General features: G+C 49.9%; 10 protein-coding genes and 1 pseudogene across 10 annotated transcripts; 6 read left to right on the top strand and 5 right to left on the bottom strand.

Annotated features, from left to right (window-relative positions):
- Positions 1-15,563: 15,563 nt before the first annotated feature.
- LOC141091640 (histone H2A type 1-like) lies at positions 15,564-16,062 on the bottom strand. The gene has a single exon (XM_073577322.1). It carries the CDS (start codon positions 16,005-16,007, stop codon positions 15,615-15,617), a length of 393 nt encoding a protein of 130 aa, XP_073433423.1. The 5' UTR covers positions 16,008-16,062; the 3' UTR covers positions 15,564-15,614.
- Positions 16,063-16,308: 246 nt separating this feature from the next.
- On the top strand, positions 16,309-16,767 carry LOC141091643 (histone H2B 1.1-like). The gene has a single exon (XM_073577324.1). The coding sequence runs from the start codon at positions 16,344-16,346 to the stop codon at positions 16,722-16,724; it is 381 nt and encodes a 126-aa protein (XP_073433425.1). The 5' UTR covers positions 16,309-16,343; the 3' UTR covers positions 16,725-16,767.
- Positions 16,768-16,897: 130 nt separating this feature from the next.
- LOC141091644 (histone H4) lies at positions 16,898-18,458 on the top strand. The gene has a single exon (XM_073577325.1). The coding sequence runs from the start codon at positions 18,098-18,100 to the stop codon at positions 18,407-18,409; it is 312 nt and encodes a 103-aa protein (XP_073433426.1). The 5' UTR covers positions 16,898-18,097; the 3' UTR covers positions 18,410-18,458.
- Positions 18,459-21,011: 2,553 nt separating this feature from the next.
- LOC141091639 (histone H1.01-like) lies at positions 21,012-21,849 on the top strand. The gene has a single exon (XM_073577321.1). The coding sequence runs from the start codon at positions 21,162-21,164 to the stop codon at positions 21,798-21,800; it is 639 nt and encodes a 212-aa protein (XP_073433422.1). The 5' UTR covers positions 21,012-21,161; the 3' UTR covers positions 21,801-21,849.
- Positions 21,850-22,892: 1,043 nt separating this feature from the next.
- LOC141091641 (histone H3) lies at positions 22,893-23,393 on the top strand. Its single transcript, XM_073577323.1, has one exon. The coding sequence runs from the start codon at positions 22,932-22,934 to the stop codon at positions 23,340-23,342; it is 411 nt and encodes a 136-aa protein (XP_073433424.1). The 5' UTR covers positions 22,893-22,931; the 3' UTR covers positions 23,343-23,393.
- Positions 23,394-54,984: 31,591 nt separating this feature from the next.
- Positions 54,985-55,582, bottom strand: LOC141091633 (histone H2A type 1-like). Its single transcript, XM_073577316.1, has one exon. It carries the CDS (start codon positions 55,516-55,518, stop codon positions 55,036-55,038), a length of 483 nt encoding a protein of 160 aa, XP_073433417.1. The 5' UTR covers positions 55,519-55,582; the 3' UTR covers positions 54,985-55,035.
- A 166-nt stretch (positions 55,583-55,748) lies between these two features.
- LOC141091636 (histone H2B 1.1) lies at positions 55,749-56,187 on the top strand. Its single transcript, XM_073577318.1, has one exon. It carries the CDS (start codon positions 55,764-55,766, stop codon positions 56,142-56,144), a length of 381 nt encoding a protein of 126 aa, XP_073433419.1. The 5' UTR covers positions 55,749-55,763; the 3' UTR covers positions 56,145-56,187.
- A 453-nt stretch (positions 56,188-56,640) lies between these two features.
- LOC141091638 (histone H4-like) lies at positions 56,641-58,057 on the top strand (annotated as a pseudogene).
- Positions 58,058-58,496: 439 nt separating this feature from the next.
- On the bottom strand, positions 58,497-58,995 carry LOC141091635 (histone H3). Its single transcript, XM_073577317.1, has one exon. The coding sequence runs from the start codon at positions 58,956-58,958 to the stop codon at positions 58,548-58,550; it is 411 nt and encodes a 136-aa protein (XP_073433418.1). The 5' UTR covers positions 58,959-58,995; the 3' UTR covers positions 58,497-58,547.
- Positions 58,996-59,494: 499 nt separating this feature from the next.
- On the bottom strand, positions 59,495-60,239 carry LOC141091632 (histone H1.5-like). The gene has a single exon (XM_073577315.1). It carries the CDS (start codon positions 60,165-60,167, stop codon positions 59,544-59,546), a length of 624 nt encoding a protein of 207 aa, XP_073433416.1. The 5' UTR covers positions 60,168-60,239; the 3' UTR covers positions 59,495-59,543.
- A 2,635-nt stretch (positions 60,240-62,874) lies between these two features.
- On the bottom strand, positions 62,875-63,242 carry LOC141091637 (histone H4). Its single transcript, XM_073577319.1, has one exon. The coding sequence runs from the start codon at positions 63,233-63,235 to the stop codon at positions 62,924-62,926; it is 312 nt and encodes a 103-aa protein (XP_073433420.1). The 5' UTR covers positions 63,236-63,242; the 3' UTR covers positions 62,875-62,923.
- Between the last annotated feature and the right edge of the window lie 6,952 nt (positions 63,243-70,194).

Raw genomic sequence — 70,194 nt, 5'->3', positions numbered from 1 at the left:
AAATCCTGCAACCTTTCCTCATAAGACAGGGTTTGCAGACTGGTCACCATTCTGGTCGCTCTTTTCTGAACTTGCTCCAGTTTGTTGATGTCTTTTTTAAAATGTGGTGCCCAAAACTGGACACAATATTCCAGATGAGGTCTGACCAAAGAGGAGTAGAGGGAAATAATGACTTCACGTGATCTAGACTGTATGCTTCTGTTAATACATCCTAGAATTGCATTTGCCTTTTTTGCTGCTGCATCACACTGTTGACTCATATTCAGTCTGTGATCTATTAGTATACCCAAGTCTTTTTCACATGTGCTGTCACTTAGCCCTATTCCTCCCATTCTATATATGCTTTTTCCATTTTTATTGCCCAGATGTAGTACTTTGCATTTCTCCCTGTTAAAAACCATTCTGTTAGTTGCTGCCCACTTCTCCAGTTTATTTAAATCTTTTTGAATCCTCTCTCTCTCTTCTCTAGTATTAGCTATCCCTCCTAGCTTTGTGTCATCAGCAAATTTAATCAGTTTACCCTCAATTCCTTCATCTAAATCGTTGATAAAGATGTTGAACAATACAGGGCCCAGGACAGAGCCCTGTGGTACCCCACTTGAGACATTCTTCCAACTGGATGTGCAGCCATTTACGACCACTCTTTGGGTCCGATCACTAAGCCAGTTATGAATCCACCTAACAGTTGCCTTGTCCATTCCATACTTAATCATTTTTTCAATAAGGATTGTATGAGAGACTTTGTCAAATGCTTTGCTGAAGTCAAGATATACTATATCTACAGCATTTCCTTGATCCACCCAATCAGTGATACCGTCATAGAAGGAAATTAAGTTAGTCTGACATGACTTATTAGTTACAAACCCATGCTGACTCTGTTTAATCACTTCATTCTTATCCAGGTATTGACATACATGTTGTTTAATAATTTGTTCAAAGATCTTTCCTGGTATAGAAGTCAGACTCACCGGCCTATAGTTACCTGGGTCCACCTTCTTCCCCTTTTTGAAGATAGGAACAACATTTGCTCCCAGAGAGGGGAGCGAACATCATAAGCCCCTTGTATAACCTGCACTCTCCCATTGGAGCTGTAGGCAGAGTTGTCCTGTGCTCCGTGGATCACTGTTACTGTCTCTGCCCTCCATGCTAGATTTGCAGAGGTATAGATGTCTATAGGTGAGCCCACGTAGATGCCGGGAGCAGCTGCTCGGGAGGCCGCTCCTCTGTGCCTACACTGGAAGGTGATGTACGTCCGCTGTAATGATTCCCCTTCTGCCCGCAGCTTACTCTCTGAAATGCTATGTCTGCACAGCAGCAAGTTCCAGCTCCAATTGTCAGACTGCGGCAAACTGCACGAATGGAGAAACGTATTGTCGGACAGTGGAAGCGTCAGTCGGAGTCGGTGAGCTCAGCATTTTGGTTTTCTGGTCGTAGTCCTGTACATTCAGCTCCAGCCAGCACCGGTCTACACTGACTGTACATGTGTAACCATTTTATATCACCTGGTTATAACATGTTACAGCAGAAACGTCTACAGTCACCCTGCTCTTACAGTAAAGAACCCAGAGTCTCACTGCTTGTACAGTAAATAATCAGCAGAGTTCCTGTTCATACAGTGAAGAATCCATAGTGTCTTTGCTTGTAGAGTACAAAATCTACAGTGTCACTGCTCGGACAGTAAAGAATCCAGAGGCTCACTGCTTGTACAGTAAATAATCAGCAGAGTTCCTGTTCATACAGTGAAGAATCCATCGTGTCTTTGCTTGTACAGTAAGGAATCCATAGTCACATTGCTGGTGCCATAAAGAATCTCATCTGTGATGATGAAAGCTTCTTTCCCCTAGAGGAAGAGGTTGCCCCCTAGTCCTCTGTGTACACCGGTGCCAGGTACCGCACGCAGCCTTCTGCCGGTGACTTGTACTGAGGATAAACCACATTCTTGTTGCGAGCAGCTTTTAACCCTTCCCATCCCGGTCAGCTCATCAGATTTGCTTTTCTCCGCTGTAGGTGCGATCTCGGTTACTTCCATCACTAAGTCGTGTGCATTGTCTTGCACTCCGAGCAGCAGCGGTATTTCCGGGGTTTCTGCTTCCACCTCCTGCTGCACCACCGACCTGTGTAACGGCGGCGCCAGCGTCAAGGCCAGCTCTGCCGCCATCATCCTGGCGCTGGGATCCCTACTGACTAGAGTTGAGCGAAACGGGTCGAAAAATTTCAAAAGTCGCCGACTTTTAGCAAAGTCGGGTTTCATGAAACGAAACCCGACCCTAGGATGAGGTCGGCCACGAGGTCGGCGACTTACGCGCCAAAGTCGCGTTTCAAAAGTTTGTTTTGCGCTCTTTTTCAGCCAATCAGGATCCACGGACACTGTGGGCGACGTGATGACATAGGCAGGGGTCACCACCATCTTTCAGAAGGGCATGCAAGTGATTGGCTTGCTTTGGTGGGCGTCACAGGGGGTATAAAAGGGCGTGCACGGCGACCGCCATCTTACTTCTGCCGATCTCAGTATAGGGAGAGGTTGCTGCTGATTCTGTAGGGAAGCGTTAGGCAGGGAAGAAGACAAAAAAACTGCTTCTGCTGCTAGCGATTTGGCCTGCACAACACACCAGTCACTGTGTGTGCAGTGCAAGGGGAGGCTATAAAGTGGTGTATCAGTGGTGTTGGTTGTTGGGCTGCCTTCTAAGGCTTCCTGACAGGCTGGCATTGCTGTTTACCCACTGCTCCGCAAACTGCTTTTTTAAAAGCAATCCAATCTCCCTTATCCTCTAGTCACTTTGGTCACAGCTGTGCCATCGAGCCTGTCACATAGCGCTCAGATATTCATTGGGCCTCAAACTGCTTTTTTAAAAGCAATCCCAATTTTTTTTTTTTGTCCTGCTGAGAAGAAAAAAAAACTGCTTCTGCTGCTGATAGAAATTTGGCTTGCACAACACACCAGTCACTGTGTTTGCAGTGCAAGGGGAGGCTATATTGTGGTGTATCAGTGGTGTTGGTTGTTGGGCTGCCTTTTAAGGCTTCCTGACAGGCTGGCATTGCTGTTTACCCACTGCTCCGCAAACTGATTTTTTAAAAGCAATCCAATCTCCCTTATCCTCTAGTCACTTTGGTCACAGCTGTGCCATCGAGCCTGTCAAATAGCGCTCAGATATTCATTGGGCCTCACACAATCCAAAAGTGTCCAGTGTCCAAAAGTGTGTGCAGAGATTCAAAATCTCCCTTATCCTCTAGTCACTTAGGTCACAGCTGTGCCATCGAGCCTGTCACATAGCGCTCAGATATCAGTGGGCCTCACACAATCCAAAAGTGTCCAGTGTCCAAAAGTGTGTGCAGAGATTCAAAATCTCCCTTATCCTCTAGTCACTTTTGTCACAGCTGTGCCATCGAGCCTGTCACATAGCGCTCAGATATCAGTGGGCCTCACACAATCCAAAAGTGTCCAGTGTCCAAAAGTGTGTGCAGAGATTCAAAATCTCCCTTATCCTCTAGTCACTTAGGTCACAGTTGTGCCATCGAGCCTGTCACATAGCGCTCAGATATTCATTGGGCTTCACACAATCCAAAAGTGTCCAGTGTCCAAAAGTGTGTGCAGAGATTCAAAATCTCCCTTATCCTCTAGTCACTTTTGTCACAGCTGTGCCATCGAGCCTGTCACATAGCGCTCAGATATTCATTGGGCCTCACACAATCCAAAAGTGTCCAGTGTCCAAAAGTGTGTGCAGAGATTCAAAATCTCCCTTATCCTCTAGTCACTTTTGTCACAGCTGTGCCATCGAGCCTGTCACATAGCGCTCAGATATTCATTGGGCCTCACACAATCCAAAAGTGTCCAGTGTCCAAAAGTGTGTGCAGAGATTCAAAATCTCCCTTATCCTCTAGTCACTTAGGTCACAGCTGTGCCATCGAGCCTGTCACATAGCGCTCAGATATCAGTGGGCCTCACACAATCCAAAAGTGTCCAGTGTCCACAAGTGTCTGCAGAAATTCAAAATCTCCCCTGTCCTATAGACACCTTGTACCTTGTTTTACATACTATATAGTTTGTTGGATTTTGTCTACATTTCTACCAAAAATGAGGAAGGCTGGTGGAAGAGGCCGTGGAATTGGGCTGGGGTTGGCAGCTGGTAATGATGGTGTTGGTGGTGGATCTGATGGTAGTGGCAAGAGCAAAATAGGACCGAATGCAGGAGGTGTTGAGCCTGCATCATCGTCTGGCTACATAAGGCCTCGAACGCTTAGTTTTCTAGGAGTTGGCAAACCGCTTTTAAAGCCAGAGCATCAGGAAAAAGTTTTGTCTTACATTGCTGACTCAGCCTCCAGCTCTATTGCCTCCTCTTATTCAGTTGTAAAAAGTAAAAGCACTGAGTCGTCATTGGAGGCTCATGTTCATGAACCACACCTTTCCTTGTGTCCTTCACCCCAACCAAGATTGAAGGATGACGCAGGCCATACTACTGATTACTCCATGGAGCTGTTTTCACATACCATGCCTGGATTATCAAGTCAAATGGTGAATTACCCAGGCCAAGATGAATCTGACATGGAGTGCACTGATGCACAGCCGCTGATGGATGATTCTGCTGGTACATTCACTCAGAGCACTACATTGTCCTCGCAGTGTACAGAGCCAGATTCTGACCCTGATGAGACTCAGGTGCCCCTTCCCGCACACTATACCACCATACACGGTGACACAGAGGAAGGTGCACATGACATAGAAGAGGAGGTGATGGATGACCCAGTTGTTGACCCAGATTGGCATCCATTGGGGGAAGAGGGTGCTGCATCCAATAGCTCAGATGAGGAGCATCCACTGCAGACATCGACATCGCAACAGCTGTTATCTGGCAGGCCCGGAGCACTCCAAAGACAGGTTCCAAACATCAAAAGAGTTGCTGGACAGCTTGTCCAGAGGGTCAAAAGATCACATCGTGCTAGGCCGCAAAATGTCTGCCAAAGTAGGAAGAGTGCAGTGTGGCACTTTTTTGAACAAAATCCTCGTGATCAGGCCAAGGTTATCTGTAAGAAGTGCGCAAAGACCTTTAGCCGAGGGAAAAATCTGAAAAATTTGAAAACCAGTTGCATGCTTAGACATTTAACCAGCATGCACTTGCAAGGGTGGACACAACACCAAACCTCAAGTGCCACATGTGCAACTGATCACAACGAAGGTAGTCAGCAATGCTACATTGTTTCCCCCACTGTAAGCCCACCGGTTAGCACAGCAGCAAATGTTGAGGTGTCGTTGCAAGGCCACAGCAGTCAGGGAATCCCACTGTTATATCAACGAAAGACTGATTCTAGGCCATCAGAAAGAACACCAACTCCATCACCATCATCAACCCTCTCTCAGTCCGCCCTGTCCACCGCTACTTCCACCATATGCAGCTCTCAAGTCCAGCTCACCCTCCCAGACACTATGAATAGGTCAAGAAAGTACTCAGTCTCTCATCCGCGTACACTGGGTTTGAACGCCCACATTGCCAAACTAATCTCGTTTGAGATGATGCCCTTTCGGTTGGTGGAAAGCACAGCTTTCCGCGAACTCATGGCTTATGCAGTACCACGCTATGACCTACCCAGTCGCCACTTCTTCTCTCGCAAAGCCATCCCAGCCCTCTACCATCATGTGAAAGACCGCATAGTCCATGCACTCAAGCAGTCAGTGAGCGGAAAGGTGCACCTCACAACTGATGCATGGTCCAGTCGGCATGGCCAGGGCCATTACGTGTCCATCACTGCGCACTGGGTTAATGTGGTGGATGCAGGGTCCACAGGGGACAGCGGTGGTGGGACAGTGCTGCCTAGCCCACGGTACAGGAAACAGTTGGCTGTAGGCGTTCCACCCTCCTCCTCCTCCTCCTCCTCCAGAAGCGAAAGCTCGTCCACAGAGCGCAGTCGTACGAGCACTCCATCTGCAGCTGCCACTGTTGCACACGATGTGTCCCCCTATCGAGCAGCTAGTGTAAAGCGTCAGCAGGCTGTGTTGCAGATGATGTGTTTGGGCGACAGACATACCGCCGAGGTGCTGGCCGAGTACTTTCAGCGACAAACTGAGTCATGGCTGGGCAGTGTACATCTTGAGGCAGGCAAGGTAGTTAGTGATAACGGCCGTAATTTTGTGGCAGCCATAGCCCTTTCAAAACTCAGCCACATACCTTGCTTGGCTCACACCTTGAACCTGGTGGTGCAGTGCTTCCTCAAAAATTATCCGGAGTTAACAGCCCTGCTCCAGAAGGTGCGAAGACTGTGCGCGCACATCCGCCGGTCGCCTGTACACTCCGTTCGTATGCAGAAGCTGCAGCGATTGCTCCACCTTCCCAACCACCGCCTGATTATCGACATTGCAACAAGGTGGAACTCCACCCTGCACATGGTGGAGTGGCTGTGCGAGCAGAGGCAGGCCATAATGCATTTGTGGGAGGATACACGGCCAGGCACTTTGAGAGCAGACATGGAGTTGACAGGTGTGCAGTGGTCGAAGCTGAAAGACCTCTGTAAAGTCCTTCAGTGTTTTGAGGAATGCACACGGCTGGTAAGCGCAGACGACGCCATCCTAAGCATGAGCATCCCACTTATGCGTCTGCTCATGCAAACTTTGACGCACCTTAAGGAGCAGGCGTCTGCAGCCAATGTTGATGAGGAGGAAGAGGAGGAGGGAATCCTTGATGACATTCAGCCATTGTCTGCTCAGGGACCTCTCCTGGACGAGGTGGAGGAAGAAGAGGAGGAGGAGGATGATGATGGGGATGATTACTTACGGGAGGAGGATGCATCTCGTGGGGCAAGTGAAAATGTTGGCGTGGCAAGGTCTGGTACAGGGTTTGTGCGTGACTGGAGGGATGTGGATTTGCCAGAAAGTGCTCCTCCAACCAGCACTCGCAGTGCATCATTGACACCGGGAACATTGGCCCACATGTCAGATTATGCCTTGCGCATCCTAAAAAGGGACCCCCGCATTGCCAAAATGATGAACGATGACGACTACTGGTTGGCCAGCATCCTGGATCCACGCTATAAAGGCAAATTACAAAACATCATGCCACAGGAGAACCTTGACCTAATATTGGCTAATAAACAAGCAACTCTGGTAAATCGGTTGCTTGAGGCATTCCCAGCACACAGCAGCGGTGATGGTTCTCACACGAGCCGTACGGGCCGGGGGCAGCTTGGCAGAGGTGTTCGTGGTGCACACAGCAGAAGTGGCGTTGGAGACAGGGGTTTCATGACAGTGTTGTGGACTGATTTTTCAAGTACCGCTCACACAACTGGTAATACAGCATCAATGGAAAGTGACAGGAGACAGCAGTTGTCAACTATGGTTACAAACTACTTTTCCTCCCATATCGATGTTCTCCCACACAGGTCATTCCCCTTTGACTATTGGGCCACTAAACTGGACACCTGGCCTGAATTGGCCCAATATGCCTTACAGGAGCTCGCTTGCCCAGCTGCAAGTGTGCTATCGGAAAGAGTCTTCAGTGCAGCTGGATCAATCCTGACAGAAAAAAGGACCCGTCTGTCAACCCAAAATGTGGATGATCTAACCTTCATTAAAATGAACCATGCATGGGTTTCCAAGGATTTTGTCCCACCTTCCCCTGATGACACATAGGGTGACAGAAAAATGGCTTGCTTTGGTCCACCTCTTCCTGGGACTTCACCTATTTCGCCTTTTGCATAAGCTGAATGTCCAACATCAACATATGCCACTTTCTAAAACTCCCTAACTGTGCTGCCTCCCCCCCCATGGCCGGGGTCACCACCTAGCGCACGACACCGTGCGAGTGCCGTTGCCCTGGACAGGTGGGTAGGCCGACTCTTGGGCGCGGGCACTGGCACAGGGTCCCTCATAATGCAATCAAGTGTCTCTGACGGTGGTGGTGCACACCCGCCGTCAGACACACCGCTGTACTATGAGGGGCCCAGTGCCAGTACCGACGCCCACGAGTGGGCCCCCCTTGCTTGGGCAGGGCCCCAGCATTTGCAATCTTTACCTCTCCCTGCTCCTCCGCTGTGTAATCTGGGCCGTCAAATCCATACTGTGCCTGACACCGTTTGAGCCTGCCTCCTGATGTATAGACATATATTTTGAATGTGTACGCTATCCATACATGTTATCCGGGGAAACGGTACCCTTTCTAACCTTTGTGCAATCACGTGCAATCCATACTGGGCCTAACACCGTCTGAGCCTGCCTCCTGAGACATATATTTTGAATGTGTACGCTATCCATACATGTTATCTGGGGATACGGTACCCTTTCTAACCTTTGTGCAATCAAGTGCAATCCATACTGGGCCTAACACCGTCTGAGCCTGCCTCCTGAGACATATATTTTGAATGTGTACGCTATCCATACATGTTATCCGGGGATACGGAACCCTTTCTAACCTTTGTGCAATCAAGTGCAATCCATACTGGGCCTAACACCTTCTGAGCCTGCCTCCTGAGACATATATTTTGAATGTGTACGCTATCCATACATGTTATCCGGGGATACGGTACCCTTTCTAACCTTTGTGCAATCACGTGCAATCCATACTGGGCCTAACACCGTCTGAGCCTGCCTCCTGAGACATATATTTTGAATGTGTACGCTATCCATACATGTTATCCGGGGATACGGTACCCTTTCTAACCTTTGTGCAATCACGTGCAATCCATACTGGGCCTGACACCGTCTGAGCCTGCCTCCTGAGACATATATTTTGAATGTGTACGCTATCCATACATGTTATCCGGGGATACGGTACCCTTTCTAACCTTTGTGCAATCACGTGCAATCCATACTGGGCCTAACACCGTCTGAGCCTGCCTCCTGAGACATATATTTTGAATGTGTACACTATGCTATCCATACATGTTATCTGGGGATACGGTACCCTTTCTCACCTTTGTGCAATCACGTGCAATCCATACTGGGCCTAACACCATCTGAGCCTGCCTCCTGAGACATATATTTTGAATGTGTACGCTATCCATACATGTTATCTGGGGATACGGTACCCTTTCTCACCTTTGTGCAATCACGTGTAATCCATACTGGGCGTGAGAACAGCTGGCGAGCTGTTAAGCAAGCTACAGCACCTGTGGTTTGCACACGTAAGTTTTTCATTTTTTCAGGAATGACGGTTAGGCCTAATTCCGGAACTTCAGTTGACCTGCACTTCCTGGGAAATCATTGTTCGCGGGTAATAATTGTAATCAGTGATCACCATCACTAACGTTGTTCAGCGGGTTATCTGCACCTGTAAGCGACAAACGCTGGCCTTTTCAGTGTAGCGCACATGCAGCCACGGACATGTAAGGGCATGACACACCAGTTATTGGCCAATCTCATGTGCCAGAGACTCACGTGTCCCTCTAGTAAGCCGGACTCGGACCGCGGGGCATGACGGAGTCTCGTTCGTTAACGGAATTAAGCTTGCAATGTGTGCATCTGTTCTGTAGCTGGCATGTTTGAGGTTTCCCAGGTGGAGTCGAATTTAACCCTAGGCTCCACTCCTGGTGGTGCCCTTCTGGACATTCCTTTAAGGTTCAGCTTTGCAACCTTACTGCCCACGTAAAACAAACACTTTGCCTTCATGAACGCTGTTTGGAGGGTCATGACTCGTGGGAATAACGCCGCCCAATCAGTTAACCTGCTAGAGAGATCGTTCGTTGCTCCCAAGCATGACATCACACTCCCTAGGAGGAAGGTAATGCCACTGTGGCGACCGTACTCCTGGGGGCGACACAAGTGCACTGATGCCCAGCCACTGCTCGATGAATCTGCTGGTACATTGACCCAGACCACTACATTCCCCTCGCACGCTACACGGCCTGAATCTGACCCTGATGAAACTCAGGTTACCCTTCCCATATACAGCTCCATCTTACACCGTGACAAAGAGGAAGCTGCAGATGAAAGTGCAGGTTCGGCCCACCCGCCATCAGACACACCACCGTACTATCAGAGGCCCTGTGCCAGTGCCGTCACCAACGAGTGAGCCCCCCCTGCTTGCTCAGGATCACAGCACTTGCAAGGTTGAAATACTGTGCAGTGAGATGGAAGATGGGGACGACGAGGAGTCCAGACAAGTACAGGGATTCCCTAGCGAGGAGACTTATTTCATTGTTTTCAATGTTGGGACAGCAATTTTTGAGGAGCGCTATACTCTGGAGAATGATACACTGGAACATTCCAAAGGTGGACATCAGACACTGGAGCAGCATTTACAGGGCCCATTATACACTAGAGCATTAGAAATGGGGCCCATTATGTTTGGAGCATTATTTGGGCCCATAAGACAGTGGAGCTTCATCCATGGGGACCAACATATACTGTAGCATTATGTGGAGCTCATCATATACTGTTTCAAACATTATATGGGACCAATGATTCTGTATGGAGAAATAGATGGGCCTCGTCATGAGATGTAAAAAGTGAAGTATTTTTCATTGTACTATACCGCTATTTCTCTGCCGTATCGGAGCATCATGAGTTGTGGTATTATGTGTTAAAGGGGCGCTCTTTCGCCCAGGGCACATGAAAACCTGGAGCCAGCCCTCCCCCCCCACAACTTTAGCCAAATAACCCCCATTTTTCAGTGCGTAACATGTATTATGAAGTTAATTAAGGTTGACAAGCTTAAGTAAGAAGAATTGATGCATTTGGCATTCAAATGGGCACTGTAGGTGTGTTTCCTGTCCTCCTCACACTGCCGACTTTTATTCCCCATTGACTTACATTGGGTTTCGTGTTTCGGGACGACCCCGACTTTTCCCTATAATCGGACGATCTTGCTCGACCCGACTTTTGGAAAAGTCGGGTTTCACGAAACGAAACGCGACCCTAAAAAACCAAAAGTCGCTCAACTCTACTCCTGACAATCCTGAAGAGCTCAGTCCTGTAACCGCAGACGTGAGACACCAGCACAACTCAGAAATAAAGAGATCGGAACTTCATGGACCTAGATTTCATTTTTCTTCCCATTTCTGAAAGCTCTGCTTCCTCTTTCAATGAATGAAAAGAATCTTGTTCACATCTGCAGAGTAAAAGTCTTGATTAGCTTTATACTTTTCACAGCTGAGGGATTGCTGCAATCGTATCCAGACAATCCTCTGTGGGAAACAGACTGATAGAGTGTAACACAATATTCTGAGCAGAGATATGTCGTCATGTGTTTACCCCACGGAGGATACCACTGTGGTAAACCCTCAGCTTTGCGGGCAGGATGCGGTTAGGATTGTTCTCCAGGTTCTCTGTCAGGTGTATTATAAACCTAATTGACTTCCATGTAGAAACCATAAAGTAACCTAAATTATGGGCATCAAGTACCTTGGGGCAAAGCAGGGATTGTGTGCCCCCATGGACAATTAGAGCTCCCTGAGCCCCTTCCTCTAGTCCAGTGTTCAGCCTCTTATCCCCAATCCAATGTACTGTATTTTAGGAAAACATTGATGAAAGCCTCCTTTGCCTTCTAATTTCTGCTTTGTGTTAAAATCAAACATAAAATTTTAAAAATAAAAGTTCTACACATTGATTTTGACTTTTGTTATTACATTTGTCTTTTTTATGTAACACTATGTTACTCTTGCCCCAGGGGTCAACCTAGTCTCTCTGCTGCCTGAGGCGAACTACAAAATGGCGCCCCCCAGAGTAAAATCAGTACAAATAAATCTGGTTTACTCTACTAGCCCAACCTGCCGCACATGTAAAATACACACACTTTTAAGTAGGGATTAGTGTTGAGCGATACTATCCGATACCCTAAAATATCGGATCGGATGGTATCGGCGCGATACGAAAAAAGTATCGGGTATCGCCGATTCCGATACCGGAAGTCCCATTCAAGTCTATGGGACTTCCGGTATCGGAATAAGAGAAACCCTTTTCTCTCCTTGTACAGCCTCTCGGGGGGGGGGGGGTGTACGGATCTTCCAGGGGTCTGTGCCGACTACCTGGGGGTCTGTGCGGACTGCCGGTGGTCTGTACCGACTGTCCGGGTGTCTGTGCAGGCTGCGGGGGGCTGTGCCGGCCTGCCAGTGGTCTGTGCCAACTGTCCGGGGGTCTGTGCAGGATCGTCTGATGGGACTACAAGTCCCATCGGGCGATGCCTGCTACCATGACGGTGATTGACACATTAGCCAATGATGGGACAGTAGTAGTCCCATCATCTGGCTTATGTGTTGAATGTAAAAAAAAAAAAAAAATACATACTACATATATGCAACATACATACTACATGGATGCAACATATATACCACTGTGCCGGCGGTCTGTACCGACTGTCCGGGGGTCTGAGCATTCTGCCGGGGGGCTGGTATATTTGTAGTATGTATTATGCATTTTTTTTTACATTCAACACATAGGCCGGATGATGGGACTACTACTCTCCCCTCATTGGCTAATGTGTCAATCACCGTCATGGTAGCAGGCATCGCCCGACGGGACTTGTAGTCCCATCGGATGATCCTGCACAGACCCCCGCAACCTGCACAGACCCCCAGACAGTCTGTACAGACTCCCGGTATATGTGTAGTATGCATGTGGTATATATGCAGTATGTATGTATTTTTTTTTTTTACATTCAACACATAGGTCGTATGATGGGACTACTACTGTCCCATCATTGGCTAATGTGTCAATCACCGTCATGGTAGCAGGCATCGCCCCATGTCCCATCGGGCGATCCTGCACAGACCCCCGCAGCCTGCACAGACCCCTGCAGCCTGCACAGACCCCCGGACGGTTGACACAGCCCCCCGGTAGGCCGGTACAGACCACCGGCAGGCCAGCACAGACCCCCGGGCAGTCGGCACAGACCCCCGGTGTTAGGCGTCGGATTCCTGGCACTGCACAGCAGGAATCCAGAGCCAGACATCCTGCGGTCTCCCATTCTCCTCCGACCGCTCGGACTCCTGCTCAGCAATCTCGGCGAACCAGGCATTCCCCGCAGACTCGTTCTGTGAGCCTGGATGTTGCTGCCACCTCTGGTGCAGCAATGATAACGCAACCTGCTTTGCAGGGAACTGCTCTAGAGGCTAAGTCCTCGCGCCGTGCGACTGGGCATGCCCGCAACTTGTCCTCTCAGTGGAGAGCAGGGGTCACATGTGAAGGTCCTATGTCGGATCTGATTGGTCCTTCCTATAGTACTGGAAGGTCCCGGAAGCGCATGGCTATAAAAAGCCTGCATGGCGGCTCGGCCATGCGCTAGTGTAGCATATTATTCTGTGTGTGTATGGTGATGGATGCATGGACTGGTGTCTGACTTATTATGAAACCCCTTCCCTCGGATATTACGAATGGTGACAGTATGTTGGGTTAGTCAGCTCCAGATTGTGGCAGGCTACACGCCACTGAGCCTTCCTCACCTACACTAGCGTCCGTCGGTGCCCGGCTCCTCCGGCATCGTCGCTTAGCGGCTTCAGTTACGGCCGCGCTGCAGTAGTAGCAGCTTTTGGTGTTCGCAGCTGCGACGCCACACGCCGGCTGACCTGTGCAGCTAACAGGTTCAGCCTTTACGTCTAGTTCATACTTTGGCGTCTCTGTGACTAAACAGAGTCCGCTCTCGGGTGACGTTAACCCGAGCGCTGTTTCGCACTTCTAGCGTATCTGCCATTGTCCAGCAGCGGTCTTGTCATCTACCGCACGGTGGACCCCGGGCGGCGAACGCGCCTTCCATTATTTATATCTGGTGCGTTCCGCCGACCCTAACACCCGGTATATGTGGTATATATGTAGTATGCATGTTGCATGTATGTAGTATGTTTTTTTTTTTTTTACATTCAACACATAGGCCGGATGATGGGACTACTACTGTCCCATCATTGGTTAATGTGTCAATCACCGTCATGGTAGCAGGCATCGCCCGATGAGACTTGTAGTCCCATCGGACGATCCTGCACAGACCCCCGCAGCCTGCACAGACCCCCGGACAGTCGGCACAGCCCCCCGGCAGCCCGGTACAGACCCACGGCAGTCCGCACAGACCCCCGGGCAGTCGGCCAGACCACCGGCAGGCCGGCACAGCCCCCAGGGCAGTCGGCACAGGCCACCGGGAGGCCGGTACGGACCCCGGCAGTCCGCACAGAACCCCGGGCAGTCTGCAAAGACCCCCCCTCCCCCGGAAGGCTCGAACTGACGGCGCATCATGATGACATCATTTCGGCAGCCAATCAGAGCCACAGCAGTGGCTCTTTGCATTATGGGAACTTCCGATTCCGATATTGAAAAAATATCGGTACTCGGTATCGGAATTCCGATATAGCGAATATCGGCCGATACCAGATATTTGCAGTATCGGAATGCTCAACACTAGTAGGGATATATTTGAAACATCGATCTTTACACTTGTCTTTCAGAGTCCCTCCTCATAAATGAAACAAGATGTGTCTGCTTATGTGTCACACACCACATGGCCACCTAGGGTTGGTAAATGCTACAATGATAAAGCCGTGACCTAGGAGTCAGGAATGCTTCCAGGGGTGATCCCCATGATGTCCCCTGTCATTGCAGCAGTGTTTCCATCATTTTCAGATGTTTTTAGACCTGAAAAGGACCCTCGGGGGGGATCCATGTAGAAATGCTGAGGTCTCCCATGCACTTACATTGGGCTCGTTGTTCTGTCCAAGTACCTGAGTATTCAAATTTGCTCAACCCGAACGAGCACCCGAGCTCTTTACTGCTCGCTCCTCACTAGGTATGATGCTTTGATCTGTGATATTTTAGCAATGAAAGAAAAGCAGGAGGATTCGTGGTTTATTGGCTTTATTAATTCTTATTTTTCTGCGTTACTTAGTATTTGTTCAGTGAAGCCTGCGGCTGATTACACTACACTATTGTGGGGTTAACCCTTTTAGTAAGTATTATCAGGACTCCCAGTTGTGTCTGCAGTGATTACAGGGGGCTGCAAGCAGCAGATGCTCTGGAGGAGCCCGATGTGAGCGCTGGAGGGGGCTGGGGAGAAGGTGCCGCATCTGTGGACACTGCTAAATAAGGGGAGAACAGCAACACGGCAAGTAAGGAGTTAAACGGAGGAGGAAAGACGTCTATGTACGTCAGTGAGGACGGCGCTTTACCGAGGATTCCCGCTCATTGTCTGATCACAGGATCCGTTGGGGGATTTGAAGTTCCCGCTCTTGTTCCGCGGAGGATTATTACCGGTCACGGCTGACAGTGGAGATCACAATCCGGTCACCCGAGAACCGCGCTGAGTCCAGCCCTCCAGAGCCGCCATCACGGGTTCGTCCTCCGGGAGGAGCCGCAGTCACTGATGTGTAGAATCGCCGGCAGCGGCCGCCAACTCCCCCCCCGATACGTGATCACTGCGTGTTATCTCCACAGCGATGTCAGGGGCCGGAGGATCAGACACTAATGAGGGACTCCTCTCCCCCCACAGGTCTGAGGCTTCATATGATATTATCCCATTCATCTCCCGACACTCCAGTGTTTTGGGTAGAAACCGCACAACGGATTCCAGTGTGCGCAGCAACCTACAGACTGGTGGCGGCAGCCCGTGGTGTCTGGAATGTGAGGACCCGAGATCAGCGGCGTCAGCTCTGGTGGTGACGGGGTGGGTGGCTCTTAGAAGAGCCTTTGGTTGTGTAGGTGGGATCGGCGGCAGCGCTCACTTGCTCTTGCCGGACTTGCTGCTCTCGGTCTTCTTGGGCAGCAGCACGGCCTGGATGTTGGGCAGGACGCCCCCCTGGGCGATGGTCACCCCACCCAGCAGCCTGTTCAGCTCCTCGTCATTGCGCACCGCCAGCTGCAGGTGTCGGGGGATGATGCGGGTCTTCTTGTTGTCCCGGGCGGCATTACCGGCCAATTCCAGGATCTCAGCGGTCAGATACTCCAGCACAGCGGCCAGATAGACCGGAGCGCCGGCGCCCACCCTCTCGGCGTAGTTGCCCTTGCGGAGAAGCCTGTGCACACGGCCAACCGGGAACTGCAGTCCTGCCCGGGATGAGCGGGTCTTGGCTTTAGCGCGGACCTTCCCTCCTTGTTTGCCGCGTCCAGACATGGTGGTGATCGCTGATAAGAACAAGAAACAGAAAAAAAAAAAATCTGCGTGATATAAGGCAATAGCTGCGCGGCTGTCGCTTTTATAATCATCTGCCCCGCCCTCCTCTCCTGTCATTGGATGGATCACAAGCTACCAATGTAAATCAGACTTGTGGAGCCACCAATGAGCTGCAGTGGGCGGAGCGACTCACGGTTCCGTTGGTCACATGACTTTGTCTCCCAATAGACCGCAGTCTGACAGCAGAGCTCATTTGCATGGCCGGGCTATAAATGCCTCTGGGAGGAGCAGATCGTTATTCTTCTCTCTTGTGCTGAGACTTTTCTCTGTCCCATCATGCCTGATCCCGCCAAGTCTGCTCCAGCTCCCAAGAAGGGCTCCAAGAAAGCCGTGACCAAGCCTCAGAAGAAGGACGGCAAGAAGCGGAGGAAGAGCAGGAAGGAGAGCTACGCCATCTACGTGTACAAGGTGCTGAAGCAGGTCCACCCCGACACCGGCATCTCCTCCAAGGCCATGGGCATCATGAACTCCTTCGTCAATGACATCTTCGAGCGCATCGCAGGGGAAGCCTCCCGCCTGGCTCACTACAACAAGCGCTCCACCATCACCTCCCGGGAGATCCAGACCGCCGTGCGCCTGCTGCTGCCCGGAGAGCTGGCCAAGCACGCCGTGTCCGAGGGCACCAAGGCCGTCACCAAGTACACCAGCGCCAAGTGAGATCTGCTCCGCCATCACCCCAAAGGCTCTTCTAAGAGCCGCCCACCCCCTCACCATTAGAGCTGCTCCTCCGCTGCTTTTTTTTAGGTCCTTGTCTTGATCTCACGTCTGTAGCGGTTTCTCCTGACCGGCAGCTCCTGCGCACTGGGGCGGGAGACAGACACCACTTACATCTGCAGTTATGAAGCGCAGGGCTGGAGGTGAGGATGATGAGGGTGGTAGTGAGAGGAATGTACTGACAGCCCCGCATGCTCCACACTTCCTCCCATCCACAGCCATAGTATCCGCAGCTCCAGAGACTTGTCGCCACATGGAGACTTTACCCTGGAGTTACAGCTGGATGAAGTGTTACAGTTTATGTCCTCAGAGGTTGAGACCTTAATGGCGGAGTGAAGAGCTGGTGGATTGCAGCTGTGGAGACTCCTCAGGTCTGTTCATCAGGCTGCGGGTAACGATCTGAGGAGTCTCCTATTTATCCACAACACAGAAATCATCCAGCCGAGAAGACGAGTGATGAGAAGCAGAACTGTGAGGAGAGGAGCAGCTGTGGCCATAAACCCTGCAGCAGCTCGTCCAGGAGGAGGGCGGGGGCTTCACTGCCCTGTGACTGAGGTCTGCTCCGGGGTCCTGATGCCTCCATTGTCAGAGGAAGACCAATCCATGAGGTCTCTTCGTTCCTGTACGGTCAGAGGTCTGTAGTCCGACATTGTTCTGTCTCTTCTGAGATTTAGTCCCCTTTATACAGGAGTCTGTGATCAGCTGGATGTGGTGATCGCATGTGAGCGTTAAATAGAGGTGGAAGTCGTTTTTGCGGTTTGGTTGGTTCCTGACGGCGGAGTTTTGCTCCGTTTCTCTGCGGTCATTAGAGGTTGTCCGCATGATTTCTCTATAGGAAAGGTCATCACAGATCCGTGTGTGGAGACAACCAGGTAACTTACCGGGCAGCAGCTGATTTTCCTCTGACGTCACCCACCCTTTCCTCTCCAGACCGGTGGAGGCGTCTGATCGATGATGATCTCCCAGAGATTGATTAATTTCCAGCCTGAATCTCACATTGACATTAATGGAGAAACAAATAATTTTGTGTCTCCGAGCAGCAGCGGCGCCGAGATGAGGAGTTTTATTGACTCTTATGTTACACAAATACAGAAGCGGGAAAAACTACAAAATAAGAGCGGGGAATTCAAAATCGCCAACTGTCCTGTGCGCAGCCAATCAGAGGAGAAGGGGAGGAGCTAACTGCGAATTCCATACTTGAAATCCCGCCCCGGAACACGTCATCTCGCCAGTCCTCGCTCCGGTCTGCATTCTTCTATATAAAGGAAGGACTCTGCGCTCATCAGTCATAGTGTTCTGCTGCTGACTACGAGACGATGTCTGGTCGCGGTAAAGGAGGGAAAGGTCTCGGGAAGGGCGGTGCCAAGCGGCACAGGAAGGTGCTCCGTGATAACATCCAGGGCATCACCAAGCCTGCCATCCGCCGTCTGGCTCGCAGGGGAGGCGTCAAGCGCATCTCCGGCCTCATCTATGAAGAGACTCGCGGCGTCCTGAAAGTCTTCCTGGAGAACGTGATCCGTGACGCCGTCACCTACACCGAGCACGCCAAGAGGAAGACCGTCACCGCCATGGACGTGGTGTACGCGCTCAAGCGCCAGGGCCGCACTCTCTACGGCTTCGGAGGTTAATGCGTCTCCGCTCCATCCTCACCCCCCAAAGGCTCTTATCAGAGCCGCCCACATCTACTAAGAAAAAGCTATGATCTCCGCTGTGTGATGTGGCCAGGGAGGGAGATTGCGTGTATTTTGCGGTGTTATGTGACATCAGCGGTTAAAACAGATGGTTACCTGGATATACAGCGCTATATGGGTCATGAATTACTGTATGGATGAAATATCTAGAGCGCTTTATAGAGGCTACATCACAGTATAGACATTTACTGCACTCTGAGGGTACACTGCAGTGTATTAATGGGAGTCGTAGCTATATAGCGGGTATTGAGCATTAAATGGCCGCAAACAGCCTTTTTTTTAATCTAGTTCTATATGGAAGGTTTACAGCTGTGTGTGGGGGTTCTGCATTACAGGAGGTTTGCAGCCCTGTACACAGCAGTATATCGAGCTTCACAGCGCTATTTAGATGAATACTGCACTATATGGGGGTGTTAATGCTTCTCCGCTCCATCCTCACCCCCTAGGCTCTTCTCAGAGCCGCCCACATGTGTCCTGGAGAAGCGACAATTCCTGGTATCGGATGATTGAGGTGAGGGAGTTGGGTCAGATCCTATTTCTCAGGATCGGTGTAAATCCAGTGCGGAGCGGTCACATCCTGTACCGGTGACTCTGCGCCCCCTTATTAGTGGCGGCTTCCCGGTGTCCAGCGCCTGCATCTCATCACTGTCTCCCTCCTCATTTACCATCTACATGTGGACACTGACCGTGACTTCCTGACTGCTCCTAATACCGAGGACTGTGCGGCTCCAGCCGGCAGCGCTCTCCTGTGCCGGGGCTGATGGATTCAGCCGGACATTAGCGGCTCGTTCCCCTCATGACGGGGGAGGCTGCTTGTGTCTTTTCTTATTTATCATTAACCGGAGCCTGAAGAGAGAACAGAGGGGAAATCCGCCCCCGGAGTGTACAGCGCCGTCATCCGAGCCCGGCGGACCGGAGAGAGGACTGGAGATGACGCGGGTCCGGAGCCGGTGTATTGCGGAGTGTGGGAGCTCCATCCTCCAGAGGAGGAGACGTCTCGCATACAAGATGCCTACATAAAATATCCATAACTGTGATTGGTGAGATAATGAGCAGCCGGCACCGGTCTGGGGAGTGAGAGGGTTAATACAGTCTCACTTTACCGCAAGGTCCACAGGAATAATGGCCGCTCACTCCTGACAGTGATCGGGAAATGGTGTCTCTTCCACAAGCAGAGCACAGTCACTGAAGGGTTAATGATCGAGCGCCGAGAACACGACTGAGCGGGAGATTCAAATTATCAAACGGATCTAAAGCCCCGCCCACAGGAATCGACCAATCACCGATAGACGTGCTTCCTCCTCCGTTTAACCCCTTATTGCTCCTGTATCTGCTGCTCGTCATTTCCCCGGGTTCAGCACATCGGGCTCCTCCTGGTAGAACATGTGCGGATTGTATCATCCGATCTGTGCTGGATACGGAGCCGCCCTTGTATAAGGTTACCGGGTCTCCGTGTGGCGTCCGCTCCGATCACTGCTGGAAGCGGAGTTGACACTGATCAGCCCTGGAACTGCGGGCACTAGGATTGCAAAAATATACACCCCCAGTACGGTGCTGTACATCCACCATCCTCCCTACTAGGTGGTATACAGCACTACAAAGGCTACATGTGCTGTATACTCCCCATCTAGTGCTGCATTTCTCCTCTATAAACCTGTGTCATCTACAGAACACCCGCATATAGTGCTGGATACCCTCCATATAGTAACTGAGGATAAGGTAGTGCTGATACCTACATATATCGCTGTATGCCCCCATATATAGCTAAATACTCTCCAGAAAGTGCTGTGGGCCCTCCATATTGTTCTTTATCCCATCATATATCGCTGTATACCCCCATGTAGTGCTGTAAGCTGCCAAATACTGTTATGTACCGACATATTGTGCTGTATAACCTTCAAGTAGTATTGTATACCGCCATATAGTGCTGACAACCCTCCATATAGTATCGTAGTCTAGAATATAGTGCTGTATACTCCCCTTATATTAGGGTACACCCTCATTGACGGCTGTACTCCCCCATAGAGGGACGTGTACCCTCCATATAGCGCTGTATATTCCACACATCAGATATTCTGGACTTCGCGCTCCTGATCCACAAGCCCACACACTGGATATATATATATATACAGGCCAGAAGCTGCAGGGAGCGGAGCCGCCGTCTGTGTCTCCTTCCGACCTCTCAGCAGCTCCAGGTCGTTCTCCCATCGTCCAATCAGCTTCCTGCACGGTACAGATTGTGGTACAGATCCCTGTGATAGTGACAGGTGCCGGGAACAGAAGGAGCGAGCTCCCGCAGCAGATTCATCTTCCCCGATACAGAATGATGTGCGGCCAGGAGGACTATGGGGAGATTCCGGGGCTCTTCCCGGCTCCTTACTGCCTCCTCCGCCAGTGACGGCTATAGACATGTGGGGGAGATGTCAGTGAGGAGGAGGACACTGACACAGCGGCTCTGCTGCCCGGTCCTGACCGGTAATGGTCGCTTATCCCGGGCAAGGAAGCACAAGGGGAGAGCGGAGCTTCACCCGTCTCAGACAGGAGGGGCGGGGCCTGTGACCAGTGTCAGCCAATAGAAGCTCAGGAGGGGCAGCCAATCAGTGCGCAGTGTGACTGTACATATTTGAGGCGGCTCCCGCTCCGTCCTTAGTAATTTTTCTTTCAGCACTTTGTGTTTGTTGTTGATTATATGATGGCAGAGACCGCGCCAGCCGCCGCTCCTCCTCCTCCTGCCGAACCGGCCACCAAATCCAAGAAGCAGCCGAAAAAATCCTCCGCAGGGGTCGCCAAGAAGAGTAAAAAGCCCTCTGGCCCCAGCGTGTCCGAGCTGATCGTCAAAGCCGTGTCTGCTTCCAAGGAGCGCAGCGGGGTGTCTCTGGCTGCCCTGAAGAAGGCTCTGGCTGCTGGAGGGTACGATGTGGAGAGGAATAACAGCCGCCTGAAGCTGGCCGTCAGGGGTCTGGTCACCAAGGGCGCCCTGCTCCAGGTGAAGGGCAGCGGCGCCTCCGGGTCATTCAAGCTGAACAAGAAGCAGGAGACCAAGGACAAGAAGAAGCAGGCGCCTGCGGCCAAAGCCAATAAACCAGCAGCCAAGAAAGCTGCAAAATCCCCGAAGAAGCCCAAGAAGGCTCCGACCGCGGCCAAGAAGAGCCCGAAAAAGGCCAAGAAGCCCGCAGCGGCCAAAAAAGCAGTTAAGAGCCCCAAAAAGCCGAAGGCTAAGCCCAAGAAGGTGACAAAGAGCCCCGCTAAGAAGGCGGCCAAACCCAAAGCTGCCAGGAGTCCGGCTAAGAAGGCGGCTAAAGCCAAGAAGCCCGCGGCCAAAAAATAAGCGGAGCCGCCCTGTCCTCATCCCACAAAGGCTCTTATCAGAGCCACCACCTCCTCCCTGCAGAGCTGTGTGATCAGTGCCACCACCTCCTCCCTGCCGAGCTGTATGATCAGTGCCACCGCCTCCTCCCCGCAGAGCTGTATGATCAGTGCCACCACCTCCCTGCAGAGCTGTGTGATCAGTGCCACCACCTCCCTGCAGAGCTGTGTGATCAGTGCCACCACCTCCCTGCAGAGCTGTATCATCAGTGCCACCATCTCCCTGCAGAGCTGTATGATCAGTGCCACCACCTCCTCCCTGCCGAGCTGTATGATCAGTGCCACCGCCTCCTCCCCGCAGAGCTGTATGATCAGTGCCACCACCTCCCTGCAGAGCTGTGTGATCAGTGCCACCACCTCCCTGCAGAGCTGTGTGATCAGTGCCACCACCTCCCTGCAGAGCTGTATCATCAGTGCCATCACCTCCTCCCTGCAGAGCTGTATCATCAGTGCCACCACCTCCCTGCAGAGCTGTGTGATCAGTGCCACCACCTCCCTGCAGAGCTGTATGATCAGTGCCACCTCCTCCCTACAGAGCTGTGTTATCAGTGCCACCACCTCCCTGCAGAGCTGTATGATCAGTGCCACCACCTTGTCCTCAGCAGAGCTGTATGATCAGTGCCACCACCTCCTCCCTGCAGAGCTGTACGATGAGATCCACCACCTCCTCCCTGCAGAGCTGTACGATCAGTGCCAGTACATTATATAATTGATGCTGGGCGCAGTGTCAGGATGGATAGTTGTGATCTGTTGCTAATACGAGCTCTGCACTGTACAGCGCTGTGTACACGGATACGGCCGTGCATTTACGTCAGTGGCGTCTGCTCCATATTCCGTGTGTAAGGGATGATGTGAACCGCCTCGTGGAGGAGGCGGGGACAACAGGGGGCGGGGTTACTGATCGAGAGGCGGAGTTACTCTTCACAATGATTGGTTACACACATCAAGTCCTTATTGGCTTCTTTTATTTATGCCACAACCAGTGGCGTGCAGGGGGCGTGTTTCCTATAGACCAATGAGGACGCGCCCTGGAGCATAAATACCCTTCTCCCGCCGCTCAGCTCATCACATCTGTTCACCTCTAAATTGAGCTATGGCCAGGACCAAGCAGACCGCCCGCAAATCCACCGGAGGGAAGGCTCCTCGCAAGCAGCTGGCAACGAAGGCTGCCAGGAAGAGTGCGCCTGCCACTGGCGGAGTGAAGAAGCCGCATCGTTATCGCCCAGGAACCGTTGCTCTCCGTGAGATCCGCCGCTACCAGAAATCCACGGAGCTGCTGATCCGTAAGCTTCCCTTCCAGCGCTTGGTGAGGGAGATCGCCCAGGACTTCAAGACCGATCTGCGCTTCCAGAGCTCAGCGGTGATGGCCCTGCAGGAGGCCAGCGAGGCTTATCTGGTGGGACTGTTCGAGGACACTAACCTGTGCGCCATCCACGCCAAGAGAGTAACAATCATGCCCAAAGACATCCAGTTGGCCCGCAGGATCCGTGGGGAGAGAGCTTAGATCTTCCCGGGCTCCAACCACAACACAAAGGCTCTTTTCAGAGCCACCAAATCTTCCCAAAAACGAGCCGAGTCCTGAACTGTCCGGTTTATGTGCGTGTTCTCCATATACGGATCGCACTCTCTCAGAATAGATGGTGGCTGCGGTTTCTGATATCACGATTGCTGAGCGATAACTGAAATCTCACGTTTCTCTATTCTCATCCATTGTAAAACATGCGGCGTCTATAATATAACCAACGTTAATATAGGGAGAGGGGTAAGGTGTGTGTGTACCCTCAGAGTGTGGTGAATATATACTGTGATGTAACCTCTATAAAGCTCGATATTTCATCCATACAGTAATTCCTGACCCATATAGCGCTGTATATCCAGGTAACCCAACTGTTTTAACCGCTGAAAACACAGCAAAATACCCGCAATCTCCCTCCCTGGCCACATCACACAGCGGAGATCATAGCTTTTTCTAAGTAGATGTGGGCGGCTCTGATAAGAGCCTTTGGGGGGTGAGGATGGAGCGGAGACGCATTAACCTCCGAAGCCGTAGAGAGTGCGGCCCTGGCGCTTGAGCGCGTACACCACGTCCATGGCGGTGACGGTCTTCCTCTTGGCGTGCTCGGTGTAGGTGACGGCGTCACGGATCACGTTCTCCAGGAAGACTTTTAGGACGCCGCGAGTCTCCTCATAGATGAGCCGTACGGGCCGGGGGAAGCTTGGCAGAGGTGTTCGTGGTGCACACAGCAGAAGTGGCGTTGGAGACAGGGGTTTCATGACAATGTTGTGGACTGATTTTTCAAGTACCGCTCACACAACTGGTAATACTGCATCGATGGAAAGTGACAGGCGACAGCATTTGTCAACTATGGTTACAAACTACTTTTCCTCCCATATCGATGTTCTCCCGCACAGGTCATTCCCCTTTGACTATTGGGCCGCTAAACTGGACACCTGGCCTGAATTGGCCCAATATGCCTTACAGGAGCTCGCTTGCCCAGCTGCATGTGTGCTATCGGAAAGAGTCTTCAGTGCAGCTGGATCAATCCTGACAGAAAAAAGGACCCGTCTGTCAACCCAAAATGTGGATGATCTAACCTTCATTAAAATGAACCATGCATGGGTTTCCAAGGATTTTGTCCCACCTTCCCATGATGACACATAGGTTGCCAGAAAAATGGCTCGCTTTGGTCCTCCTCTTCCTGGGACTTGAACAATTTCGCCTTTTGCATCAGCTGAATGTCCAACATCAACATATGCCACTTTCTAAAACTCCCTAACTGTGCTGCCTCCCCCCCCCCATGGCCGGGGTCACCACATAGCGCACGAAACCGTGCGAGTGCCGTTGCCCTGGACAGGTGGGTAGGCCGACTCTTGGGCGCGGGCACTGGCACAGGGTCCCTCATAGTGCAATCAAGTGTCTCTGACGGTGGTGGTGCACACCCGCCGTCAGACACCGCCGTACTATGAGGGGCCCAGTGCCAGTACCGATGCCCACAAGTGGGCCCTCCTTGCTTGGGCAGGGCCCCAGCATTTGCAATCTTTACCTCTCCCTGCTCCTCCGCTGTGTAGTCTGGGCCGTCAAATCCATACTGTGCCTGACACCGTCTGAGCCTGCCTCCTGATGTATAGACATATATTTTGAATGTGTACACTATGCTATCCATACGTGTTAACCGGGGATACGGTACCCTTTCTCACCTCTGTGCAATCACATGTAATCCATACTGGGCCTGACACCATCTGAGCCTGCCTCCTGATCTATAGACATATATTTTGAATGTGTACACTATGCTTTCCATACATGTTATCCGGGGATACAGTACCCTTTCTCACCTTTGTGCAATCACGTGTAATCCATACTGGGCCTGACACCGTCTGAGCTTGCCTCCTGATGTATTGACATATATTTTGAATGTGTACGCTATCCATACATGTTATCCTGGGATACGGTACCCTTTCTCACCTTTGTGCAATCACGTGTAATCCATACTGGGCGTGAGAACGGCTGGCGAGCTGTTAAGCAAGCTACAGCACCTGTGGTTTGCACACGTAAGTTTTTCATTTTTTCAGGAATGACGGTTAGGCCTAATTCCGGAACTGCGGTTGACCTGCACTTACTGGGAAATCATCGTTCGCGGGTAATAATAGTAATCATAGATCCCCATTACTAACGTTGTTCAGCGGGTTATCTGCACCTGTAAGCGACAAACGCTGGCCTTTTCAGTGTAGCGCACATGCAGCCACGGACATGTAAGGGCATGACACACCAGTTATTGGCCAATCTCATGTGCCAGAGCCTCGCGTGTCCCTCTAGTAAGCCGGACTCGGACCGCGGGGCATGACGGAGTCTTGTTCGTTAACGGAATTAAGCTTGCAATGTGTGCATCTTTCTGTAGCTGGCATGGTTGAGGTTTCCCAGGTGGAGTCGAATTTAACCGTAGGCTCCACTCCTGGTGGTGCCCTTCTGGACATTCCTTTAAAGTTCAGCTTTGCAACCATACTGCCCACGTAAAACAAACACTTTGCCTTCATGAACGCTGTTTGGAGGGTCGTGACTCGTGGGAATAACGCCGCCCAATCAGTTAACCTGCTAGAGAGATCCTTCGTTGCTCCCAAGCATGACATCACACTCCCTAGGAGGAAGGTAATGCCACTGTGGCGACCGTACTCCTGGGGGCGACACAAGTGCACTGATGCCCAGCCACTGCTCGATGAATCTGCTGGTACATTGACCCAGACCACTACATTCCCCTCGCACACTACACGGCCTGAATCTGACCCTGATGAAACTCGGGTTACCCTTCCCATATACAGTTCCATCTTACACGGTGACAAAGAGGAAGCTGCAGATGAAAGTGCAGGTTCGGCCCACCCGCCGTCAGACACACCACCGTACTATCAGGGGCCCTGTGCCAGTGCCGTCGCCAATGAGTGGGCCCCCCCTGCTTGCCCAGGATCACAGCACTTGCAAGGTTGAAATACTGTGCAGTGAGATGGAAGATGGGGACGACGAGGAGTCCAGACTAGTACAGGGATTCCCTAGCGAGGAGACTTATTTGATTGTTTTCTATGTTGGGACAGCAATTTTTGGGGAGCACTATACTCTGGAGAATGATAGATGGGGCCCACCATACACTGGAACATTCCAAAGGTGGACATCAGACACTGGAGCAGCATTTACAGGGCCCATTATACACTAGAGCATTAGAAATGGGGCCCATTATATATGAAGCGTTATTTGGGCCCATAAGACAGTGGAGCTTCATCCATGGGGACCAACATATACTGTAGCATTATGTGGAGCTCATCATATACTGTTTCAAACATTATATGGGACCAATGATTCTGTATGGAGAAATAGATGGGCCTCGTCATGAGATGTAAAAAGTGAAGTATTTTTCATTGTACTATACTATTTCTCTGCCGTATCGGAGCATGATGAGTTGTGGTATGTTTTAAAGGGGGGCTCTTTCACCCAGGGCACATGAAAACCTGGAGCCAGCCCTACCCCCCCACAACTTTAGCCAAATAACCCCCATTTTTCAGTGCATAACTTGTATTATGAAGTAAATTAAGGTTGACAAGCTTAAGTAAGAAGAATTGATGCATTTGGCATTCAAATGGGCACTGTAGGTGTGTTTCCTGTCCTCCTCTCACTGCCGACTTTAATTCCCCATTGACTTACATTGGGTTTCGTGTTTCGGTCGGACACTGACTTTTCCCTATAGTCAGCCGATTTTGCTCGACCCGACTTTTGGAAAAGTCGGGTTTCATGAAAAGAAACTCGACCCTAAAAAAGCAAAAGTCGCTCAACTCTACTCAACACTACTCAGCAGTCAGTATCACACAGGATAGGATTAGATGCACGGCTCAGCACACAGTAGGATTAGATACACTGCTCAGCAGTCAGTATCACACAGGATAGGATTAGATGCACGGCTCAGCACACAGTAGGATTAGATACACAGCTCAGCAGTCAGTATCACACAGGATAGGATTAGATGCACGGCTCAGCACACAGTAGGATTAGATACACAGCTCAGCAATCAGTATCACACAGGATAGGATTAGATACACGGCTCAGCAGACAGTATCACACAGGAGAGGATTAGATACACAGCTCAGCAGACAGTATCACACAAGAGAGGATTAGATACACTGCTCAGCAGTCAGTATCACACAGGAGAGGATTAGATACACAGCTCAGCAGACAGTATCACACAAGAGAGGATTAGATACACTGCTCAGCAGTCAGTATCACACTGGATAGGATTAGATACACTGCTCAGCAGTCAGTATCACAAAGGATAGGATTAGATACACAGCTCAGCAGACAGTATCACACAAGAGAGGATTAGATACACAGCTCAGCAGTCAGTATCACACAGGATAGGATTAGGTACACCCAGAGAGGGGAGCGAACATCATAAGCCCCTTGTATAACCTGCACTCTCCCATTGGAGCTGTAGGCAGAGTTGTCCTGTGCTCCGTGGAGCCTGTGGATCACTGTTACTGTCTCTGCCCTCCATGCTAGATTTGCAGAGGTATAGATGTCTATAGGTGAGCCCACGTAGATGCCGGGAGCAGCTGCTAGGGAGGCCGCTCCTCTGTGCCTACACTGGGAGGTGATGTACGTCCGCTGTAATGTTTCCCCTTCTGCCCGCAGCTTACTCTCTGAAATGCTACGTCTGCACAGCAGCAAGTTCCAGCTCCAATTGTCAGACTGCGGCAAACTGCACGAATGGAGAAACATATTGTCGGACGGTGGAGGCATCAGCCGGAGTCGGTGAGCTCAGCATTTTGGTTTTCTGGTCGTAGTCCCGTACATTCAGCTCCAGCCAGCACCGGTCTACACTGACTGTACATGTGTAACCATTTTATATCACCTGGTTATAACATGTTACAGCAGAAACGTCTACAGTCACCCTGCTCTTACAGTAAAGAATCCAGAGGCTCACTGCTTGTACAGTAAATAATCAGCAGAGTTCCTGTTCATACAGTGAAGAATCCATCGTGTCTTTGCTTGTACAGTAAGGAATCCATAGTCACATTGCTGGTGCCATAAAGAATCTCATCTGTGATGAAGATGAAAGCTTCTTTCTCCTAGAGGTAGAGGTTGCCCCCTAGTCCTCTGTGTACACCGGTGCCAGGTACCGCACGCAGCCTTCTGCCGGTGACTTGTACTGAGGATAAACCACATTCTTGTTGCGAGCAGCTTTTAACCCTTCCCATCCCGGTCAGCTCATCAGATTTGCTTTTCTCCGCTGTAGGTGCGATCTCGGTTACTTCCATCACTAAGTCGTGTGCATTGTCTTGCACACCGAGCAGCAGCGGTATTTCCGGGGCTTCTACTTCCACCTCCTGCTGCACCACCGACCTGTGTAACGGCGGCGCCAGCGTCAAGGCCAGCTCTGCCGCCACCATCCTGGCGCTGGGATCCCTCCTGACTAGAGTTGAGCGAAACGGGTCAAAAAATTTCAAAAGTCGCCGACTTTTGGCAAAGTCGGGTTTCATGAAACGAAACCCGACCCTAGGATGAGGTCGGCAACGAGCTCGGCGACTTAAGCGCCAAAGTCGCGTTTCAAAAGTTTGTTTTGCTCTCTTTTTCAGCCAATCAGGATCCACGGACACTGTGGGCAACATGATGACATAGGCAGGGGTCACCACCATCTTTGAGAAGGGCATGCAAGTGATTGGCTTGCTTTGTGGGGCGTCACAGGGGGTATAAAAGGGCGTGCACGCCAACCGCCATATTACTCATGCTGATCTCAGAATAGGGAGAGCTGCTGCTGATGATGATTTTATAGGGAGAGCGTTAGGCAGGGAAGAAGAAAAAAAAACTGCTTCTGCTGCTAGCGATTTTGCCTGTACAACACACCAGTCACTGTGTGTGCAGTGCAAGTGGAGGCTATATTTTGCTGGATCAGTGGTGTTGGTTGTTAGGCTGCCTTCTAAGGCTTCCTCACGGCTGCATTGCTGTTTACCCACTGCTCTGCAAACTGCTTTTTTAAAAGCAATCCCAATTTTTTTTTTTGTCCTGGTGAGGTACTGAGCGTGCATTTTTTCACACCTTACAGCGGTGCACAACCAGTTGACGGTGCTGGAACCCGGATGGGTAGCAGAAGGTACCCATGATCAACAAAGTTGCAATGCCGCGAGCAGGACGCAGTTTCCGAAACCCACAGTCCTACAGGGGGTGCTTGTCCTATTGTCACTATGGAACCAACTTTATTACCAGAACCCGCAGCCCACATAGGAAGCACCAAAACTGCAGGCACCATAGACTCGGCTAACCCGACCGCAACACGACAGGACAACGTGTTGGTGGCAAAGTGACGTTGACACTACCCGGAAACAGCAGGCATGCTGGAACCAGGCTGGGCAGGAAGGAGTACCCGTGCCAAAGACACTGTCGAGAACCAGCTGATGGTGCTGGAACCTGAATGGGTAGCAGAAGCTACAATACTCTATGGCACTACCGAGAACCAGCTGACGGTGCTGGAACCCAGAGTGGCAGCAGAAGGAACAAAAGCCAATGGCACAACCGTGGACCAGCTGATGGTGCTGGAACACGGTTTCTAAGCAGAAGGTACCTGTGCTAAAAAGCACTACCAAGGAACAGCAGACGTTGCTGGAACTCGGATACCGATAAGGAGGCACCTAGGCCAAAGGCACTGCCGAGAACCAGCTGACGTTGCTGGAACTCAGATACCGAGAAGGAGGCACCTAGGCCAAAGGCTCTGCCGAGAACAAGCTGACGGTGCTGGAACCCGGATGGGTAGCAGAAGCTGCAAGAGCAAATGACACTAGCGAGGACCAGCTGACGGTGCTGGAACCCGGAGGGGCAGCAGAAGGAACAAGAGCCAATGGGACAACCGTGGACCAGCTGACGGTGCTGGAACACTGTTTCTAAGCAGGAGGTACATGTGCTAAAAAGCACTACCAAGGAACAGCAGACGTTGCTGGAACTCGGATACCGAGAAGGAGGCACCTAGGCCAAAGGCTCTGCCGAGAACCAGCTGACGGTGCTGGAACCTGGATGGGTAGCAGAAGGTACCCAGGAAAAAAACTAAGTTGCAAGGCCGTGAGCCGGCCGCAGTTACCAAAACCCACAGTCCTACAGGGGGTGCTTGTCCTATTGGCACTACGGAACCAGCCTTTATTACCAGAACAAGCAGCCCACCTAGGAAGCACCACAACTGCAGTCACCATAGACTCGGCTAACCCGACCGCAACACGACAGGCAAGGTCTCCTGCTCTGTCCACATTCCCACTACTAGTAATGGGAATGTGGACAAAGCGGGAGACATTGCCGGACACACATCAGTGGATCAACTGATGTGCCTGAGCCACAGTAACACAGGAACAAGAGTGGATTGTGCAGACGCCACTTCAGAGCAGCGTCTGGTGTGGTTGGAGGCCAAGGGAAATAATAGAGACAGTAGAGCCAGAGGCCTAAGTGGAGCACGGTTAAAAATCACTAGAAGTGTGAGTTTGGAGGCAGCAGGAGACTTTGCCATCCACACAGCAAGGGGACAGCTGGCGTTACTGAACCCCACAGACACCGGAGCGAGTGTTTCAATCTGTGCGGACGGCACTTCCAGGCTACAACTGGCTGTGTTGTAGCCCAGGATCAATGCTCCGAGCAGGCTGAGGCCTACTTGGAGCGAGGAGAAAATACGATGTAGTGTGAGTTTGGAGGCAGCAGGAGACTTTGCCATCCACACAGCAGGGGAACAGCTGGCGTTACAGAACCCCACAGACACAGGAGCGAGTGTTTCAATCTGTGTGGACGGCACTTCCAGGCTACAACTGGCTGTTGTGTAGCCCAGGATGAAGCATGCAGCAGGCGGAGGCCAACTTGCAGCTGGTTTTATACAGGTTGTAGACTACTACTGATTGTAACCGTGCTCCACTATGGCCTCCGGCTCCACTGTCTCTAGTATTTCCCCTGGCCTCCAACCCCGCCAGTTCCTGCTCTGAAGTGGAGTCTGCACAATCCACACTTGTTCCTGTGTAACTGTGGCTCAGTCACGTCAGTTGATCCCCTGATGTGTGTCTGGCAAGGTCTCCTGCTCAGTCCTCATTCACACTACTAGTAATGGGAATGTGGACAGAGCAGGAGAACTTGCCGGACACACAACAGGGAATCAACTGACGTGTCTCAGGAACAAGTGTGGATTGTGCAGACGCCACTTCAGAGCAGGAACTGGCGGGGTTGTTGGCCAGGGGAAAAACTAGACACAGTGGAGCCAGAGGCCTAAGTGGAGCACAGTTACAAATCTGTAGTAGTTTGCATGTGGATGGAGCAGGAGACTTTGCCATCTACACAGCAGGGGAACAGCTGGCATTACTGAACCCCACAGACACAGTAGCGAGTGTGTTTTTCTCTGCGAAGACGGCACTTCTGAACACCAACTGGCGTTGTTGGAGCACAGGATGAAGCATGGAGCAGGCTGAGGCCTGATTGTTTTGGCATGTGGAGGCAGCAGGAGACATTGCCGTCCACACAGCAGGGGAACAGCTGACGTTACTGAACCCCACTAACACAGGAGCTAGTGTGTGTTTTGCTCTGTGAAGACAGCACTTCTGAACACCAACTAGCGGTGTTGGAGCCCAGGTTGAGGCATGGAGCAGGCTGAGGCCTGATGTTCTTGGCATGTGGATGGAGCAGGAGACTTTGCCGTCTACACAGCAGGGGAACAGCTGGCATTACTGAACCCCACTAACACATGAGCTAGTGTGTGTTTCTCTGCGAAGACGACACTTCTGAGCACCAACTGGCGTTGTTGGAGCCCAGGATGAGGCATGGAGCAGGCTCAGGCCTGATGTTGTTGGCATGTGGAGGCAGCACTAGACTTTGTCGTCTACACAGCAGGGGAACAGCTGGCATTACTGAACCCCACAGACACAGTAGCGAGTGTGTTTTTCTCTGCGAAGATGGCACATCTGAACACCAACTGGCGTTGTTGGAGCCCAGGATGAGGCATGGAGCAGGCTGAGGCCAACTTGCAGCACGTTTTATAGAGGTTGTAGACTACTACTGATTGTAACCGTGTTCCACTTAGGCCTCAGGCTCCACTGTCTCTAGTATTTCCCCTGGCCTCCAACCCCGCCAGAGACAGCTCTGAAGTGGCGTCAGCACAATCCACACTTGTTCCTGTGTTACTTGGGCTCAGTCATGTCAGTTGATCGCCTGATGTGTGTCCGGCAAGGTCTCCTGCTCTGTCCTCATTCACACTACTAGTAATGGGAATGTGGACAGACCAGGAGACCTTGCTGGACACACATCAGGGGATCAACTGACATGACTGAGGCCAAGTAACACTGGAACAAGTGTGGATTGTGCAGACGCCACTTAAGAGCTGTCACTGGTGGGGTTGGAGGCCAGGGGAAATACTAGAGACAGTGGAGCCAGAGGCCTAAGTGGAGCAGGGTTAAAAATCAGTAGTAGTTTGAATGTGGATGGAGCAGGAGACTTTGCCGTCCACACAGCAGGGGAGCAGCTGGCGTTACTGAACCCCAATAACACAGGAGCTAGTGTTTTTCTCTGTGCAGACGACACATCTGAGCGACAACTGGCTGTGTTGAAGCCCAGGGATTATAGTTCAGGTGGTAGAAACATGAACACAACAGGAGACCTGGATACAGTTGCCAACCAATTATTTAGTCGGGAAGAGGACTGGCAAATTCTGGGGAGATCCAGGCCTTGTTCATTTTCAGAAAAGTAAGTCGGTCAACGTTATCGGAAGAAATTTGCGTGCGACGGTATGTTAGTACACCACCTGCGGCACTAAAGACGCGTTCCGATAAGACACTGGCAGCAGGGCAAGCCAGCACCACCAATGCATACTGGCTAAGCTCTGGCCATGTATCCAGCTTAGAGACCCAAAACTTGAAGGGGGAAGAGCCATCTTGGAGTACAGTCACAGGGCAAGACATGTAGTTTGTCACCATCTGACGGAAACGTTGCCTCCTGCTGACTGGAGCCGTCAGTGATGGTGTAGACAATTGTGGCGGACACACAAAACTTTGCCACATTTGGGCCATAGTGGTCTTGCCTTGTGCTGAGGCGCTGCCTCTGCTCCCTCTTTGTGCAGAGTTTCCTCCACTGGCTCGACGCACAGAGGTGCTTTGTAAAGCACTAGCACCACTGCTGTCGGGTGGAATGGAAAACATGATGGACTGCACCAGTGTGTCTTGGTACTCCCGCAGTTTACGCTCCCGGTTCAACGTTGGTATGAGGGTTTGCAAGTTGTCCCGGTAGCGAGGATCTAGGAGGGTGTACACCCAATAATTAGCCGAGTAGAGAATGTGGGCGATGCGGCGGTCGTTTCTCAGGTACTGCAGCATGAAGTCAACCATGTGCTGCAGACTCCCAACTGCCAAAGAACCGCTGTCCCCTGCTTGAGGCGTGATCTCTGCCTGCTCTGCATCACCCCACCCTCGCTGTACATACTGACTAGAGCTTTGTGTACCTCCCTCCTCTGGAGAGATGTCTTCCTCCTCCATCGACTCCTCCTCATCCTCCTCACAAAGTGTCCCCTGCCTAGGCCTTTGTGAGGAAGCACGTAGCGCAGACTGTCCAGAAGCAGATGGCATTTGGGACTCCTCATCCTCCACCTCTTCCAAAACCTCATCCCTTAGTGCTTGCAGTGTTTTTTGAAGCAGGCAGATAAGGGGGACAGTCATGCTGACTAGTGCATCATCTCCACTCGCCATCCTCGTGTAATCATCGAAGGCACGCAAAACGAGGCAGATGTCCTTCATAGAGGCCCACTCAGTGGTGCTGAAGTGTGACCGGCGCACAGTGCGACTTGTTTGCGCCTGATGCAGCTGGTACTCCGTGACTGCTGCCTGCTGCTCACACAACCGCTCCAACATATGATAAGTAGAATTCCACCTGGTGGGTAGGTCACATATGATGCGATGTTCCGGAAGGCGTAATCGGCGCTGCAGAGCAGCAAGGCGCGACCTTGCCGTGCTGGAACGCCGCAAGTGAGCGCACTCTATGCGGACCTTGTGCAGCAGTGCATCACGATCCGGATAGTCCCTCAGAAAGCTCTGCACGACCAAGTTGAGCACATGTGCCAGACATGGGATGTGAGTGAGGTTGCCTAGGCCAAGAGCTGCCACCAGATTTCGTCCATTGTCACACACTACCAAGCCCGGCTGGAGATTCGCTGGCAGAAACCACACGTCGCTCTCCTGCTTGATGGCATTCCAGAGCTCCTGCGCTGTGTGGCTTCGATTCCCCAAATAAATTATTTCAGTACGGCCTGTTGACGTTTGGCCACGGCTGAGCTCATATCGGTCGTAACAGGCTCCTGCTGCGCTGTTTCAGAGGAACTTGAGAAGGAGGAGGAGTCAATGTGTACAGACTGGATTCCTGCAATCCGTGGAGTTGGCAGAACACGTAGAGCACCACTCTCCAGATCTGTACCCGGCTCCACAACATTGACCCAATGGCAGTGAGGGAAAGGTATCATCCCTGTCCATGGTTACTGGTCCACGCATCGGTGGTCAGGTAGACCTTGCTACTGATGGCGTTTAGTAGCGCATGTTTTATGATTGCCTCCACATGTTTCTCCAGGGCAGGGACAGCTCGCCTGCTGAAATAAAAGCAGCTGGGCACGGTGTATTGTGGGATTGCCAATGCCATGAAGTCCCAGAAGGTGTCAGTCTCCACCAGCCTGAATGAGAGCATTTCAAGTGCCAGTAGTTTGACAATGCCAGCATTCAGAGCCTGTGCTCGGGGATGGTTAGCCGAGTATGGCCGCCTTTTCTCCCATGCCTGTGCTACCGATGGCTGTCGAGTGGCCTGGGAGTGTGAGGAAGACTTGTAACGTGGTACTGTGGGTGGAATGTCACAGGGTCTCCGGACAACAGTGCCAGAGGTTCTTCCTTGGCGATCCTGTGAGGAAGCCGAACCAGCTGTGTGTGAGCTGGAGGAAGAGGCCCCAACACGAGCTGAATAGGTGGTAGGTGCTGCTGTACGTTGGCCTACGTCTTCAGTGTGTCTGTGTAACTCCACCTCGTGCTTGGCCTGCACATGTTTCCACATATTAGTGGTATTGAGGTTGCTGACATTTTTCCCTCTTTTGACTCTCTGATGACACAGCTTGCATTTGACAAAGCAAATGTCATCTGCAACTGTGTCAAAAAAGGACCACGCCCGTTTTCCCTTTTGAAAGTGTAATGCTCCTAACGGGTGTTGAAGTGGAGGCTACAGGCAACCAAGTCTGCCCCCTCCCTCTCCCTCCGGTTTTGGCCGTTAGGGGAATCTCTTCCTCAGAGCTGCTCCCACCACCTTCCTGTTCCTCACGCCATGATGGGTCAAGGACCTCATCATCTACACTCCCCTCTTCAAACACCTGCTTCTCCTGGATTGTCTCGCCAGCACCGTACGCAACAGAAAGTGGCACCTGTGTCTCGTCATCATCTGATGCGTACGGAGGTGTGCTGACCATAGGCACTGGCCCACCCGCCTCTTCAGATTCAGAGGGACAAAGAAGTTGCGCATCACTGCATACTCCCTCTTCTTCACATTCTGGAATGCTGCTTGGCGGGCCCCCTCTTTCCAAACCAACAGATTCCGAGAACAGAAGTAGAGACCGTGATGGCTCCTGTCCAGGGCTCTGTGACTGCCTGGGCACTTTGGCAGGTGGTGAAGAGACAGATGGTTGCTCTTCGGTGCTCTGGCCCTGAGAGGATGTGGAAGTAATTGAAGTCGATGCGTTAGCTGCCATCCATCCGAAAACGGCTTCAATTTGTTCCTCCCGCAGCAGTGGGGTACGGTGAGGTCCTACAAAGCTGCACATAAAGGACTGTTGCCTGCTAAAACTGGGAGATGCTGAGTCACTGGTGCCAACAGCAGGCACAGAATCCCCACGTCCTCTCCCTGCAGAATCCCCACGTCCTCTCCCTGCAGAATCCCCACGTCCTCTCCCTGTTGAAACTCCACGCCCACGTGCCTTACTCCCTGCCTTCTTCATCTTGCTAGATTGATAAAGATAGGCAGAAAAGTACAAAGGGGGCCTTAGTGTGCTTATTCCTGAACAGCTGGTTACAGGTATAAGAAACACTAATTGTATGCAGTGCGTGTGTCGACTACACTTTAATGGGAGCTAATGTGGCCTACACAACTTTCAAATGTAGTGTTTGGTGAACTTTGTTGTTTTTTTGTTTTTTTTTTTGGGGGGGGGAACTAAAAGGATGTGACCAAAGATTTGAAAGTGAGAGTATCACCAACTTTCTGGAGCTATTACAATGCAGGCAGGTAACCTACAATGCAAAAGATGAGGCTCCAAAAAAATTGGGTAATACTAATCTGGCTGCAGCTGAAGGGCACAAGCCAGAAAAAAGGCTCCTCTATCTACTCCTATATAGTGTTTTCAACCAACCAATGTAGATGGATAGGGATGGATGCACACTAATAGGAGAAGAAAAAATGAGCTGCAATTAGAGTTGAGCGACTTTTGGTTTTTTAGGGTCGCGTTTCGTTTCGTGAAACCCGACTTTTCCAAAAGTCGGGTTGAGCAAGATCGTCCGATTATAGGGAAAAGTCGGGGTCGTCCCGAAACACGAAACCCAATGTAAGTCAATGGGGAATAAAAGTCGGCAGTGAGAGGAGGACAGGAAACACACCTACAGTGCCCATTTGAATGCCAAAAGCATCAATTCTTCTTACTTAAGCTTGTCAACCTTAATTAACTTCATAATACAAGTTACGCACTGAAAAATGGGGGTTATTTGGCTAAAGTTGTGGGGGGGGGAGGGCTGGCTGCAGGTTTTCATGTGCCCTGGGCGAAAGAGCACCCCTTTAACACATACCACAACTCATCATGCTCCGATACGGCAGATAAATAGCGGTATAGTACAATGAAAAATACCTCACTTTTTACATCTCATGACGAGGCCCATCTATTTCTCCATACAGAATCATTGGTCCCATATAATGTATGAAACAGTATATGATGAGCTCCACATAATGCTACAGTATATGTTGGTCCCCATGGATGAAGCTCCACTGTCTTATCGGCCCAAATAATGCTCCAAACATAATGGGCCCCATTTCTAATGCTCTAGTGTATAATGGGCCCTGTAAATGCTGCTCCAGTGTCTGATGTCCACCTTTGGAATGTTCCAGTGTATGGTGGGCCCCATCTATCATTCTCCAGAGTATAGTGCTCCCCAAAAATTGCTGTCCCAACATTGAAAACAATCAAATAAGTCTCCTCGCTAGGGAATCCCTGTACTTGTCTGGACAGGTGCTGTAGCTTGCTTAACAGCTCGCCAGCCGTTCTCACGCCCAGTATGGATTGCACGTGATTGCACAAAGGTTAGAAAGGGTACCGTATCCCTGGATAACATGTATGGATAGCGTACACATTCAAAATATATGTCTCAGGAGGCAGGCTCAGACGGTGTCAGGCACAGTATGGATTGCACGTGATTGCACAAAGGTTAGAAAGGGTACCGTATCCCCGGATAACATGTATGGATAGCGTACACATTCAAAATATATGTCTCAGGAGGCAGGCTCAGACGGTGTTAGGCCCAGTATGAATTGCACGTGATTGCACAAAGGTTAGAAAGGGTACCGTATCCCCGGATAACATGTATGGATAGTGTACACATTTAAAATATATGTCTCAGGAGGCAGGCTCAGACGGTGTTAGGCCCAGTATGGATTGCACGTGATTGCACAAAGGTGAGAAAGGGTACCGTATCCCCAGATAACATGTATGGATAGCATAGTGTACACATTCAAAATATATGTCTCAGGAGGCAGGCTCAGACGGTGGCAGGCACAGTATGGATTGCACGTGATTGCACAAAGGTTAGAAAGGGTACCGTATCCCTGGATAACATGTATGGATAGCGTACACATTCAAAATATATGTCTCAGGAGGCAGGCTCAGACGGTGTCAGGCACAGTATGGATTGCACGTGATTGCACAAAGGTTAGAAAGGGTACCGTATCCCCGGATAACATGTATGGATAGCGTATACATTCAAAATATATGTCTCAGGAGGAAGGCTCAGACGGTGTCAGGCACAGTATGGATTGCACGTTATTGCACAAAGGTTAGAAAGGGTACCGTATCCCCGGATAACATGTATGGATAGCGTACACATTCAAAATATATGTCTCAGGAGGCAGGCTCAGACGGTGTCAGGCACAGTATGGATTTGACGGCCCAGATTACACAGCGGAGGAGCAGGGAGAGGTAAAGATTGCAAATGCTGGGGCCCTGCCCAAGCAAGGGGGGCCCACTCGTGGGCGTCGGTACTGGCACTGGGTCCCTCATAGTACAGCGGTGTGTCTGACGGCGGGTGTGCACCACCACCGTCAGAGACACTTGATTGCACTATGAGGGACCCTGTGCCAGTGCCCGCGCCCAAGTGTCGGCCTACCCACCTGTCCAGGGCAACGGCACTCGCACGGTGTCGTGCGGTAGGTGGTGACCCCGGCCATGGGGGGGAGGCAGCACAGTTAGGGAGTTTTAGAAAGTGGCATATGTTGATGTTGGACATTCAGCTGATGCAAAATGCAAAATAGGTGAAGTACCAGGAAGAGGTGGACCAAAGCAAGCCATTTTTCTGTCACCCTATGTGTCATCAGGGGAGGGTGGGACAAAATCCTTGGAAACCCATGCGTGGTTCATTTTAATGAAGGTTAGATCATCCACATTTTGGGTTGACAGACGGGTCCTTTTTTCTGTCAGGATTGATCCAGCTGCACTGAAGACTCTTTCCGATAGCACACTTGCAGCTGGGCAAGCGAGCTCCTGTAAGGCATATTGGGCCAATTCAGGCCAGGTGTCCAGTTTAGCGGCCCAATAGTCAAAGGGGAATGACCTGTGTGGGAGAACATCGATATGGGAGGAAAAGTAGTTTGTAACCATAGTTGACAACTGCTGTCTCCTGTCACTTTCCATCGATGCAGTATTACCAGTTGTGTGAGCGGTATTTGAAAAATCAGTCCACAACATTGTCATGAAACCCCTGTCTACAACGCCACTTCTGCTGTGTGCACCACGAACACCTCTGCCAAGCTGCCCCGGCCCGTACGGCTCGTGTGAGAACCATCACCGCTGCTGTGTGCTGGGAATGCCTCAAGCAACCGATTTACCAGAGTTGCTTGTTTATTAGCCAATATTAGGTCAAGGTTCTCCTGTGGCTTGATGTTTTGTAATTTGCCTTTATAGCGTGGATCCAGGATGCTGGCCAACCAGTAGTCGTCATCGTTCATCATTTTGGCAATGCGGGGGTCCCTTTTTAGGATCCGCAAGGCATAATCTGACATGTGGGCCAATGTTCCCGGTGTCAATGATGCACTGCGAGTGCTGGGTGGAGGAGCACTTTCTGGCAAATCCACATCCCTCCAGTCACGCACAAACCCTGTACCAGACCTTGCCACGCCAACATTTTCACTTGCCCCACGAGATGCATCCTCCTCCCCTAAGTAATCATCCCCATCATCATCCTCCTCCTCCTCTTCTTCCTCCACCTCGTCCAGGAGAGGTCCCTGAGCAGACAATGGCTGAATGTCATCAAGGATTCCCTCCTCCTCTTCCTCCTCATCAACATTGGCTGCAGACGCCTGCTCCTTAAGGTGCGTCAAAGTTTGCATGAGCAGACACATAAGTGGGATGCTCATGCTTAGGATGGCGTCGTCTGCGCTTACCAGCCGTGTGCATTCCTCAAAACACTGAAGGACTTTACAAAGGTCTTTCAGCTTCGACCACTGCACGCCTGTCAACTCCATGTCTGCTCTCAAAGTGCCTGGCCGTGTATCCTCCCACAAATGCATTATGGCCTGCCTCTGCTCGCACAGCCGCTCCACCATGTGCAGGGTGGAGTTCCACCTTGTTGCAATGTCGATAATGAGGCGGTGTTTGGGAAGGTGTAGCAATCGCTGCAGCTTCTGCATACGAACGGAGTGTACAGGCGACCGGCGGATGTGCGCGCACAGTCTTCGCACCTTCTGGAGCAGGGCTGTTAACTCCGGATAATTTTTGAGGAAGCACTGCACCACCAGGTTCAAGGTGTGAGCCAAGCAAGGTATGTGGCTGAGTTTTGAAAGGGCTATGGCTGCCACAAAATTACGGCCGTTATCACTAACTACCTTGCCTGCCTCAAGATGTACACTGCCCAGCCATGACTCAGTTTGTCGCTTCAAGTACTCGGCCAGCACCTCGGCGGTGTGTCTGTCGCCCAAACACATCATCTGCAACACAGCCTGCTGAAGCTTTCCACTAGCTGCTCGATAGGGGGACACATCGTGTGCAACAGTGGCAGCTGCAGATGGAGTGCTCGTACGACTGCTGACTGATATAACAGTGGGATTCCCTGACTGCTGTGGTCTTGCAACGACACCTCAACATTTGCTGCTGTGCTAACCGGTGGGCTTACAGTGGGGGAAACAATGTAGCGTTGCTGACTACCTTCGTTGTGATCAGTTGCACATGTGGCACTTGAGGTTTGGTGTTGTGTCCACGCTTGCAAGTGCATGCTGGTTAAATGTCTAAGCATGCAACTGGTATTCAAATTTTTCAGATTTTTCCCTCGGCTAAAGGTCTTTGCGCACTTCTTACAGATAACCTTGGCCTGATCATGAGGATTTTGTTCAAAAAAGTGCCACACTGCACTCTTCCTACTTTGGCAGACATTTTGCGGCCTAGCACGCTGTGATCTTTTGACCCTCTGTACAAGCTGTCCAGCAACTCTTTTGATGTTTGGAACCTGTCTTTGGAGTGCTCCGGGCCTGCCAGATAACAGCTGTTGCGATGTCGATGTCTGCTGTGGATGCTCCTCATCTGAGCTATTGGAAGCAGCACCGTCTTCCCCCAATGGATGCCAATCTGGGGCAACAACTGGGTCATCCATCACCTCCTCTTCTATGTCATGTGCACCTTTCTCTGTGTCACCGTGTATGGTGTTATAGTGTGCGGGAAGGGGCACCTGAGTCTCATCAGGGTCAAAATCTGGCTCTGTACACTGCGAGGACAATGTAGTGCTCTGAGTGAATGTACCAGCAGAATCATCCATCAGCGGCTGTGCATCAGTGCACTCCATGTCAGATTCATCTTGGCTTGGGTAATTCACCATTTCACTTGATAATCCAGGCATGGTATGTGAAAACAGCTCCATGGAGTAATCAGTAGTATGGCCTGCGTCATCCTTCAATCTTGGTTGGGGTGAAGGACACAAGGAAAGGTGTGGTTCATGAACATGAGCCTCCAATGATGACTCAGTGCTTTTACTTTTTACAACTGAAGAAGAGGAGGCGATAGAGCTGGAGGCTGAGTCAGCAATGTAAGACAAAACTTTTTCCTGATGCTCTGCCTTTAAAAGCGGTTTGCCAACTCCTAGAAAACTAAGCGTTTGAGGCCTTATGTAGCCAGACGATGACGCAGGGTCAGCACCTCCTGCATTCGGTCCTATTTTGCTCTTGCCACTACCATCAGATCCACCACCAACACCATCATTACCAGCTGCCAACCCCCGCCCAATTCCACGGCCTCTTCCACCAGCCTTCCTCATTTTTGGTAGAAATGTAGACAAAATCCAACAAACTATATAGTAATGTAAAACAAGGTACAAGGTGTCTATAGGACAGGGGAGATTTAGAATTTCTGCACACACTTGTGGACAGTGGACACTTTTGGATTGTGTAAGGCCCACTGATATCTGAGCGCTATGTGACAGGCTCGATGGCACAGCTGCCTGTGACCAAAGTGACGAGAGGATAATGGAGATTTTGAATCTCTGCGCACACTTTTGGACACTGGACACTTGTGGATTGTGTGAGGCCCACTGATATCTGAGCGCTATGTGACAGGCTCGATGGCACAGCTGCCTGTGACCAAAGTGACGAGAGGATAATGGAGATTTTGAATCTCTGCGCACACTTTTGGACACTGGACACTTGTGGATTGTGTGAGGCCCACTGATATCTGAGCGCTATGTGACACGCTCGATGGCACAGCTGCCTGTGACCAAAGTGACGAGAGGATAATGGAGATTTTGAATCTCTGCGCACACTTTTGGACACTGGACACTTGTGGATTGTGTGAGGCCCACTGATATCTGAGCACTATGTGACACGCTCGATGGCACAGCTGCCTGTGACCAAAGTCACAAAAGGATAATGGAGATGTTGAATCTCTGCGCACACTTTTGGACACTGGACACTTGTGGATTGTGTGAGGCCCACTGATATCTGAGCACTATGTGACACGCTCGATGGCACAGCTGCCTGTGACCAAAGTGACAAGAGGATAATGGAGATTTTGAATCTCTGCGCACACTTTTGGACACTGGACACTTGTGGATTGTGTGAGGCCCACTGATATCTGAGCGCTATGTGACACGCTCGATGGCACAGCTGCCTGTGACCAAAGTGACGAGAGGATAATGGAGATTTTGAATCTCTGCGCACACTTTTGGACACTTGTGGATTGTGTGAGGCCCACTGATATCTGAGCGCTATGTGACACGCTCGATGGCACAGCTGCCTGTGACCAAAGTGACGAGAGGATAATGGAGATTTTGAATCTCTGCGCACACTTTTGGACACTGGACACTTGTGGATTGTGTGAGGCCCACTGATATCTGAGCGCTATGTGACAGGCTCGATGGCACAGCTGTGACCAAAGTGACTAGAGGATAAGGGAGATTTTGAATTTCTGCAGACACTTTTGGACACTGGACACTTTTGGATTGTGTGAGGCCCAATGAATATCTGAGCGCTATGTGACAGGCTCGATGGCACAGCTGTGACCAAAGTGACTAGAGGATAAGGGAGATTTTGAATCTCTGCACACACTTTTGGACACTGGACACTTTTGGATTGTGTGAGGCCCACTGATATCTGAGCGCTATGTCACAGGCTCGATGGCACAGCTGTGACCATAGTGACTAGAGGATAAGGGAGATTTTGAATTTCTGCAGACACTTTTGGACACTGGACACTTTTGGATTGTGTGAGGCCCAATAAATATCTGAGCGCTATGTGACAGGCTCGATGGCACAGCTGTGACCAAAGTGACTAGAGGATAAGGGAGATTTTGAATCTCTGCACACACTTTTGGACACTGGACACTTTTGGATTGTGTGAGACCCACTGATATCTGAGCGCTATGTCACAGGCTCGATGGCACAGCTGTGACCAAAGTGACTAGAGGATAAGGGAGATTTTGAATCTCTGCACACACTTTTGGACACTGGACACTTTTGGATTGTGTGAGGCCCACTGATATCTGAGCGCTATGTCACAGGCTCGATGGCACAGCTGTGACCAAAGTGACTAGAGGATAAGGAGATTTTGAATCTCTGCACACACTTTTGGACACTGGACACTTTTGGATTGTGTGAGGCCCAATGAATATCTGAGCGCTATGTGACACGCTCGATGGCACAGCTGTGACCAAAGTGACTAGAGGATAAGGGAGATTTTGAATCTCTGCACACACTTTTGGACACTGGACACTTTTGGATTGTGTGAGGCCCACTGATATCTGAGCGCTATGTGACAGGCTCGATGGCACAGCTGTGACCAAAGTGACTAGAGGATAAGGGAGATTTTGAATCTCTGCACACACTTTTGGACACTGGACACTTTTGGATTGTGTGAGGCCCAATGAATATCTGAGCGCTATGTGACAGGCTCGATGGCACAGCTGTGACCAAAGTGACTAGAGGATAAGGGAGATTTTGAATCTCTGCACACACTTTTGGACACTGGACACTTTTGGATTGTGTGAGGCCCACTGATATCTGAGCGCTATGTCACAGGCTCGATGGCACAGCTGTGACAAAAGTGACTAGAGGATAAGGGAGATTTTGAATCTCTGCACACACTTTTGGACACTGGACACTTTTGGATTGTGTGAGGCCCAATGAATATCTGAGCGCTATGTGACAGGCTCGATGGCACGGCTGTGACCAAAGTGACTAGAGGATAAGGGAGATTTTGAATTTCTGCAGACACTTTTGGACACTGGACACTTTTGGATTGTGTGAGGCCCAATGAATATCTGAGCGCTATGTGACAGGCTCGATGGCACAGCTGTGACCAAAGTGACTAGAGGATAAGGGAGATTTTGAATCTCTGCACACACTTTTGGACACTGGACACTTTTGGATTGTGTGAGGCCCACTGATATCTGAGCGCTATGTCACAGGCTCGATGGCACAGCTGAGACCATAGTGACTAGAGGATAAGGGAGATTTTGAATTTCTGCAGACACTTTTGGACACTGGACACTTTTGGATTGTGTGAGGCCCAATGAATATCTGAGCGCTATGTGACAGGCTCGATGGCACAGCTGTGACCAAAGTGACTAGAGGATAAGGGAGATTTTGAATCTCTGCACACACTTTTGGACACTGGACACTTTTGGATTGTGTGAGGCCCAATGAATATCTGAGCGCTATGTGACAGGCTCGATGGCACAGCTGTGACCAAAGTGACTAGAGGATAAGGGAGATTTTGAATCTCTGCACACACTTTTGGACACTGGACACTTTTGGATTGTGTGAGGCCCAATGAATATCTGAGCGCTATGTGACAGGCTCGATGGCACAGCTGTGACCAAAGTGACTAGAGGATAAGGGAGATTTTGAATCTCTGCACACACTTTTGGACACTGGACACTTTTGGATTGTGTGAGGCCCAATGAATATCTGAGCGCTATGTGACAGGCTCGATGGCACAGCTGTGACCAAAGTGACTAGAGGATAAGGGAGATTTTGAATCTCTGCACACACTTTTGGACACTGGACACTTTTGGATTGTGTGAGGCCCAATGAATATCTGAGCGCTATGTGACAGGCTCGATGGCACAGCTGTGACCAAAGTGACTAGAGGATAAGGGAGATTTTGAATTTCTGCAGACACTTTTGGACACTGGACACTTTTGGATTGTGTGAGGCCCAATGAATATCTGAGCGCTATGTGACAGGCTCGATGGCACGGCTGTGACCAAAGTGACTAGAGGATAAGGGAGATTTTTAATTTCTGCAGACACTTTTGGACACTGGACACTTTTGGATTGTGTGAGGCCCAATGAATATCTGAGCGCTATGTGACAGGCTCGATGGCACAGCTGTGACCAAAGTGACTAGAGGATAAGGGAGATTTTGAATCTCTGCACACACTTTTGGACACTGGACACTTTTGGATTGTGTGAGGCCCACTGATATCTGAGCGCTATGTGACAGGCTCGATGGCACAGCTGTGACCAAAGTGACTAGAGGATAAGGGAGATTTTGAATCTCTGCACACACTTTTGGACACTGGACACTTTTGGATTGTGTGAGGCCCAATGAATATCTGAGCGCTATGTGACAGGCTCGATGGCACAGCTGTGACCAAAGTGACTAGAGGATAAGGGAGATTTTGAATCTCTGCACACACTTTTGGACACTGGACACTTTTGGATTGTGTGAGGCCCACTGGTATCTGAGCGCTATGTCACAGGCTCGATGGCACATCTGTGACCAAAGTGACTAGAGGATAAGGGAGATTTTGAATCTCTGCACACACTTTTGGACACTGGACACTTTTGGATTGTGTGAGGCCCACTGATATCTGAGCGCTATGTGACAGGCTCGATGGCACAGCTATGACCAAAGTGACTAGAGGATAAGGGAGATTTTGAATCTCTGCACACACTTTTGGACACTGGACACTTTTGGATTGTGTGAGGCCCAATGAATATCTGAGCGCTATGTGACAGGCTCGATGGCACAGCTGTGACCAAAGTGACTAGAGGATAAGTGAAGAGTCTCCGCGAGCTCAACGATCACTGGGTTTTGGCGGTTGCAGCTGAAAAGAGGAAATCGGAAAACCAGGGGAAGAGTCTTGAGGAGATCATTTGCATATTCCCAGTGCCTTCTGGGATAAGTGAAGAGTCTCCGCGAGCTCAACGATCACTGGGTTTTGGCGGTTGCAGCTGAAAAGAGGAAATCGGAAAACCAGGGGAAGAGTCTTGAGGAGATCATTTGCATATTCCCAGTGCCTTCTGGGATAAGTGAAGAGTCTCCGTGAGCTCAACGATCACTGGGTTTTGGCGGTTGCAGCTGAAAAGAGGAAATCGGAAAACCAGGGGAAGAGTCTTGAGGAGATCATTTGCATATTCCCAGTGCCTTCTGGGATAAGTGAAGAGTCTCCGCGAGCTCAACGATCACTGGGTTTTGGCGGTTGCAGCTGAAAAGAGGAAATCGGAAAACCAGGGGAAGAGTCTTGAGGAGATCATTTGCATATTCCCAGTGCCTTCTGGGATAAGTGAAGAGTCTCCGCGAGCTCAACGATAACTGGGTTTTGGCGCGCGAAGTTTGGCTCATCTTTCATCGTTTTTAAGAAATCTCAAGATGGAAGAGGCCAGGAGCCATTTGGTGAGCTGCATTTCTTGCTACATGTTCACAGATTTACCAGTGGAAAAGCCAAACTTCACATGCCACAAATGCAAGCTTGTGTCCCTGTTGGAGGAAAAGTTGCAAAATCTCGAAGAGAGGTTAGCTACGTTGAAGATCATTAAGGAAGGTGAAGAGTTCTTGGACAGAGCAGAATTATCTCTTCATGTTACAGAAAGAGAAGAAATTCGAAGTGCACCTGAAGAAACAGAGGAATGGAGACATGTGACCCAGAGAAGCAGGAGGATCAGGAGGCAGTCAGCACCCATACTGCTCAGAAACCAGTACCAGGCTCTCACGCAGGAAAACGATGAAGAAATACATCAGGATAAGACTTTGCCAACAAACAGCAACCTTGTACGCCTTCAGAGTCCTCCTGGATGGAGAAAGAAAAATGTTGTGAAGAAGAAACGGAGAGTGGTGGTCATGGGGGATTCCCTGCTGAGAGGAACTGAGGCCGCTATCTGCAGACCGGATATAACTTCAAGAGAAATGTGCTGTCTTCCAGGTGCAAAAATTAAAGATGTGTCTGACAGGATATCAGGACTCTTCAGACCTACAGATGACTACCCATTCCTGCTACTACATGTGGGGACAAATGACACCGCAAGAAACGACCTGGAAACCATCTGCAGAGACTTTGAAGACTTAGGCAAGAAAGTGAAAGAACTGGGAGCGCAGGTGGTCTTCTCTTCCATCCTCCCAGTGGATGGCCATGGAACAAGGAGGTGGAATAAGATTCTGCAGGTGAACAACTGGCTACGTCGATGGTGCCGTCAGCAACGATTTGGATTTCTGGATCACGGAGTGAACTACTTATACGATGGACTACTTGCTAGAGATGGGGTGCACCTTACGAAGACTGGAAAGCATGTATTTGGAAGTCGCCTTGCTACACTTGTAAGGAGAGCTTTAAACTAGAACAACATGGGAAGGGAAGCAAAAGACCAGAAAAAGCCATACACCTGACAAATGCTATTGAGAACTCTGCTATTAGAAGTGGAAAGGAAGAACAAAGACGAAAGAATCTAATTAATAAAAATATTGGAGAAAGAGAAACCAATCACAAACTAAAATGTTTCTATACTAATGCACAAAGCATGGGCAACAAACAAGGAGAATTGGAACTACTAACACAGGAAAAGAAATATGATGTAATTGGAATCACTGAAACTTGGTGGGACAATACACATGATTGGAATACAAGACTAGAAGGATACAACTTATTTGCAAGAAACAGACTTGATAAACGAGGAGGGGGTGTCGCATTGTATGTTCGAAACGCGTATATCTGCACAGAGATTGAAGCTTCAGAGACTGGAAGTTCTGTGGAAACTGTTTGGGTAAGAATACAAGGACGGAACAATGGAAAGGACACCATTGTAGGCATTTACTACAGGCCGCCTGTGCAAGCCGAAGATATAGATGAACTCTTTATGCATCAGATGGCCAAGTTCTCCAAAAAATATGACATAGTTGTCATGGGAGATTTCAACTATCCAGACATTTGTTGGGAATCTCTCTCAGGCAAAACTAACAGGTCAAGGAAATTCTTATCCTCTCTTGCTGACAACTTTATCTTCCAAAAGGTAGGGGAGAAAACAAGGGGAACTGCTACCTTGGATCTAATCCTTATAAACAGGGAGGAAATGGTTGAGGAGGTAAAAGTGGCTGGGACCCTAGGAGGTAGCGACCATGCTATTTTAGAATTTTGGATAACTAGAGGTGGAAGACCTGTGAAGACTCAGACGTCAAGGTTAGATTTCAGAAAGGCAGATTTTAAGGGATTCAGAAAGAGAATTGGAGGGATCCAATGGCTGGATATCCTTAAAGACAAAAATGTCCAGGAAGGATGGGAAATCTTGAAAAATGAAATTCTCAAAGCACAGTTGTTAACAATTCCGAAAAGAGGGAAGAATAGGAAGCATTTAAGGAAACCAGGATGGATGAACACAGAACTTAAGCACATGCTAAAAAGGAAGAAAAAAATGTTTATAAAATGGAAAGAGGGAGGCATATCTAAAGAAGAATATAATGCTGTCTGCAGAACCTGCAGGGCACAAATCAGATTATCTAAAGCTGAAAATGAACTGAGGCTTGCAAGAGATGTCAAAAGCAATAATAAAGGATTTTGGGGATATGTCAAAAGTAAAAGAAAAGTCAAAGATGCTATAGGATTTTTACAGGATGAAAATGATGAAATGGTAAGACAGGATGTTGAGAAGGCTGAACTTTTAAATTCCTATTTTGCATCTGTTTTCTCTCAGAAAGGAAATGCAACATCAACTGTTATTCACTGTCCTATTAAGGGAATAGAAGAATCCAGGATATCTATAAACAGAAAGATAGTGAGGAAACACTTAGCTAACCTAAATGAATTCAAGTCTCCAGGTCCAGATGAATTACACCCCAGAGTACTGAAGGAGATAGCAGAAGAAATTTTTGAACCCCTCTCCATAATCTTTGAAAATTCTTGGAGAACAGGAGAAGTGCCAGAAGACTGGAGAAGAGCAAATGTTGTTCCTATCTTCAAAAAGGGGAAGAAGGTGGACCCAGGCAACTATAGGCCGGTGAGTCTGACTTCTATACCAGGAAAGATCTTTGAACAAATTATTAAACAACATGTATGTCAATACCTGGATAAGAATGAAGTGATTAAACAGAGTCAGCATGGGTTTCTAACTAATAAGTCATGTCAGACTAACTTAATTTCCTTCTATGACGGTATCACTGATTGGGTGGATCAAGGAAATGCTGTAGATATAGTATATCTTGACTTCAGCAAAGCATTTGACAAAGTCTCTCATACAATCCTTATTGAAAAAATGACTAAGTATGGAATGGACAAGGCAACTGTTAGGTGGATTCATAACTGGCTTAGTGATCGGACCCAAAGAGTGGTCGTAAATGGCTGCACATCCAGTTGGAAGAATGTCTCAAGTGGGGTACCACAGGGCTCTGTCCTGGGCCCTGTATTGTTCAACATCTTTATCAACGATTTAGATGAAGGAATTGAGGGTAAACTGATTAAATTTGCTGATGACACAAAGCTAGGAGGGATAGCTAATACTAGAGAAGAGAGAGAGAGGATTCAAAAAGATTTAAATAAACTGGAGAAGTGGGCAGCAACAAACAGAATGGTTTTTAACAGGGAGAAATGCAAAGTACTACATCTGGGCAATAAAAATGAAAAAAGCATATATAGAATGGGAGGAATAGGGCTAAGTGACAGCACATGTGAAAAAGACTTGGGTATACTAATAGATCACAGACTGAATATGAGTCAACAGTGTGATGCAGCAGCAAAAAAGGCAAATGCAATTCTAGGATGTATTAACAGAAGCATACAGTCTAGATCACGTGAAGTCATTATTTCCCTCTACTCCTCTTTGGTCAGACCTCATCTGGAATATTGTGTCCAGTTTTGGGCACCACATTTTAAAAAAGACATCAACAAACTGGAGCAAGTTCAGAAAAGAGCGACCAGAATGGTGACCGGTCTGCAAACCCTGTCTTATGAGGAAAGGTTGCAGGATTTGGGAATGTTTAGTTTGCAAAAGAGAAGACTGAGAGGAGACTTAATAGCTGTCTACAAATATCTAAAGGGCTGTCACATTGTAGAAGGATCAACTTTATTCTCATTTGCACAAGGAAAGACTAGAAGCAATGGGATGAAACTGAATGGGAAGAGACACAGATTAGATATTAGAAAAAACTTTTTGACAGTTAGAGTGATCAATGAGTGGAACAGGCTGCCACGAGAAGTGGTGAGTTCTCCTTCAATGGAAGTCTTCAAACAGAGGCTGGACAGACATCTGACTGGGATGATTTAGCGAATCCTGCTTTGAGCAGGGGGTTGGACCAGATGGCCCAGGAGGTCCCTTCCAACTCTACGATTCTATGATTCTATGATTCTATGATTTTGAATCTCTGCACACACTTTTGGACACTGGACACTCTTGGATGGTGTGAGGCCCAATGAATATCTGAGCGCTATGTGACAGGCTCGATGGCACAGCTGTGACCAAAGTGACTAGAGGATAAGGGAGATTTTGAATCTCTGCACACACTTTTGGACACTGGACACTTTTGGATTGTGTGAGGCCCAATGAATATCTGAGCGCTATGTGACAGGCTCGATGGCACAGCTGTGACCAAAGTGACTAGAGGATAAGGGAGATTTTGAATCTCTGCACACACTTTTGGACACTGGACACTTTTGGATTGTGTGAGGCCCACTGGTATCTGAGCGCTATGTCACAGGCTCGATGGCACAGCTGTGACCAAAGTGACTAGAGGATAAGGGAGATTTTGAATCTCTGCACACACTTTTGGACACTGGACACTTTTGGATTGTGTGAGGCCCACTGGTATCTGAGCGCTATGTCACAGGCTCGATGGCACAGCTGTGACCAAAGTGACTAGAGGATAAGGGAGATTTTGAATCTCTGCACACACTTTTGGACACTGGACACTTTTGGATTGTGTGAGGCCCACTGATATCTGAGCGCTATGTCACAGGCTCGATGGCACAGCTGTGACCAAAGTGACTAGAGGATAAGGGAGATTTTGAATCTCTGCACACACTTTTGGACACTGGACACTTTTGGATTGTGTGAGGCCCAATGAATATCTGAGCGCTATGTGACAGGCTCGATGGCACAGCTGTGACCAAAGTGACTAGAGGATAAGGGAGATTTTGAATCTCTGCACACACTTTTGGACACTGGACACTTTTGGATTGTGTGAGGCCCACTGATATCTGAGCGCTATGTGACAGGCTCGATGGCACAGCTGTGACCAAAGTGACTAGAGGATAAGGGAGATTTTGAATCTCTGCACACACTTTTGGACACTGGACACTTTTGGATTAGAATCATAGAATCATAGAATCATAGAATCGTAGAGTTGGAAGGGACCTCCTGGGCCATCTGGTCCAACCCCCTGCTCAAAGCAGGATTCGCTAAATCATCCCAGTCAGATGTCTGTCCAGCCTCTGTTTGAAGACTTCCATTGAAGGAGAACTCACCACTTCTCGAGGCAGCCTGTTCCACTCATTGATCACTCTAACTGTCAAAAAGTTTTTTCTAATATCTAATCTGTGTCTCCTCCCATTCAGTTTCATCCCATTGCTTCTAGTCTTTCCTTGTGTGAGATTGTGTGAGGCCCAATGAATATCTGAGCGCTATGTGACAGGCTCGATGGCACAGCTGTGACCAAAGTGACTAGAGGATAAGGGAGATTTTGAATCTCTGCACAACTTTTGGACACTGGACACTTTTGGATTGTGTGAGGCCCAATGAATATCTGAGCGCTATGTGACAGGCTCGATGGCACAGCTGTGACCAAAGTGACTAGAGGATAAGGGAGATTTTGAATTTCTGCAGACACTTTTGGACACTGGACACTTTTGTATTGTGTGAGGCCCAATGAATATCTGAGCGCTATGTGACAGGCTCGATGGCACAGCTGTGACCAAAGTGACTAGAGGATAAGGGAGATTTTGAATTTCTGCACACACTTTTGGACACTGGACACTTTTGGATTGTGTGAGGCCCACTGATATCTGAGCGCTATGTCACAGGCTCAATGGCACAGCTGTGACAAAAGTGACTAGAGGATAAGGGAGATTGGAATGCTTTTAAAAAAGCAGTTTGCAGAGCAGTGGGTAAACAGCAATGCCAGCCTGTCAGGAAGCCTTAAAAGGCAGCCCAACAACCAACACCACTGATACACCACAATATAGCCTCCCCTTGCACTGCACACACAGTGACTGGTGTGTTGTGCAGGCCAAATTGCTAGCAGCAGAAGCAGTTTTTTTTTCTTCTCAGCAGGACTAAAAAAAAAAAATTGGGATTGCTTTTAAAAAAGCAGTTTGCGGAGCAGTGGGTAAACAGCAATGCCAGCCTGTCTGGAAGCCTTAGAAGGCAGCCCAACAACCAACACCACTGATACACCACTATATAGCCTCCCCTTGCACTGCACACACAGTGACTGGTGTGTTGTGCAGGCAAAATCGCTAGCAGCAGAAGCAGTTTTTTTTGTCTTCTTCCCTGCCTAACGCTCTCCCTACAGAATCAGCAACCTCTCCCTATACTGAGATCGGCAGAAGTAAGATGGCGGTCGGCGTGCACGCCCTTTTATACCCCCTGTGACGCCCACCAAAGCAAGCCAATCACTTGCATGCCCTTCTGAAAGATGGTGGTGACCCCTGCCTATGTCATCACGTTGCCCACAGTGTCCGTGGATCCTGATTGGCTGAAAAAGAGCGCAAAACAAACTTTTGAAACGCGACTTTGGCGCGTAAGTCGCCGACCTCGTGGCCGACCTCATCCTAGGGTCGGGTTTCGTTTCATGAAACCCGACTTTGCCAAAAGTCGGGGACTTTTGAATTTTTTAGACCCGTTTCGCTCAACTCTAGTGGTATATATGTAGTATGCATGTTGCATGCATGTGGAATATATGCAGTATGTATGTTGCATGTATGTAGCATGTATGTAGTATGTTTTTTTTTTTTTTTACATTCAACACATAGGCCGGATGATGGGACTACTACTGTCCCATCATTGGTTAATGTGTCAATCACCGTCATGGTAGCAGGCATCGCCCGATGGGACTTGTAGTCCCATCGGACGATCCTGCACAGACCCCCGCAGCCTGCACAGACCCCCGGACAGTCGGCACAGCCCCCCCGGCAGGCCGCTCAGACCCCCGGACAGTCAGTACAGACCACCGGCAGGCCGGTACAGAACCCCGGGCAGTCTGCATAGACCCCCCTCCCCCGGAAGGCTCGAACTGACGGCGCATCATGATGACATCATTTCGGCAGCCAATCAGAGCCACAACAGTGGCTCTTTGCATTATGGGAACTTCCGATTCCGACATTGAAAAAATATCGGTACTCGGTATCGGAATTCCGATACAGCGAATATCGGCCGATACCCGATATTTGCAGTATCGGAATGCTCAACACTAGTAGGGATATATTTGAAACATCCATCTTTACACTTGTTTCATTTATGAAGGAGGGACTCTGAAAGACAAGATGTGTCTGCTAATATCACACACCACATGGCCACCTAGGGTTGGTAAATGCTACAATGATAAAGCTGTGACCTAGGAGTCAGGAATGCTTCCAGGGGTGATCCCCATGATGTCCCCTGTCATTGCAGCAGTGTTTCCATCATTTTCAGATGTTTTTAGACCTGGGGGATCCATGTAGAAATGCTGGGGTCTCCCATAGACTTACATTGGGCTCGTTGTTCTGTCCAAGTACCTGAGTATTCAAATTTGCTCAACCCGAACGAGCACCCGAGCTCTTTACTGCTCGCTCCTCACTAGGTATGATGCTTTGATCTGTGATATTTTAGCAATGAAAGAAAAGCAGGAGGATTCGTGGTTTATTGGCTTTATTAATTCTTATTTTTCTGCGTTACTTAGTATTTGTTCAGTGAAGCCTGCGGCTGATTACACTACACTATTGTGGGGTTAACCCTTTTAGTAAGTATTATCAGGACTCCCAGTTGTGTCTGCAGTGATTACAGGGGGCTGCAAGCAGCAGATGCTCTGGAGGAGCCCGATGTGAGCGCTGCCGGGGGCTGGGGAGAAGGTGCCGCATCTGTGGACACTGCTAAATAAGGGGAGATCAGCAGCAACACGGCAAGTAAGGAGTTAAACGGAGTTGGAAAGACGTCTATGTACGTCACTGAGGACGGCGCTTTACCGAGGATTCCCGCTCATTGTCTGATCACAGGATCCGTTGGGGGATTTGAAGTTCCCGCTCTTGTTCCGCGGAGGATTACTACCGGTCACGGCTGACAGCGGAGATCACAATCCGGTCACCCGAGAACCGCGCTGAGTCCAGCCCTCCAGAGCCGCCATCACGGGATCGTCCTCCGGGAGGAGCCGCAGTCACTGATGTGGAGAATCGCCGGCAGCGGCCGCCAACTCCCCCCCGATACGTGATCACTGCGTGTTATCTCCACAGCGATGTCAGGGGCCGGAGGATCAGACACTAATGAGGGACTCCTCTCCCCCCACAGGTCTGAGGCTTCATATGATATTATCCCATTCATCTCCCGACACTCCAGTGTTTTGGGTAGAAACCGCACAACGGATTCCAGTGTACGCAGCAACCTACAGACTGGTGGCGGCAGCCCGTGGTGTCTGGAATGTGAGGACCCGAGATCAGCGGCGTCAGCTCTGGTGGTGACGGGGTGGGTGGCTCTTAGAAGAGCCTTTGGTTGTGTAGGTGGGATCGGCAGCAGCGCTCACTTGCTCTTGCCGGACTTGCTGCTCTCGGTCTTCTTGGGCAACAGCACGGCCTGGATGTTGGGCAGGACGCCCCCCTGGGCGATGGTCACCCCACCCAGCAGCCTGTTCAGCTCCTCGTCGTTGCGCACCGCCAGCTGCAGGTGTCGGGGGATGATGCGGGTCTTCTTGTTGTCTCGGGCGGCATTACCGGCCAATTCCAGGATCTCAGCGGTCAGATACTCCAGCACAGCGGCCAGATAGACCGGAGCGCCGGCGCCCACCCTCTCGGCGTAGTTGCCCTTGCGGAGAAGCCTGTGCACACGGCCAACCGGGAACTGCAGTCCTGCCCGGGATGAGCGGGTCTTGGCTTTAGCGCGGACCTTCCCTCCTTGTTTGCCGCGTCCAGACATGGTGGTGATCGCTGATAACAAGAAGAAACAGAAAAAAAAAATCTGCGTGATATAAGGCAATAGCTGCGCGGCTGTCGCTTTTATAATCATCTGCCCCGCCCTCCTCTCCTGTCATTGGATGGATCACAAGTTACCAATGTAAATCAGACTTGTGGAGCCATCAATGAGCTGCAGTGGGCGGAGCGACTGACGGTTCCGTTGGTCACATGACTTTGTCACCCAATAGCACGGCGATCTGACAGCAGAGTCATTTGCATGGCCGGGCTATAAACTCCTCTGGGAGGAGCAGGGTCGTTATTCTTCTCTCTTGTGCGGAGACGTTTCTCGTTCCCATCATGCCTGATCCCGCCAAGTCTGCGCCAGCTCCCAAGAAGGGCTCCAAGAAAGCCGTGACCAAGACTCAGAAGAAGGACGGCAAGAAGCGGAGGAAGAGCAGGAAGGAGAGCTACGCCATCTACGTGTACAAGGTGCTGAAGCAGGTCCACCCCGACACCGGCATCTCCTCCAAGGCCATGGGCATCATGAACTCCTTCGTCAATGACATCTTCGAGCGCATCGCAGGGGAAGCCTCCCGCCTGGCTCACTACAACAAGCGCTCCACCATCACCTCCCGGGAGATCCAGACCGCCGTGCGCCTGCTGCTGCCCGGAGAGCTGGCCAAGCACGCCGTGTCCGAGGGCACCAAGGCCGTCACCAAGTACACCAGCGCCAAGTGAGATCTGCTCCGCCATCACCCCAAAGGCTCTTCTAAGAGCCGCCCACCCCCTCACCATAAGAGCTGCTCCTCCGCTGCCCTGTGTAGTGTCCTCATCAAGGCCGTGCATGTGCTGAGCAGCTCCTTTCCGGAGAAAACGTCTACACTGGGACCTCCTCTCTCCAATAGGTCAGTGATAATGATTGCAGGTGGTGCGTTGCACTCGGCGATAGGTCCTCGCTCTCCCGCAGCTGGTAATGATGATCTCTGCTCAGTGACATTTCCAGTAGATTATCCTCCTGGTTGGATCTCTGCTTTCTCTTTTCATCTCCTCTTACATTAACCCTTTCCATTCCAATTTGTGAGTTTCCTGTGAATGCTGGGGGTGGTAGTAGTGAGGTGCAGACACAACACTGGATGAATCCAGGAGCCGCGCTACAGCGATCTATGAGGGCACCCGGCCGTCACTGCGCTTCACTGGAATAATACAAGTTCACGGAGTCTCGGATTCTACGCACTCCTTTTCCTTCCGCTGTCCGGTTTATGTGCGTGTTCTCCCTATACGGATCGCACTCTCTCAGGAATAGATGGCGGCTGCGGTTTCTGATATCACAGGTGAGAAGTGAGATTCCAGTTATCGCTCAGCACTTTCTCTAGTCTCATCCATTGTAAGGGAGAGGGGTATGGTGTGCACAGCCGGGGTCTGCGGTGCTTGAGGCGGATTCTGTACAGAGCAGAGATTCAGCAGGAATACGGTCACTAAGGAGTTGAAAGTAAATTAAGTAGCGGGCGAATGGTCGGTTCTTTATTTCGATGTTCCGCCGTCATTTACTGAGCCGTTAGTGAACCCTAATTTCCCGCTCAGTCGCACATTGCGCTCCGGAGAAGCGTTAGCGATCACAATCTGATGTCACACGCGCTGGGTCCTGGTGCCGCCTCTCCAGTGTGTTCTGCCTATACCCGTATTTGTCCCCGGATCGGTGCTGGCGCCTTCCCACTCCCTTTTCTATATTGTCTTAGTGAACATTATTCCTGACGTTGATTGGAGCAGATCCCGTGCGCGGCGATGGTCGCTGCAGATCACATCGGTGGTTGGGGATCGTTATCTTGTATCTGATATTTCTCCTCTTCTCCGGGGATGGAGCCTCCGGGACTCGTTACATGCGGCTCCCTGCCCTGTACTGGCCGCCACCACCTGTAATGAGGAGCGACTGCCTGGGTCAGATGAGGCTTCTGGAGATCACTGTCCCTAAAGTATTTATTTACTTATTACATTATGAAGAAGCTGGAAAATAGCAACGGAAAAATCCAAATAACGGACAGATCTAGCGGCGGCGCCGCGATGGGGAGTTTTGTTGAATATTCTTTGTAACAGAGAGGGGGGGGAATTCAAAATCACCAACAGTCCTGTATTCAGCCAATCAGAGAAGAGGAGGAGCTTAACCGCGAATTCAATACTAGAACCCCCGCCCCGGAAACGGTCATCCCTCCTGTTTTCGCTCCGGTCCGCCCCGCCTCCATGTAAAGGACCCTGCGCTCATTAGTCATAGTGTTCTGCTGACTACAGGAAGATGTCTGGTCGCGGTAAAGGAGGGAAAGGTCTCGGGAAGGGCGGCGCCAAGCGGCACAGGAAGGTGCTCCGTGATAACATCCAGGGCATCACCAAGCCTGCCATCCGCCGTCTCGCTCGCAGGGGAGGCGTCAAGCGCATCTCCGGCCTCATCTATGAGGATAATCGCGGCGTCATGAAAGTCTTCCTGGAGAACGTGATCCATGACGCCGTCACCTACACCGAGCACGCCAAGAGGAAGACCCGTCACCGCCATGGACGTGGTGTACGCGCTCAAGCGCCAGGGCCGCACTCTCTACGGCTTCGGAGGTTAATGCGTCTCCGCTCCATCCTCACCCCCCAAAGGCTCTTATCAGAGCCGCCCACATCTACTAAGAAAAAGCTATGATCTCCGCTGTGTGATGTGGCCAGGGAGGGAGATTGCGGGTATTTTGTGGTGTTATGTGACATCAGCGGTTAAAACAGATGGTTACCTGGATATACAGCGCTATATGGGTCAGGAGTTACTGTATGGATGAAATATCTAGAGCGCTTTATAGAGGCTACATCACAGTATAGAAATTCACCACACTCTGAGGGTACACACACCTTACCCCTCTCCCTATATTAACGTTGGTTATGTTATAGACTCCGCATGTTTTACAATGGATGAGAATAGAGAAACGTGAGATTTCAGTTATCGCTCAGCGATCACCTGTGATATCAGAAACCGCAGCCACCATCTATTCCTGAGAGAGTGCGATCCGTATATGTAGAACACGCACATAAACCGGCAGTTCAGGACTCAGCTCGTTTTTGGAAAGATTTGGTGGCTCTGAAAAGAGCCTTTGTGTTGTGGTTGGAGCCCGGGAAGATCTAAGCTCTCTCCCCACGGATCCTGCGGGCCAACTGGATGTCTTTGGGCATGATTGTTACCCTCTTGGCGTGGATGGCGCACAGGTTGGTGTCCTCGAACAGTCCCACCAGATAAGCCTCGCTGGCCTCCTGCAGGGCCATCACCGCGGAGCTCTGGAAGCGCAGATCAGTCTTGAAGTCCTGGGCGATCTCCCTCACCAGGCGCTGGAAGGGAAGCTTACGGATCAGCAGCTCAGTGGATTTCTGGTAGCGGCGGATCTCACGGAGAGCGACTGTTCCTGGGCGATAACGATGCGGCTTCTTCACTCCACCAGTGGCAGGCGCACTCTTCCTGGCGGCCTTCGTGGCCAGCTGCTTGCGAGGAGCCTTCCCTCCGGTGGATTTGCGGGCGGTCTGCTTCGTCCTGGCCATAGCTAGATGTAGAGGTGAACAGATGTGATAAGCAAAGCAGCGGGAGAAGGGTATTTATGCTCCAGGGCGCGTCCTCATTGGTCTATAGGAAACACGCCCCCTGCACGCCACTGGTTGTGGCATAAATAAAAGAAGCCAATAAGGACATGATGTGTTTAACCAATCATTGTGAAGAGCAACTCCGCCTCTCGCCCAGTAACCCCGCCCCCTGTTGTCCCCGCCTCCTCCACGAGGCGGTTCACATCATCCCTTACATTCGGAATATGGAGCAGACGCCACTGACGTAAATGCACGGCCATATCCGTGTACACAGCGCTGTACAGTGCAGAGCTCGTATTAGCAACAGATAACTATCCATCCTGACACTGCGCCCAGCATCAATTATATAATGTACTGGCACTGATCGTACAGCTCTGCAGGGAGGAGGTGGTGGCACTGATCATACAGGTCTGCTGAGGACAAGGTGGTGGCACTGATCATACAGCTCTGCAGGGAGGAGGTGGTGGCACTGATCATACAGCTCTGCAGTGAGGAGGTGGTGGCTCTGATAAGAGCCTTTGTGGGATGAGGACAGGGCGGCTCCGCTTATTTCTTGGCCGCGGGCTTCTTGGCTTTAGCCGCCTTCTTAGCCGGACTCCTGGCAGCTTTGGGTTTCGCCGCCTTCTTAGCGGGGCTCTTTGTCACCTTCTTGGGCTTCGGAGCAGCCTTCGGCTTTTTGGGGCTCTTAACTGCTTTTTTGGCCGCTGCGGGCTTCTTGGCCTTTTTCGGGCTCTTCTTGGGCTTCTTCGGGGATTTTGCAGCTTTCTTGGCTGCTGGTTTCTTGGCTTTGGCTGCAGGCGCCTGCTTCTTCTTGTCCTTGGTCTCCTGCTTCTTGTTCAGCTTGAATGACCCGGAGGCGCCGCTGCCCTTAACCTGGAGCAGGGTGCCCTTGGTGACCAGACCCCTGACGGCCAGCTTCAGGCGGCTGTTATTCCTCTCCACATCGTACCCTCCAGCAGCCAGAGCCTTCTTCAGGGCGGCCAGAGACACCCCGCTGCGCTCCTTGGAAGCAGACACGGCTTTGACGATCAGCTCGGACACGCTGGGGCCAGAAGGCTTTTTGCTCTTCTTGGCGCCCCCTGCGGAGGATTTTTTCGGCTGCTTCTTGGATTTGGTGGCCGGTTCGGCAGGAGGAGGAGGAGCGGCGGCTGGCGCGGTCTCTGCCATCATATAATCAAGAACAAACACAAAGTGCTGAAAGAAAAATTACAAAAGCCGAAGCAGGAGCCGCCTCAAATATATACAGTCACACTGCGCACTGATTGGCTGCCCCTCCTGAGCTTCTATTGGCTGACACTGGTCACATGCCCCGCCCCTCCTGTCTGAGCCAGGTGAAGCTCCGCTCTCCCCTTGTGCTTCCTTGCCCGGGATAAGCGACCATTACCGGTCAGGACCGGGCAGCAGAGCCGCTGTGTCAGTGTCCTCCTCCTCACTGACATCTCCCCCACATGTCTATAGCCGTCACTGGCGGAGGAGGCAGTAAGGAGCCGGGAAGAGCCCCGGAATCTCCCCATAGTCCTCCTGGCCGCACATCATTCTGTATCGGGGAAGATGAATCTGCTGCGGGAGCTCGCTCCTTCTGTTCCCGGCACCTGTCACTATCACAGGGATCTGTACCACAATCTGTACCGTGCAGGAAGCTGATTGGACGATGGGAGAACGACCTGGAGCTGCTGAGAGGTCGGAAGGAGACACAGACGGCGGCTCCGCTCCCTGCAGCTTCTGGCCTATATATATCCAGTGTGTGGGCCTGTGGATCAGGAGCGCGGAGTCCAGAATATCTGATGTGTGGAATATACAGCGCTATATGGAGGGTACGCGTCCCTCTATGGGGGAGTACAGCCGTCAATGAGGGTGTACCCTAATATAAGGGGAGTATACAGCACTATATTCTAGACTACGATACTATATGGAGGGTTGTCAGCACTATATGGCGGTATACAATACTACTTGAAGGTTATACAGCACAATATGTCGGTACATAACAGTATTTGGCAGCTTACAGCACTACATGGGGGTATACAGCGATATATGATGGGATAAAGAACAATATGGAGGGCCCACAGCACTTTCTGGAGAGTATTTAGCTATATATGGGGGCATACAGCGATATATGTAGGTATCAGCACTACCTTATCCTCAGTTACTGTATGGAGGGTATCCAGCACTATATGCGGGTGTTCTGTAGATGACACAGGTTTATAGAGGAGAAATGCAGCACTAGATGGGGAGTATACAGCACATGTAGCCTTTGTAGTGCTGTATACCACCTAGTAGGGAGGATGGTGGATGTACAGCACCGTAGTGGGGGTGTATATTTTTGCAATCCTAGTGCCCGCAGCTCCAGGGCTGATCTGTGTCAACTCCGCTTCCAGCAGTGATCGGAGCGGACGCCACACGGAGAACTGGTAACCTTATACAAGGGCGGCTCCGTGTGGGCTCCGCATCCAGCACAGATCGGATGATACAATCCGCACATGTTCTACCAGGAGGAGCCCGATGTGCTGAGCACGGGGAAATGACGAGCAGCAGACACAGGAGCAATAAGGGGTTAAACGGAGGAGAAAGCACGGTGATTGGTCGATTCCTGTGGGCGGGGCTTTAGATCCGTTTGATGATTTGAATCTCCCGCTCAGTCGTGTTCTCGGCGCTCGATCATTAACCCTTCAGTGACTGTGCTCTGCTTGTGGAAGAGACACCATTTCCCGATCACTGTCAGGAGTGAGCGGCCATTATTCCTGTGGACCTTGCGGTAAAGTGAGACTGTATTAACCCCTCACTCCCCAGACCGGTGCCGGCTGCTCATTATCTCACCAATCACAGTTATGGATATTTTATGTAGGCATCTTGTATGCGAGACGTCTCCTCCTCTGGAGGATGGAGCTCCCACACTCCGCAATACACCGGCTCCGGACCTGCGTCATCTCCAGTCCTCTCTCCGGTCCGCCGGGCTCGGATGACGGCGCTGTACACTACGGGGGCGGATTTCCCCTCTGTTCTCCCTTCAGGCTCCGGTTACTGATAAATAAGAAAAGACACAAGCAGCCTCCCCCGTCATGAGGGGAACGAGCCGCTAATGTCCGGCTGCATCCATCAGCCCCGGCACAGGAGAGCGCTGCCGGCTGGAGCCGCACAGTCCACGGTATTAGGAGCAGTCAGGAAGTCACGGTCAGTGTCCACATGTAGATGGTAAATGAGGAGGGAGACAGTGATGAGATGCAGGCGCTGGACACCGGGAAGCCGCCACTAATAAGGGGGCGCAGAGTCACCGGTACAGGATGTGACCGCTCCGCACTGGATTTACACCGATCCTGAGAAATAGGATCTGACCCAACTCCCTCACCTCAATCATCCGATACCAGGAATTGTCGCTTCTCCAGGACACATGTGGGCGGCTCTGAGAAGAGCCTGGGGGGTGAGGATGGAGCGGAGAATCATTAACACCCCCTATAGTGCTGTATTCATCTAAATAGCGCTGTGAAGCTCGATATACTGCTGTGTACAGGGCTGCAAACCTCCTGTAATGCAGAACCCCCACACACAGCTGTAAACCTTCCATATAGAACTAGATAAAAAAAAAAAAAAAAAATGGCTGTTTGCGGCCATTTAATGCTCAATACCCGCTATATAGCTACGACTCCCATTAATACACTGCAGTGTACCCTCAGAGTGCAGTAAATATCTATACTGTGATGTAGCCTCTATAAAGCGCTCTAGATATTTCATCCATACAGCAATTCATGACCCATATAGCGCTGTATATCCAGGTAACCATCTGTTTTAACCGCTGATGTCACATAACACCACAAAATACCCGCAATCTCCCTCCGTGGCCACATCACACAGCGGAGATCATAGCTTTTTCTTAGTAGATGTGGGCGGCTCTGATAAGAGCCTTTGGGGGGTGAGGATGGAGCGGAGACGCATTAACCTCCGAAGCCGTAGAGAGTGCGGCCCTGGCGCTTGAGCGCGTACACCACGTCCATGGCGGTGACGGTCTTCCTCTTGGCGTGCTCGGTGTAGGTGACGGCGTCACGGATCACGTTCTCCAGGAAGACTTTAAGGACACCGCGAGTCTCCTCATAGATGAGGCCGGAGATGCGCTTGACGCCTCCCCTGCGAGCCAGACGGCGGATGGCAGGCTTGGTGATGCCCTGGATGTTATCACGGAGCACCTTCCTGTGCCGCTTGGCACCGCCCTTCCCGAGACCTTTCCCTCCTTTACCGCGACCAGACATTGTTCAGGAAATCTTCAGATGACTGTAGAAACCAGCGCGGAGTCCTCCTTATATAGAGGGTGAGCGGACCTGAGTGAAAACTACTCAGTGATGACTATGGGGCGTGCCGCATTACCGGCTCCTCCCTCACCTTTCACTGATTGGCTGATCACATGTGTGCAGCTCCCCCTTTCTTTCTCTCTCCTCAGTGATGCGTGATGAGTTGTGTAGTGATAATAACATATCCGGGCCTTGTGTGTGATATCTGGATGTGGAGACGAGAGGGTGGATGTGACGACAGCTCCTATGCGGCAGACAGTGCGGGATTCCTGCTAGCTTCCTGTAATGAGCTGTTCTCTGCAGTGACCACACGGGGGGAGGGGCGAGATTAGCGCACATATTGGCCGCACTGTGCGATTCATTGCCCCCTAGTGGCAGATCTGAGGATCAGAAACAAAATCTCGCCCCTCACCCGTCTTTGAGAGGGTCCTTTCCCCCAGATACAGTTGGTGTGTGACGTCACGGGACATTTTGTCTTCCTCTGTATCCTGGTGATCCACAGTTCATTATGTTGCCTTGGTCAATAATGCCCCTGTGATCAGTGCTGTACAGTGACCCAGGGGCAGACACTGTCAGCTCGCGGCCCCTCCCTGTCCCATATGAGGCTTATGATGGGTACAATCTGGCCATGGGACCCTGGAGCCTTGGGCTCTGAGTAGGGTCATAGTGGGGCCCACCCTACAGTAATAGGCAAATGCATGTAAGCTGTTATCCCTGTTAGGGTGAGTGCACACGCTGCGGAATGCTCTGTGGATTTGTCCGCACAGATTTATTGCGGATTGCTCTGTGGTTTATCATCTCTACAATGGAGCAAATGGCAAACCGCAGCAGAATCCGCAGCGTGTGCACACAGCCTTATAGTGAAGCGTCAACTGTAATACACATCTACTGTGCGCCCCCTGAACTGGGGTCAGAATTACGGTAGTTTGCATTAAAGGGGTTCTTTTGTCAAAACAAGTTGTCACTGATCCATGGGTTAGTACAGCAGAAAGGGGTCAGCAGTGCTCACCTGCCCAGGTCTCTGAGCAAATGCACTACAGGGTGCAGCAGACCCATATAGCAAAGATGGCGGCAACACAGGTCCTGATGAGACAACCACTCCCAATCCTTGGAGGGGGGATTGCTTAGTTTTACATTGCACAGAATCTGCTTGTACCGGGCTCTGGTCACACACAGGTAATGCACAGTGTCCGGATTAGAGCCCATTAGTGACGCCCCGACTATTAGATCAGGCGGCTGCCCAGCACTATCTACATGCATCCCAAGTGAACAGACACCACAGTTTACAAGGCCAAAAATTCTGGGCCTTGCCGCACCCGGAAAAATAAGGTGCAAAAAATACAAAGAAATTTTTCGTCCTCTTTTTGTGGCTTTGCTTTTAAGTTTAGTGTTAGGACGCGCGAGCGTGAGGAGCCCTGACGTGGCTGCGAGCTTGTATATCTTGGCCAAAATATCGGCCAATACCTTACATGTTTCTGTGTATTTTTTGCACCTCATTTTTCCGGGTTCAGCCGCCTGATCTAATAGTAGGGGCGTCACTAATATGCTGTAAGCCGGACACCGTGCATTACCTGTGTGTGACCAGCGCCCTGTACAAGCAGATTCTGTGCAATCTAATACTAACAATCCCCCCTCCATGGGTTGGGAGTGGTCTCATCAGTATTCTGCACCTGTGTTGCCGCCATCTTAACTACAAGGCTCTGCTGCATCCTGAGAGGGAGTTTGTTCTGAGACCTGGGCAGGTAAGTACTGATGACCATTTTCTCCTGTATTCTTGAATTTTTGGAGGATTTTCAATCCTCTTTTTGTGGCTTTGCTGTTAAGTTCACTGATCCCTGGGCTCCACAGGATAGGTGATCACTTCTGTCCGACCATTAGAAACTGCACCGATTGGAAGAATGAGGACGTTTTTTCCCCATTTGAAAATGCAGCAGCAGGTGAGATGTCTGACCGCACCTCCATTCATTCTTTTTGGGGCATTAAGAAAAAACAAGTGCAGTCACTGAGACAATGAATGGATCAGTCATCAAGTTTCACATGAGATCCAATCTAATGGGGATCAAAGCTCCACATTTTGTCGATCGGTGTCAGTCCAAGCAGTCAGACCCCATCAATCAGTATGTTATCGCTTATCCTGTTGAATTTATTACTTTTTTCACTGGAGAAATTCTATAAGTGCATCTCAGCCTCTGTGTACCAATTGCCATTAGTGATTATATACTTTAAAATTCTTCTTCTAATCAACATCTGAGAGAAAAAATGACCGCCATATATAACACAGTCCACTATACCGAGACCAATAATGCCACATACAAGAAGAAATATCACCACCTCCAGACCACATACTGATCATGAATGCAAACCATGACACTAGCAGCACTGTTATTACCACCAGTGACATTATATACAGGAGCTCTGTATATAGTGTCAGTGTACAGGTAATACAGTGATCACTGGTGACACTGTACACAGGAGCTCTGTATATAGTGTCAGTGTACAGATAATACAGTGATCACTGGTGACATTATACACAGGAGCTCTGTGTATAGTGTCAGTGTACAGGTAATACAGTGATCACTGGTGACACTGTACACAGGAGCTCTGTATATAGTGTCAGTGTACAGATAATACAGTGATCACTGGTGACATTATACACAGGAGCTCTGTATATAGTGTCAGTGTACAGGTAATACAGTGATCACCAGTAACATTACATAGTAACATAGTTTTGAAGGCTGAAGGAAGACCTTATGTCCCTCTAGTTCAGCCTATTTTTACTGCATTGTTGATCCTGGGGAAGGCAAAAAACCCACAGAGTAGAAGCCAATTTTCTCCATAGGGAAAAAAATTCCTTCCCCTAAGCTGGGTCAACCATCTACCTGTAATATTCTGTTATTTGTAACCTTCTATACTGTTACTCACAAGAAAAGCCTCCATTCCTTTCTTACATTCATTCAGTGAGTTGGCCATCACCACTTTCTCAGGAAGAGAATTCCAGAGCCTCACTGCTCTTACTGTGAAGAACCCTCTTCTATGCTGGTGCAGAAATTGTCTTTCCTCCAAACGAAGAGAATGCCCCCTTGTTCTTGTCACAGTCCTTGGTACAAACAGTTCATTGGAGAGATCTCTGTATTGCCCTCTGATATACTTGTACATATATATTAAGTCTCCCCTAAGTCTTCTCTTTTCTAGAGTAAATAGACCTAATTTTGATAACCTTTCTGGGTATTGTAGTGAACCAACTCCATTTATCATTTTAGTTGCCGCCTTTGAACCCTTTCAAGTTCAGTAATGTCATTCTTGAGCACCGGCGTCCAAAATTGCACACAATCCTCCAAGTGTGGTCTGACGAGTGATTTGTACGGAGGGAGAATTATGTTTTCATCTCGTGTCCCCAGACCTCTTCTAATGCCTCCCATGACCCTATTTGCTTTGGTGGCAGCTGCCTGACACTGGGCACTCCAATTTAGCTTCTTAATGACTTAGATGCCTAAGTCTTTTTCCACGTCTGATTTCCCCAGCAGTTTCCCATTTAGTAAGTAATTGTAGCATCTGTTTCTCCTTCCCATGTGCATAACCTTACACTTATCTGTGTTAAACCTAATTTGCCATTTTTCAGCCCAATTCTCCAATTTACTCAAATCTGTCTGTAGTTGCAAACTTTCCTCCTTTGTGTTAACTCCCTTACATATTTTTGTATCATCTGCAAATACTGATATGTTACTGTGTAAGCCATCCACTAGATCATTAATAAATATATTAAATAGTAGGGGGCCCAATACAGACCCCTGTGGTACCCCACTAGTAACCCTGGCCCAATCTGAGGATGCCCCATTAATAACCACTCTTTGTTTTCTATCACTGAGCCAGCTACCTACCCATCTACACACATTTTCCCCTAGCCCAAGCTTTCTCCTCTTACTTACCAATCTTTTATGTGGGACAGTGTCACATGCTTTAGAGAAGTCGAGATAAATGACATCCAATGATTCTCCTTGGTCCATTTGAGAGCTTACATCCTCATAGAAGCTGATCAGGTTAGTTTGACAGGAGCGATCCTTCATAAATCCATGTTGATATGGAGTTAAACATTTATTAACATTGAGATATTCCATAATGGTTTCCCTTAGAAACCCTTCAAACATTTTACCCACAACAGATGTTCAGCTTACCGGCCTATAGTTTCCAGGTTCCCTTTTACACCCCTTTTTGAATATTGGTACCACATTTGCTTGCCGCCAATCAAAAGGAACAGACCCTGCTTCTATAGAGTCTTTAAATATAAGGAATAGAGGCCTGTCTATCACATTACTTAACTCCCTTAATACCCGAGGGTGAATGCCATCAGGGCCTGGTGATTTGTCCGTTTTAATCTTACTAAGGCGGTTCTGCACTTCTTCCTGGGTTAGGCAGGTAATACTTAATGGGGAGTTTACATTATCACTAGTGTTGAGCATTCCGATACCGCAAGTATCGGGTATCGGCCGATACTTGCTGTATCGGAATTCCGATACCGACTTCCGATATTTTTTCAATATCGGAATTCGGCATCGGAATCGGAAGTTCAAAGTTGATTGACGGCCTGACGTCATCATGATGCGCGGTGTGTGCGCATCATGATGCGCCGTCATTTCGGGCCTGCCGGGGGGCTGTGCCGGCCTGCCGGGGGGCTGTGTGGCCTGCCCGGGGTCTGTACCGGCCTGCCGGGGGGCTGTGCCGGCCTGCCGGTGGTCTGTGCACCCTGTGGGGGTCTGTACCGGCCTGCCGGGGGGCTGTGCCGGCCTGCCGGTGGTCTGTGCACCCTGTGGGGGGCTGTGCCGGCCTGCCGGGGGGCTGTGCCGGCCTGCCGGGGGGCTGTGCCGGCCTGCCGGGGGGCTGTGCACCCTGTGGGGGTCTGTACCGGCCTGCCGGGGGTCTGTGCCAGCCTGCCGGGGGGCTGTGCTGATGTCCGGGGGGCTGTGCAGGCATCGTCCGATGGGACTACAAGTCCCATCGGGCGATGCCTGCTACCATGACAGTGATTGACACATTAGCCAATGATGGAACAGTAGTAGTCCCATCATCCGGCTAATGTGTTAAATGTTAAAAAAAAAAAAAATACTACATAAATACTACATGCATGCTACATGCATGCTACATGCATGCTACATGCATGCTACATGCATGCTACATGCATGCTACATGCATGCTACATGCATGCTACATGCATACTACATGCATGCTACATGCATGCTACATGCATGCTACATGCATGCTACATGCATGCTACATACATACTACATGCATGCTACATACATACTACATGCATGCTACATACATACTACATGCATGCTACATACATACTACATGCATGCTACATACATACTACATGCATGCTACATACATACTACATGCATGCTACATACATACTACATGCATGCTACATACATACTACATGCATGCTACATACATACTACATGCATGCTACATACATACTACATGCATGCTACATACATACTACATGCATGCTACATACATACTACATGCATGCTACATACATACTACATGCATGCTACATACATACTACATGCATGCTACATACATACTACATGCATGCTACATACATACTACATGCATGCTACATACATACATACTACATGCATGCTACATACTGCATACATGCTACATGCATGCTACATGCATGCTACATGCATGCTACATGCATGCTACATGCATGCTACATGCATGCTACATGCATGCTACATGCATGCTACATGCATGCTACATACTACATACATACTACATACATACTACATGCATTCTACATACATACTACATGCCACATACATGCTACATACATACTACATGCTACATACATACTACATGCTACATACATACTACATGCTACATACATACTACATGCTACATACATACTACATGCTACATACATACTACATGCTACATACATACTACATGCTACATGCATGCTACATGCATGCTACATGCATGCTACATACTACATGCTACATACTACATGCTACATACATACCACATATATACTACATACATACAATACATTCATACAATACATACATAGACATACAGTACATATAACATAGAGTAACATACTTACCAATACTTGTCACATTGTTCCCCGAAGCCATTGTCGTCTACGGAATAAATATTAACATAACAAACCACAAAAATACTCACCCACGATCCGAAGCAGTCCACGAGTGTGTCCCACGACGATCTTGGGTAGAGAACTGCAGCATCAGATGATGCTGCCGTTCTCTACGGGCTGCAGGAATCCAATGACGGAAGGTAGGTATCCTTCCGCACTGTATTCCTCCGCCACTTAAAAAAAAAAAAAAAGTCCCTAGTCTCACTTTATGCCATTGCTGCGTGGGAAATTCCCACACAGCAATGGCATAAAGTGAGACTAGGGACTTCTTTTTTTTTTTTTTAAGTGGCGGAGGAATACAGTGCGGAAGGATACCTACCTTCCGTCATTGGATTCCTGCAGCCCGTAGAGAACGGCAGCAACAGCTGATGCTGCAGTTCTCTACCCAAGATCGTCGTGGGACACACTCGTGGACTGCTTCGGATCGTGGGTGAGTATTTTTGTGGTTTGTTATGTTAATATTTATTCCGTAGACGACAATGGCTTCGGGGAACAATGTGACAAGTATTGGTAAGTATGTTACTCTATGTTATATGTACTGTATGTCTATGTATGTATTGTATGAATGTATTGTATGTAGTATGTAGCATGTAGTATGTATGTAGCATGCATGTAGTATGTATGTATGTAGCATGTAGTATGTATGTAGCATGTAGTATGTATGTAGCATGTAGTATGTATGTAGCATGTAGTATGTATGTAGTATGTATGTAGCATGTAGTATGTATGTAGCATGCATGTAGTATGTATATGGTAT

This window comes from Dendrobates tinctorius, unplaced genomic scaffold (genome assembly GCF_039654945.1).
Source record: "Dendrobates tinctorius isolate UK_male_01 unplaced genomic scaffold, ASM3965494v1 ptg000055l, whole genome shotgun sequence".
Classification (NCBI taxonomy): domain Eukaryota; kingdom Metazoa; phylum Chordata; class Amphibia; order Anura; family Dendrobatidae; genus Dendrobates; species Dendrobates tinctorius.
This window is presented reverse-complemented; position numbering and strand designations above follow the sequence as displayed.

Coding starts and splice junctions, on each gene's coding strand:
- LOC141091640 (XM_073577322.1), bottom strand. CDS start 16,007: ATGTCTGGACGCGGCAAACAAGGAGGGAAGGTCCGCGCTAAAGCCAAG.
- LOC141091643 (XM_073577324.1), top strand. CDS start 16,344: ATGCCTGATCCCGCCAAGTCTGCTCCAGCTCCCAAGAAGGGCTCCAAG.
- LOC141091644 (XM_073577325.1), top strand. CDS start 18,098: ATGTCTGGTCGCGGTAAAGGAGGGAAAGGTCTCGGGAAGGGCGGTGCC.
- LOC141091639 (XM_073577321.1), top strand. CDS start 21,162: ATGATGGCAGAGACCGCGCCAGCCGCCGCTCCTCCTCCTCCTGCCGAA.
- LOC141091641 (XM_073577323.1), top strand. CDS start 22,932: ATGGCCAGGACCAAGCAGACCGCCCGCAAATCCACCGGAGGGAAGGCT.
- LOC141091633 (XM_073577316.1), bottom strand. CDS start 55,518: ATGATTATAAAAGCGACAGCCGCGCAGCTATTGCCTTATATCACGCAG.
- LOC141091636 (XM_073577318.1), top strand. CDS start 55,764: ATGCCTGATCCCGCCAAGTCTGCGCCAGCTCCCAAGAAGGGCTCCAAG.
- LOC141091635 (XM_073577317.1), bottom strand. CDS start 58,958: ATGGCCAGGACGAAGCAGACCGCCCGCAAATCCACCGGAGGGAAGGCT.
- LOC141091632 (XM_073577315.1), bottom strand. CDS start 60,167: ATGATGGCAGAGACCGCGCCAGCCGCCGCTCCTCCTCCTCCTGCCGAA.
- LOC141091637 (XM_073577319.1), bottom strand. CDS start 63,235: ATGTCTGGTCGCGGTAAAGGAGGGAAAGGTCTCGGGAAGGGCGGTGCC.